Consider the following 68,382-nt stretch of genomic DNA (forward strand, 5'->3'; position numbering starts at 1 on the left):
TCCTTGTGCCAAGTCTTCTTTTTAGATTTTTCTTTTCAATACTGAGGTTCCCCTTAGAAGCTATAACTATCCCAAGCCATGGGCCTTTGGCAAAATTTATAGAACCAGACATGATGCCCCTCCTATGGAGCAAGACTCAGATCCAAGCAAAGTTTTCAGTTATCTCCATGGGCTGTTATTGTGCCAGTGTGCACATCTTGCTTGGTGGTTCAGTATTGTAGAAGGTAAGACCTCCACTGGGCAAGTCCATTGATATTATTAGGGCTCTTTGCTCTTTGGGGGACCCACCACCCAGCTCTTAAATAAAACCACACATGGAGACTTATTCTTACTTATGAATGCTTAGCATTAGCTTGGCTTGTTTCTTGCCAGCTTTTCTTTTTTTAAAAAAAATATTTATTTATTATGTATACAATATTCTGTCTATGTAGATGCCTGCAGGCCAGAAGAGGGCACCAGACCTCATTACAGATGGTTGTGAGCCACCATGTGGTTGCTGGGAATTGAACTCAGGACCTTTGGAAGAGCAGGCAATGCTCTTAACCACTGAGCCATCTCTCCAGCCCTTTGCCAGCTTTTCTTTACTTAAATTATCCCATCTACCTTTTGCCTCTGGGATTTTACCTTTCTCTATTTCTATATACCCTTTCCTTCCTTCTTGCTTCATGTCTGGCTGTGTGGCTGTGTGGCTGACCCCTTTTTTCCTCACTCCTTGATCTTTTTTTCCCCAGATTTCTTCTTCTATTTATTCTCTCTGTCTGCCAGGCCCACCTACTCTTTCTCCTGCCTCACTATGGGCCATTCAGCTCTTTGTTAGACCAATCAGGTGTTTTAGACAGGCAAAGTAACACAGCTTCACAGAGTTAAACAAATGCAGCATAAAAAAAATGCAACACATCTTTGCATCATTAAACAAATGTTCCATGGCATAAATGAATATAACACGTGTTAAAGTAATATTCCATGGCACAATATGGCTACCAAGTCATGCTGCACTGGACTACCTTGCCTCCAAAAGATAGTTCTTCTGCCAGCATGATGGTTGCAGAAATGGCCACATCCTACCATGTGGGTTTTTGGGAATTGAACTCAAGCCTTGCAGCAGCACTTTTGACTTCTGAACCAGCTAACTGGCCCAAATAAAGAATTTCTTAATGGCCTTGTTCCTGGACCAGATCCAGGCACAGTTTGTATAGGGAATTGGCTGTGTGGCTATAGCCTTTGATATAGCTGTTGAGTGCTGTTCTTTTTGTAGATTTGGGTTGGTGTGTGTGTGTGTGTGTGTGTGATCTTGGAAGACAGAATCTGAAAAAGACCCCACCTTATTTGTTTATGTATGTATTTTGTTGCATGAGTACAGAAGCTCACATACCACAGCCCACTTGTGGAGGTCAGAGGACACTCTTGTTTTCTCCTGCCACTTTGTGGAATTGTGAGGGGGAAAAAAAATCAAAGGTAATTAGCCCAGCAGGAACTGGCATCTCTTTAATCTTCCCTTTCCCCTTTCCTCCTATTAACCAATCACATCAAATTGTGAGAGTCAGCTCCCACCAGTGGGATGAGATGTAGTCATACCTATGTCAGTTTGGGTCCTGCTGTGCTTTTTATTAACAGACATGCCGAATCTTTGCTGGTAAGCCACTACCACATGTTGATACACAGATTAATAGAAATAGGTTAAATTAAGATATGAGTTAGCCAATAAGAAGTTAGAGCTAATGGGCCAAGCAGCAATTTAATTAATACAGTTTCTGTGTGATTTTTTCAGTTCTGGGTGGCCAGGATGAACAAGCGGCCTCCTTGCAACAATTGGTGCACCAGTGTTGTGGACTAAATCCATGTAAAGCCTGAGAAAACTAAAAAAGGACAAAAGAACAGAGTTAAGCATGGTTTGGTAGCGGCATGTTCTTGGGTGGGCTCTGTTTGCTAGAGGCGGGCAGAGGCATGGCTCCTTTGGGAGAAGTTTTCCTGGTTCAGCTGTAGTGGGGGGGCTGCACGGTTTTGAAATGCAGCTTCCTGGGCTGTGCTGCCAGCACAAACTCTGGGAGCATTTGAATAGCATCTGTAGGCTTGGGTGTTTGTGTGCCCACTCAGGGTTGGGAGGAAAGTAGCTGAGACATGCCCATGGCTCTGCTAAGTTAAACCAACATAAAGGTATCTTGATTGCAAAATTTGAGTCTAAGAATATATTGCTTTGGAAAAGAGGTTTTTCTTTTGTTTTCACAGAAGATGCGAACCTGTGGATTGCTTCCAGACCAATATGGTTTCATGGACCAAGACCCCCTGAAAGGTTGCCTGAACACCCCAAAAATACCCTCAAAAGATTATTTTACCCAATAAATAGCAGGAAGCAGTTTGGAGATAACTTTGCCCATATTCCTAAATATTGCCTATAAATATCTGTTTACATTTAAAGGGGAGTATGCTATAGAGATTTGCATTGGTATGGATCTTGATTTATTGATACAAATTTAAGGTCGTTATTGTTATATGTATATTTCTCCTCTTGATTAAGGTATTATGATTGTGTAGTTCATTTAAAAATGTAATGTATAATTAAGAAGTATGGGTTAATAGATAATCTATAATAGTCAAGCTTGTAGTCATATTAGTTAGATTTTCTAGATATATATATATATATTATATAATATATATATTCAGTTAGATAGGTATTCTTCAAATCTTTCAGAGACCTTCAGAACATGACATTTAAAATGTTTAAGAACTTAAGACTTTTCATGACAGTGAGACACATCTGCTCCTGGCAACACAGCTACTTCAAGAGGAAGACAGGCATCAAAGAGGCTCCTTATGGAGCCATTTGGACAAGAAACTGCACTTGCCTGGACTTCTTCACTGGACATGCAGTACCCACAGAGAGATGACTGCTGAACTTGCCTAAAGGTGAGACCATCCTTCAGGGTTCTTGCTTCATGAAAGAGTTTGCAAGAATTCTGCAGGATACAGAAAAAGTGACTGGCAAACTGCCAATATAGGCAGACCTATCTTTGAAATTTCCTGCTTCATGGAAAAGTCTGCTGGATACTATGGGCCTGTGGGCTGAAGATTGTATGCCCCAATGGTACAGAAGAACTTTGGGTGACTGTCCAGGCAGCTAGATGTCTCTGTTAATTCTAGAGTTTTGGAAGTTGCCTACAATGTACTTCTTGTTTACTTAGGTAATATTACATCCTTCTGGAGTCTTTGATGGAGTTGAAGAATTTATAGTTATAGTTATAGTTTTCCATAGTTATGATAAAAGATAAAGTAAATATAAATATTGCAACTGTAATTATTGCTAGATACCTGTCTTGCTATATGTAATTTTACTATGTTAAAGTCTTCCTTTTTTTTTTAACAAAAAAGGGGAAATGGTGTGGGAGGTCCTTCTATCTGTGTGTTGCTTTTCTTGGTTAATGAATAAAGAAACTGCTTTGGCCTGTTGATAGGGCAGAACTTAGGTAGGCGGGAAAGACAGAACCGAATGCTGAGAGGAAGAAGGCAGAGTCAGGGAGACACCACAGATTCACTGCTGGAGACAGACATGCTGAAACTTTGCTGGTAAGCCACGACCTTGTGGTGATACACAGGTTAATGGAAATGGGTTAAATTAATATGTAAGAGTTAGCCAATAAGAAGTTAGAGCTAATGGGCTAAGCAGTGTTTTAATTAATACAGTTTCTATGTGGTTATTTGGGGTCAAAGCTAGCCAGGTGGTGGGGAACAAACAAGTGGGTCCTCCTCCTACATTAGTCTTCTTATAACAATTGTAAGAACTTAAAGAACAGAAATGGCTAACTGACGCTTACTTAAAAGTGTTTGGTTTTTGCTCAAGCTTTATCTGACCATCACACGATAATTTAAAGTAGCTGACTGATGGCTGGAGAGATGGCTCAGCAGTTAGGAACACTGGCTGCTCTTCCAGAAGACCCAGGTTTCATTTCCAGCACTCATGTGGCAGCTCATCACCATCTGTAACTCTAGCTCCAGAGGATTTGACACTCTCCTCTAGCCTCCGTGGGCATCAGGCACATGTGTAGGGCATACATGTACATAAAAGCAAAGTTTACACATAAAAAAAAATAAATAGACTTTTTAAAATTAAATTCTGGAAGGTAAAGTACCAGGCTGGTGTATCCAACCTTCTGTTTGTACAGTAACCATACTTGGAGGCTATACTGTTATGGCCAGAGGGATTAAAAGGTAGAATTTTTCCTTTGTCCCCCAAGATCATCTAGGTCCCAGGGGACCATAGGGTATCCCTCTGTGTGTTCTATAACTGTGAGGAGTCGCCTAATCTTTTGTTCTGGAAAGTTCTAGAGACCTCATTTGGTGAACTCTATCCACTGTCCAGTATTGAGCTCCACATGGGTTGAGTCCTGGAAACCTGTCTGGGGTGGTGAAGAAACGAGAAAAGGACAGACACACAGACATGTATACAGAGCAGCTGGACACACAGACATGTATACAGAACAGCTGGCATCCGGTGGGCTGTGTGTGCTCTGTGGAGCTGTTCCAACCATCCAACAATGCAGGGGTTCAGCTCATTTATTACTACAGCATAGTAAGTGGGAGTGAAGTTGGATAGCCTGGGTGGGAGGTCTGTAGGTGAGCAGTCTTGGGCTGCAAACACCCTAGAGGAGGAAGCTGCAGTCTCTGCTTTCTACACACACTGACCAATCATTCACAAACACCCAGATCTCATACTGTCAACATTCGTACCCAGACTAAAGGAAGTCTTGAGGGCCCCTCTGAGCCTTGGCTGACATGACCAAATCAACAATATATATTCACTCAGAGCTAATTTGGTTCTTCACAGTCCAGTCTACACAGAGGACACAGAGTCCTCAATGGTTCCAAGCAAAGCCATGGTCAAGCAAGCCCTAGGACTAATCCTCACACTGACGGAAGAGTTGGTGAAAGGAAGGACAGACAGGGAGGGGACCATGACTATCAAACGATGGTGAACCTCCAAGATGTCCAACTTTTTCCCCACCCTCCTGATCTGAGAGGAAAGCCAGCAGTTTAAAACAAAGATTTTGTAGACTTTTTGTCCTGCTAGTAGTTCACGTGCTGGCAGAAGGGCTCAACAATTCAAAGCTAGATCAGGATGTGTGTCACCCAACAGTTCTGAGACAATCAACCATTCTGTCTGTCTTCAAACAGAGTAGCCCTAAATTAGGGGAGGAAAACCCTTCAGAGACTTATACTGGATCATCAGCGGTCTTGGTCCCCTCCCCCATTTGCTTTACCGAGGGTCTTTTTCTCTGTGTGACTGATGCTTGTACTTCCTCACCCCCCATAAATGCTCCTCACCCCCCGCCATAAACGCTTTTCTTCAACTGTTGATTCCATCTGCTTTTGTGTGCTGTGCTCAAGATTTCTCCACAGCCGCCTGCAGAGCTTGATATCGTTCCCTGCCTTTGAATTTTTTAACTGGCAGAGAAAATGAACCCCAAGACCCCTGGACCCTAACATAATCACACCAGGTCGTAAGCTTGAGCTCCCACTGATTGGGATAGACAGACTCACCATCTACATCATAGATAAGAGACGTGTTGGCCCTACGTGTCGACTAGTCTGGGTCAGATCTGGGCACACCCTTTGGCAAAAAGAATCGCCTCACTGAGCTGCTTTTGCTGTGTATGTTTGCCGAGTGCCTCTACCCACTGAGCCATCTCACCAACCTGCCACCTGGTGTTTTGAGACAGACTTTTTCAATGGATCTGAAGTTTGTTTACTGACTAGACTGGTCTGCCAATGAGCTCCAGGGGTCTCCTGTGTCCACCTGAGTTTGGATCCCAGCACCCAGACACAAAACTCTATTCCAACCTTCCACATGGGTGTTGGGATCCAGACTCGGGTCCTCATGCTTGGTCAGCAAGCACTTTGCCAACCAAGCCACCTCCTCAGCCCCTTAATTTTGACAACTTAGAAATGAAACAATTCCTTAGAAAATATAAAATTTCCCAGTGTAAGCAGTCTGTCTTGCAGGAGTGGGTATATTCTAAAGACATACACCGTGCTCTCCTTTTGGCTATCAGACTATTGAAAGAATAGACCCCAAGAAAATTGTGCTCCCAGGAGTCTCCCCCTGGGAGGGGAGATGACTGAAGCCCTGGGGGCAACCAGCCAGGCACTTGTCTACTGGGGAGAGATTTACAAGTGGTAAGAGCACTTTGCAGGAGAGATGCTCTACCAGGAAGACTTGGTACTGAGTTTGCGGTGGGGAAGGGGCCCCACACCTTGCACATGTAGCTTGTTTTCTACACTGGACCCTCAAGTCAGATCCCAAGATCCAAAGACGAACTTGTAAGACTGGCTGAGTGTCTTTGTTTCCCCCAATGTAGCCACATTGGATAAATCTCCTTTCTCTGTTTTTCATTGTTAATTTGGTTCCTTTAATTCATATAGCGAGGACAAGTGTCCAAACCTGGCTTGTTGGGGGCACAGGCTGTGACTCCTAAGTCTGGTAGCAGCTTACTAACATTTAAACTCTAGACAACTCCACTGGAGAAATCTAATTCTTCATCTTAAAACTCCCAGAAGTCCCTATGCTCTCAGGTTTAAATGGAAAACTTATCAATTTTTTAAATAATTCATCACTTCTCTTCTGGAAATAGAAGTTTTGTTTGAGGCAGCTAAAATGACCTAGGTCTAAAACCCAGAAAAAGAGAGTAAAAAAATAGCAAATGAAATATCTAATATCTCTCAAGAATATTAGATACAGAAGTCTTTAGCCAAATCTTAGCAAGCAGTATTCAACGACAAGACAAACAACTCTCCGGACAAGGCAGAGCTCTCCTCTTCAGCAGGAACATGTGCTTGGAAGACTGAACACACAGGGCAGGAAGTGTGCTTGGCTAAAATGGTGACTGTGTCTTTTGGACCCACACTGGCTGGAGTTCAACCTCACCGTTCTATTTGATTGACTAACTAACTGGTGCCCAGGAAATGAAAGGGAAAGGGGCCGACCACATACAAAAGTCTTTCAAGTGAGGGAGATAAACAGATGTGAATTCTGCTAAGTGCGGTGGCACACACATTTAATCCCAGCACTCGGGAGGCAGAGACAGGTAGGTCTTTCTGAGTTTGAGGCCAGCCTGGTCCAGCCTGGTCTACAGGAGTTCCAGGACAGCCAGAGCTAAATAGTGAGAACTTGTCCCCCCAAAAACAAGCAAAAAAGTTGTGAATTCCTTATCATAAACACAAGTTTTAGAATTTGGTAGGAAATACTCATATTTAATGTTTTCTACAACATTAACTTGTGGAAGAAAACTTGTATCTCCCAACTGAGGTAAAAATGTTTTTCATAAAATCCATACCCACGCATGATAAAAATATTTGCCAACTTAATAAAAAGTGTTTATAAAGCACGCCTATCCAAGACAACACTTCATCAAGAAAGAAAGAAAGAAAGAAAGAAAGAAAGAAAGAAAGAAAGAAAGAAAGAAAGAAAGAAAGAAAGAAAGAGAAAAAGAAAAGAAAGAAATACTTTTTCTCCTTCTCAGGAGACGAGATGAAGGACCTGCTGTTACCATTCTTAGTCAACATAACGCTAGACATCCTCACCCTTGCACTAAGACAAGAAAAGGAAATACAAGGATTAGACAAAAAATGAAACAAGCCCCTGTGAGCAAAACACAACAAGCGAGATTAAGACTCAGTTTCTCCTACAATACACTCCCAACACAGGCATTTTGAACTCCCAAGACTTCTTCCCACGAGCACTGCAGGCCATGGACTCAGCGGCAGACTGGCTGAGTGTCTGCTAATCTGCTCAGGTCTGATGCTATCTGCCTGGAGATAGCATCAGATCCCACAGGCTGAAGTCCCAGTCCCCAAAGTCGCCTTCCCACACAGGCATAACTCAGATGCCAGGCACAGCCTGGGGTTGATTACCTCTGCTGCCACGTCTGAAAGTAGGTTTCCCACAGTCTGCACTTGGGGGACAATTCCCTCGCTTGAGCAACTAACGAAACTCAGAGAGATACTTGCTGTCACTTCCTGTTTGTTTTCTTACTGTAGCTGTTGGTTTGGAGGGGTTGACACAGGATTTCCAGTAGCCCAGATGATCTAGGACTCTGGAGCCCCCTGCACCCCTCTCCTGAGTGCTGGGATCACAGGCATGGGCTCCCTTCTTGGTTCTTAGAATACTACAAAGGGCACAAGTGAAGGGGTTGGGGAAGAGAAGAGGCCTTTCCGTATCTTTCCACACACCACCTTCCGGCTCCTACCAGAGTTAGCTATCTGGAAGCTCTCTGAACCTTGCCCTTTTAGATTTCTCCAGAACTATAGTGCTAACAGACTGGGTGGGAAACGAAACCCAGCAAGGCCTGTCTGTCCAGATTCTTCTTTATGCAACAGGCAACATTCTTCCTTCCAAGCAAGGGCCTCCTGAAATGGAGACCTTACACAACTTCTAGAAGTTCTCGCTGTGTCTAAGGAGGGAAGAAGCTCGGAGACTTTGGTTTCTGAGCCCTGATTCTGACCCCTAACGCACCTCCACATTGTTCTGGTCACTTAGGAGAGATAAGAGCAGCTGTGGGTGTGGATGAAACCAAAACACTCATCACAGCACCACACCCTATTTGTCAGTGACAGGATTGTCTGCATGCACATACCAAGGACTCTACATAAAAAAACAAAACCAAAAAACTAAAACCTGCAAGGTCCAGTTAAATTTGGCAAGGTTATCACTTAATAGACAATTGTAAACCAGATCTCTTGACTGCATCCTATAATCCCACTAGGGAGAGTTGAGGCAAAGGATTGCCCTGAGATCTTGTTCCCAAATATAAAAGCACACACGCGCGCATGCACACGCGCGCACACGCACACACACACACACACACACACACACACACACACACACACACTATGCTGAGAATACAGTCAGTGACAGAGAGCTTGCTTAGCATGTGTGAGGCCCTGGGTTTAATCTCCAGCACTAAAAAATAAGTTGTATTTCTGCCAGGCACAGTGTGACACACATTAAATCCCAGTAGATAGATCTCTGTGGTTTTAGGCCAGCCAGGGATACATCAAAAAAGAAAAAAAAAAAAAGATGTATTTCTATACATTGGCTATAAACACAAAAACACTAAAATTTTTTCTGAAGATTATTTTTTTAAATTTTATATGTATGAGTGTTTTGCCATTTTGCCGGCATATATTCATGGTGCCCTTGGAGCTAGAAGAGGGCATTGGGTCTTCTGGAACTGTAGTTCCAGACAGTCGTGAGTCACCAGTGGGTGCTGGGAACAGAACTCAGGTCCTCTGCAAGAGCAGCAAATACAGCATGTACTCTTTTTCTTCCTTCCTTCCTTCCTTTCTTCCTTCCTTCCTTCCTTCCTTCCTTCCATTCTTCTTTGTTTCTTTTCTTTTTTTTATTTTTTACTTTTTGAGACAGGGTTAGCCCTGGCTGTCTTGGAACTCACGGCCTCAGATTAGGAGATCTGCCTGCCTCTCCTGGGATTAAACATGTGTGCCACCACCACCTGGCCCAAACAAGTACTCTTAGCACTAAACCAGCTCTTCAGCCTCAGAACACTGAAATTAAAATATAATACCACTTAAAATTACTTAAAAAATGAAATACTTAATCATAAATCATTTTCTATATAATTTATTTTTATTTTATGTACATCGGTGTTTTGCCTGAACATTTGTCTGTATGAGTGCATTGGATCCCTTGAAACAGGAGATACAGACAATTGTGAGCTGCAACGTGGGTATTGGGAATCAAACCTGGGGCCTCTGGAAGAGCAGCCAGTGCTCTTAACTACTGAGCTATTTCTCCAGCCCTGGCATAAATCATTTTCAAGGATTTATTTGTGTGTGTGTGTGTGTGTGTGTGTGTGTGTGTGTGTGTGTGCTTGTGTGTACAGGTGTGTGCCCCTGTGACAGAGGGTGTCAGATATTCTCCTCAGTCTCCACCTATTCCTTTGAGCCTGGGCCTTTACCTACCCTGGAGCTTGCAGTTTCCTGGCCAGGCTGGAAGCCAGGGAAACTCAGTGATTCTCTTTTCTCTGCCCATTATAGGCATGGGTAGGATCTGAACCTGGGTCCTCACGATTGTGCAGCAAGCAAGCAATTACTGAACCATCCCTTCCAGCCTCTTAGGCATAAATCTCAAAAAACACATAGAATGTTTGTGTGTTTGGTTGGTTGGTTTTGAAACAGGGTCCCATGTGCACCAGGCCGGACTTTTTTTTCTTTTCTATTTGTGTGTATGTGTATTGTGTGTGTATATATATGTGTGTATGTGTGTGTGTGTGTGAGAGAGAGAGAGAGACAGAGAGAGAGACACAGAGAGAGAGAGGCAGAGACAGAGAGAGAGAGAGAGAGAGAGAGAGAGAGAGAGAGAGAGAGAGAGAGAGAGAGAGACAGAGAGGTGGGAGCATCGGTGAAGCTCAGAGGACAACTTTCAGGAGTCAGTTCCTTCCTTCCACCGTTTGAGTTCATATGATGATTAGAGCTCAAGTCGTCAGGCTTGGTAGCAGTCCCCTTTACCCGCTGAGCCTTCGCTTCAGCCCTTACCTCAGTCTCTCTGTAGCCAAGGACAAACACAAACCCCTGATTCTCCTTTTTCCTGTGAGCTGGAACTGCAAGCGTGTGCTGCCTTGCCCCGTTTAGATGCATACGCAATGTCGATGTGCAGTGTGACACGCTGGTGGCAGAGAGTGAAGGAGCGCTGTGCTGATCCATCAGCCTGTGTGGATACCCAGACACCCACGCTTCCTGAACAAGCCTGCAGTCCCAGAGGTGCCCTATGGTGACCACGTCTCTTCAGACAGTTGTCGAAATGATAAAGTTACAGATGTGGAGATTAGTTGCTGGAGGCCAGAGATATTGGGGCAGGAGGATGTTGATACAACCATCAAAGTGGGACACAAGGGACCTGTGTCACATGATGGCACTGTCCGGGACTTGGTGGCCCCAAGGTCAGTGTGAGGAAGTGTAGTTTTGCAGGACTGGGAGGAACAGGGCACAGGATACAGGGAGCAGCTCTGTTACTTCTCACAACTGCACGTGAAGCTACCATTATCCCAAAGAAAAAAATTCAATTTAAAACTCTTTCAAGTGCACAACAGGCAGCAATGTGTAATTTGGTCCTGCAGAACAAGTCTGAATCCTGCAGCCTGTCCCTTCACTGGGAGTCTGTCTAGCAATAAATCAGCATCTGTATTTTTTTTTTTTAATTACAAAGTGCAGGGCCACCCTCAGAGAGGAAGGCATTCAGAAGCAGAGCATAGTGCTGTGTTTTCGAAGCTTTTAAGTTTGGAAACCATACTGGGGAACAAGCTTTGGGTTGTATTCTTTTGTGTTCAGTCTTGCTTGCCTTGCTTATCTCGAGCCCATGGCCACCACAGTGTCCTCTATGTTGTTCATAAGGCCCCTGAGCCCAAATCCCACAGCCGGGCTAGGCTCACCTCCCTTCCCCACCCCCACCCCTGCACGTGCTCCTTCTGAGCTCCCCCACAGAGGCTCCTTGTCATCCACAAGGGGCTACTAAGCAGGGCCACCCGCTGTCGCTGCCCCGCCTCTGACTGGGGTGCCCTACAGGAGGGAGCTATTCATCTTCTCTCCATCCTAGCCACACTCGCTGGTTGTTGTTGCCAAAGAAACAGCTTGCAATGAGGCTCTAAGTGTTGCCACACACCTAGGGCGGGGGCTGCTCCCCACCCCGCCCCCACACTCCCACACCCCTGGGCCCGCAAGAACCTGTCAGGGAAGCTTGGGTGTACTGCATATAAGGCTGAATCCACTTGTCTTTCCTGCTTAAAGGCAGCATGGTAGCTCCACCTAGAACTGGATGGAAGGGGTGTGCATGGAAGGCGCCCCACAGCAGGCCAGGGGCAGTTTGCAGCCTTGGAACCTTCAATTTGGTCTTCTGTTTGTGGTCACAACCAATGAGTGTGGAAACAGCCATTTAAATGGTACCAGTAGCCAGAGTTGCTTCATGGCTGACTCCAGTTCTGCACTTAACGGGCATTCTTGCCTTTCCTGCTTGCTTCTCTTCCTCCCTCCCTTCCTTCCTCCTTTTTAGGTTCACTGGTACCTCAAAATCTCTTTGACCAGACCCTAAGATCTAGGCAATATGTCTGCAGTCTGCTGGGTGACAGGCATGGTCACCCCTGCCTCCCTGGGGAGCCGCTGCACCATAGTCTCCTTCCTAAACCACAGAGGAAATCACAACTGCCTGGGGGCTCTCTCCACAAACCCGCACATGGGTGGTTGCAAAAACCTGGAATCCCAGAACTCCGGGAGTGGTAAAAGGATTGTTAAAAGATGAAGCTAGCCAGGCGTTGGAGGCGCAAGCCTTTAATCCCAGCACTCTGGAAGCAGAGGCAGGTGGATCTCTGTGAGTTCAAGGCCAGCCTGGTCTACAAAGCAAGTTCCAGGACTGACTCCATAGCTACTCTGAAACCCTGTCTCAAACAAAATGAAAAAAGGATATTAAGGAAGAGAGAGAGAGAGAGAGAGAGAGAGAGAGAGAGAGAGGAGGCTAGTCTGGGTTACATAGTGAGACCCCATCTCAAACAACAGAAGAGCTGGAGAGATGGCTCAGTGGCTGAGAGCATGTACTGCTCTTGCAAAAGTCCAGAATGTCATCCCTGTGACATAGCTCACAGCTGCCTATAACACTAGCTTCAGGGGACCTCATGCCCCCTTCTGCCTGAGGGCACCCACAGAAACACGGCACACATACAGACAAACAGGCACAGACACATATACAAATAAAAATAAATTTAAACAAGTACGCAGGACCCCTGAGCTACCAAAACAGGATGAAGAACATTGCTTACCACATGACGTGGGGAAAGCGCTCTGGCAGGCTGATCCAAGTCCTGGGGAATCCTGGGTAATCTGTGTTTGAGTGCGGATGTGAAACCCAGGACCTCACACACGTTAGGCACACGCTCTACCACTGAGCAGCACTGCGACGCTCCCCTGGGGTTTTTCTGACCTGTGTGACCCCCCACCTGTGGATTTCTTCTGGTCTGTAAGCAGAGGACTGGGTGTCTGGAGGTGTCAGAACGCCTTGCCGACTCTCGCAGGTCCACAGTCTCCCTTTGTAGAAGCCAACCGTGCACTCACTGCTGTTCTGAGATCCTTGGCAGGCAGGAGCAGACATCAGCAGCCTTGAGCCCAGGTCCGGAAACAGCGAAAACAGCGAGGGCTACTCAAGTGTGAAATTCAGGACACCTGCTGCTGACACGGTGTTGTTTGTTTTGTTTTGTTATGCTTATGAGCATTTGGGTGGGCAGGGCAGAGGCCAAAAGAGGAAGCTGGTGCCCTGGAACTGGAATTTCAGGCGGTTGTGAGCCGCCTGATGTGGGTGCTGCAGTCTGAACTGGGGCCTCTGGAAGAGCAGCAAGGACCTTTAACTGTTGAGCCATCTCTCGCGCCCTTTATCAAGACCATAGTTCAGACAAGTACTCCCCCCTCTCAGGAGCGCCGAGACACAGTCCATTGGATGCTGAGACATCAGTCTCCCCATAAACACCGTGTTTTCTATATACACATTACTGTAAAAGATTAACTTATGAGTTAGGCACAGCAGATTAACAATAATGACCAAAACTTGGAACAGTTATAAAATATAATGCAATAAATTATTAAAATATATGGATTATTTATTTCTGAAATTTTCCATTTGGCATTACAGACCACAGTTGACAGCCAGTGTCAAGAAACCTTAGAAATACAGAGGACTGCCCTATGCAAATTTCACCAAATGTGCCAAAACGGGTGTTTCCCCAGCCCAGGACCTCAGTTCCATTCTGTCCCCATGTTCCTTGAGTTCTTTCTGTCTCATCTTGGGTACAGAGGCCCTCTGTTCTGCACGTGTTCCTTACCTGACACACCTGGCTCTATGTCCCCATGTGACACAATATGGCTGCATGTTAAGACACACACTAAGTCCCTCTCAGGGCTCACAGCACTCCTGGGCTCAAGCATATCTGCCAGGCGACTCCACCTGTGCTGAGTCAGCGTCCACACCTGTCATCAGAGACTTCCTGGCACTTGGTCCCCGCCAGATGGGTTATAACTACAGAGGTTATGAGGCAAAGGTTTCCCAGGTCCCTCCTCCCATAGCCCCACAGCTCTTTGTCCTGCCTCTTATTAAAACATAGGCTTGTAGGTTTAGTCTGGAACCACGCTCTGTCGGTATCGTGGCTCCTCATGCAGCAGGTGGCTCTTAGGTCCTTTGCATGCGCCCTTGCCAGGCTTCAGCATTTTCTTGCTTCCTGAAGCTACAGGAATGCTCTGAGCTCAGCCTGTGCTTTTCAGTCCTGCGGCTCTGGACTAGGGAAAAAAACTTTTATATCCTCTATCTTATTTTATAATACTATATACAAATAAAATGCATCTAATAATGCATAATTATATATTAAGTGTCTAGTGGTAGTAGCATGTTAATATAATATATAAATGGTTACATAGCTATTAATTATACTAGCAACCCTCTGGAACTGGTATATCATTAATGACATCACCGTTATCAGCTTCCGCTGCCCTCACGAGAGTCCTCCTGGCTATACCTGTCCATACTCACACCTGCTGCTTCTACATGGAGTCTGAATCTTTTGTTTGTTTGTTTGTTTTTGAGCCAGAATCTCCCTTTGTAGCCCAGGCTGGCCTCAAACTCACTATCCTCCCGCCTCAGTTTTCCAAGTGAAGGGACTGCATATATGTGCTACCTCACTGTCCACGGATAACCATTCCAAATGCCCTCCCTGAGTTATTTACCTTTAGATATCCCGTCTTTCCCCCCGTGATCTGAGATAACACCTTTGCCACATATCAAGTCTCCAGATAAACTCGGACCCATTCCCAGACTGTTTATACTTCCGTGAGAGTGTGCACTCGATGCCCCCAACAGCTCTGTAAGAAGATGGAGATTCAGCTAAGAGCACTGATCACTCTCGTAAGGACCTGGGTTTAATTCCCAGCACCCACACACCCACATTAGCTCACAGCTCAGGGAAGCTAATGCTCTCTTCGGGCCTCTCTGCCCACTGAATGAATATGGAGTACATATACGCAGGCAAAATGCCCACACACATTAAAAATAATAATCTTTAAAAATAAAAAGATGAAATGACAGAGTGGCGCACACCTTTAATCCCAGCACTCAGAAGGCAGAGGCAGGAGGATGTCTATGAGTTTGAGGCCAGCCTGGTCTACACAGTGAAACCCTGTATTTCGTTTGTTATGTTGATTGGTTGTTTTTGGTTTGGTTTGGTTTGGTTTGGTTTTTTTGAGTCATGGTTTCTCTGTGCAGTTCTGGCTGTCCTGGAACTCACTCTGTAGACCAGGTTGGCCTTGAACTCACAGAGATCCACCTGCCTCTGCTTCCTGAATGCTGGGATTAAAGGTGTGCACTACCATTGCCTGGCAAAATAAACCTTAATTGTTTATAAATTGTATATGAATTACTTTGGTCATTTTGTTCCAGCAGCAAAACATGGACTGCGGCACACGTCAGTGTCGCTCCAGAGAATCATATGGAAGTTTTTAACTTTTGAAGAGTCATATTGCATTTGCTTTGCATTGTAACAAATTACTTAAAACATTCAACTCATACCGAGAAAAGTTTCATCCCTGGATTCACATAAATTCACTTATATTTGTCTGGAAAGAAAAGACAAGAGAAGGGCTGCCCCAAGAGGACTGGGTTCCAGGTCAGCTTTCAAAGCAGAAATGATGATTGTTGCGGTGAAGAATTTCTGCTGTTGCCTTGCTGTAAACCATTCTTCCTGTGCCGTTGTGCCCTGAGCCTCCAAAGATGGAGGTCACAGACAGAGAAGTCTTATCTCCTCAGGGCTGGCCTTGAATTAATCTATTTCAGACAGACTGTCAGTCAGACAGACAGACGAGAATGATTATTTTGACTCACACCTTTAAGGACTCCACAGGCCCTGGGACGCGTGCCTGAAGCAAGGCCATACACGGAAGGAAGCACGGTGAGGTTAAACTGCTCATCTCGTGGCCACAGAGCAAAGAGAGGGAATGGGGCTGCAGTGGGTCTCAACTGGTAATAGAGTGTTGGCTGAGCATGTGTGAAGCCCGGGTTCACCCTCAGCACCCCACAACCAGGCATGCTGGCACATGGCTGTATTCCTAACACTCAGGAGGCAGAGGCAGGAAGATTGGAAACTCAGGGTCTCCTCAGCTACACAGTGAGTTCTTGGAATGGAGGGGAGAGGAGGAAGGACCAGGACCCACCATCTCTTTGAAGGACACCCCTCTTGTTCTAAGGTCCTCCCATTAGGCCCACATTTTAAAAGCTCCCCTACCTCTCAACAGCATGCCACAGGGAGGGACCAAGCCTTTAATGGGCCTTTGGGGGCGTTCAAGATCCCAACCACAGTGCTCATTAAAGAAAAGGATAAAAAACTGTCACACTTAATATATCAGGAACATAACAATCACACAGTCAGTGCACACAGATGACTGGCAAATCAGGACACGCACACTTATGCCAAGTCGGGTGTATGTCATACACATGGGCCAGTGACTTCCCAGGCACTCAGCAGCCTCAGGTCATTTGTTGGCTCTAGACTGGGTCTTCCATCATTCTGGCCCAGGGTTTGGGCTACCTCCCTCCCCTTGAGGCCCTGTAGAAGGAGGCCTGTGTCTACCAGGGGCCTTGTGCTTCCTGTTGACGGCCCACACCTCCCTCCCCTGAGAAGCCCTGTACTCCAGGAGGCGCATGGTGGTAAAGCCGTGGCTGTAGATGGCGAGCTAGCAAGAAAGCACAGGAAGTTTCCATGGCTTTGGCAATTTGATCTAGGAAAATTGGTCTCTCCCATTTGGCTGACAGAAATCTGTTTATTCTTCAGACCGTAAAATGGCTTTTTCTTCTCAGTGGTGAACTTTCCTTTGCTTCTCAAATGTCCGACCTAGAAATGTTCCGAGGGGACACACATTGCATTTAACAAGGGCAGAGGAAGCCTGTGGGGCCTGGATGCTAATCAAAGGCCCTGTTGTTTTGGAGTTCTCCCATAGGTTAGCATTCCAGGCATAAGCTGACTTTAACACGGACCCCACCTCTCTTTCCTCATTCCCCTTCACCTTTTCCACAGAGGGCAGTCCTTTGGTTTCTGGCTGGGTGGAGTGTGTTCACCAGAGGTGCCCACTGCTCCTGAGCCAGCCCACCTGGCCCACCACAGAGCAGTAGAGTCCTGAGGCTGTGATGGCCCAAAGAGAAGCTGACAGTCATGGCTGCCCGTGAGCCAGTGCAGTAAGTCAGTCCACAACACACAGAACAGGAGCTTCCAGTTTCCAGGGCGAGGTTCCCGCACCTGAGAGCAGCTTGAGTTGCTGGGCTGGCTTCTCCTGCTGAGCCCCTGCCCCAGGGCAAGGTGGCCTCTCACCCAGAGCTTTGGCTCCTTTTCCTGGCATGGCCTGATGCAGCAATTCAAAAAAAAAAAAAAAAAAAAAGAACCACTTTTCCCTTTTCCCACTTTGTAACAGAATCCCTGTTTTCAACATTGCCGAAGCATGGTTTGTGCATGGAGACTCCTGTCCATCCCTCTTGCCTACCCTGTCCACAGCATCACCCTGCTGCAAGTGCCCTCGGGGGCTTTATAAGCACGTTTGCGTGCGTGCACAGGAACTTAACATTTGCATCACTTTTAAAATACATATAGCTGCATTCATCTGCTTGCAACCTTCTGAGGGGCTTTTAATAATTTTTAAAATTGTATTCAAACACATATTTAGAGTTTTCTCCTCCTCTCAGCACCCCGGGAGCATTCGTGCTGTGGAGAAATCCTCGCCACCAGCCGTCTTCAGGGCTCCTTCTGAGCAGCCTCAGATAGAAACCCAGCCCCACTGAACACTCAACTATTTCCTCCTGGCCCCAGCCCCTGGCACTCCGATTTCAGCTTCTCTGTCCCAAAGGGTCTGATGATTCTCCACAGCTCGCATAGATTTCTGTGGGGCTGTCTTTTTGAGAGTGGCTTCTGGAGGTGGGATACCTATGACGATTCAGACTGAAGCCAGAACCTTGTGACCCGCCATGGAAGGGCGGCTACCCCCGAGCTACAGTCTCACATTTTAGTTTCTCAAGTAGCTCAAGCTGCCCTTGAACTCTCTATGCACCTCAGGTTGTTCTCAAACTCTTGATCCTCCTGCCTGCCTCAGGAGGACTGAAATAACATCACTCCCAGGGTGCACTGCACCCAGCTGTGGCTGGCTGATTTCATTTACTGCGGTATTTCCAAAGCTTATGCACATTGCTACAGATGCCATATGCGACACGTGAGTTACGTTCTGGTCTACAGTATTCTAGAATGCATGCTGTGAACGTACTAAAATCTTCTGAATCTGTGAATGCTCTCCATACAAATGCTGTCTAAGGAAAAAAAGGCAAGTTGGGAATATTGATGCATGTCTGCAATCCCAGTACTTGGGAGGTGGAGGCATGAGGATTAGGACCTTGATGTCATCCTCAACTACACAGGCAGTTCCAGGCCAGGCTGGGATACATGAGATCCTATTTCAAACAACAACAACAATACACATTTATACACAAACACACACTGGGTTTGGTGGTGCCTGCCTGGAACCCCAGCCAGAGTCAGTTCAAGGCCAACCTGGTTTGGTGGGAGCCAGGCCAGGTATAGTACTTGCCTAGCATATGAAAGACTCTGGGCTCCATCCCTAGCATGAAAACAAAAAGAAACAAAAACCTATGGGTGAGCAGCCTCTGCTGGGACAGGAAAGGACGGCATTCCAAGGCAGGTGACAGACAGAATGAACTGGGACCTCCTCACTTGAGCCTTGCACTCAATGCCATGGTAAAGCCCCACAGGTCAGACAGCTCAGCCACTAACTAGGCAGGGTCATCAAATAGGTAAGTGAAAATGAGGTCACCTGTCCAAGGTGACCTGGGTCCTTGTGAGAAGAGGATGTGTCTGGAGCAGAGCCAGAGAGAACCGCCTGTGGAGACAGAGGAGAGCACCATCCCCCAGCCAGGGAAATTCCTAGAGGGCTCTGCCTGCGGCACTTCATCATGGCCATTCCAGGACACTAGTGCAGATGGTGACACCTGGAGTGATCCCCCAGGAGTGAAGTGAGAAACTTTTGGTATTTGAAGGGTGACATCAGCAGACTGCAGTGATGTGTCAACTCAGAGGGAGGGTGAAGCAATGACCAGGCAGTAGACCCCAAGAGGTAGGAAGGCCTGAGGCAGGCCTGTCCCTGCGGGTTGAGGGCTTTCCTGGTAAACGAGAGGCCATTGGATGGGCAGCTTACAGAGGTAGCTGATGCTCAGGGATGAGAACTCAGCACTGAGGACCCGCAGCCTCCTTTGCAGGCTTTTCTGAGAGTCTGTGCTTGTCTGACTCCGCGGCACTGGGGGTGGAACCCAGGGCCTGTAGCCATTAAGCAAGCGTTCTCCCACTGAGCCACGCTCGCTCACAGCCCATAGCTGCAGAGTTCTCAGTCCATAGCATTTCACAGATGGGTCTCGACACACCCCTATACTCAAGCAAATGAAAAAAAAAATCAGGAGATGGCCTTGCATCTGCTTCTGTGTGGGAGAGGCTGCGTCACTGCATTGCCAGCCTGGCACACACAGAGGAAGCAGAGTGAAGCAGACCGTTTAGGGCCCTGCTCTCCAGAAGGCAATTCACTGCAGAGCAAGCCTGGCACATGGCAGGGATGTGAGGTGTGCAGAAGGGCCACGGTCGTGGGGTGGGAGAGCACCAGCCAGGCTGAGCCAACTGCAGGAAGAGCCAGCCTCTGCAAGTCAAGGACAAGCTTAAATAAACCCCAGAGGTACTGAGCTTGGTCCCTCTAGATAAGCTATGCGAAGCCTTGTTACTGAGAGGAAGGAGATGGTCTCAGAAAGACCCAAGCTTGAGAGTTCAGGCTATTCCTTACAAGTCTGTCTCCTCCCACCGTGCCCCACCCCCACAAAGCTGGACCCAGGCTGCTATGACATTGGTCGTTGGTCAAAGGGGAAGCAGCACCAGGGCTGGGCTCCAGCAGTTCCACCTATCCCCAGTGATATCTCAGGGATTTCATTAGCTGCTGTGTTTTGGAGAGGAGGGGTCAGTCTGCACAGGAAAGCTGCTGAGGTCGTCCAAAAGTCTGAAGGCCTCTGGGGTGTTAATGCCTCAGAGAGAACTTGTCAAACACAGCATGAGAGCCCCATTTCCTGGCTGAGGAGAGGGACAGGATCAGGCCTCAAAAACATCATGAAAGGTACCCTCTTCTTCAGTGACTTTTCTGGAGCCTGAGGCAGCTCCATCCAGCTTGGAGTCATGTCCTGGGGACCCAAACACCCTTGTTTGTGTGGGTGGGCCTTTCTCAGCCAGAGCAGAGTTGCAGAAGGGCAAGGGGGTTCAGCAGCCCCTTGACAGCAAACCCACACTGCCAGGCTGTTCCTCCTCTGTCTCACTGCTTGTCCTGTGAGCACCATGCTATGGGCCCCTGAACCCAGTATCTCCCAGATCTCTGCACATGCGCCCACACACCACAGGCCAAGGGCACACCATTGCCCTCTTCATCCACCAGGTGTCCTGTCACCTTACACACACACACACACACACACACACACACACACACACGCACACCTTGGATGGTTACTGTCTTGACTCTGGCCTGGACCTGTGAGTCCAAATGACCACACACTCCAGAGAGACTGACCAAGATCATCATTTGGGCTGCAGAAGAGAGGTCAAAGTTCAGGCTCCCTCCTCCAACCCCCACAAGAAAGGATGAGAATCTACAGGTCGTTTGTTTTTGTTTGTTTGTTTGTTTGTTTTTGTTTTCAAAGACAGCCATGACAACCTCTTCTGGAACATGGTTCTTCCTCTGGAAGCTGGGTGGTAGTCACAGACTCCCTAATAAACAGTACACTTGGGAATCAATACTGCTACTGAGCTTCTGAAGCCAGACCAGAGAGGATAGCACAGTGCTACCTCATGCCCTGAGTCAGTCAGGAAGTCTCAGGCTTTCAGGTCAGGCTAGGCCACCTCCAGACAGAAGGTGAAGAAGCCCTGAGACTCAGAAAGTTGTCCAGCTGGTTGTTCCAGCAGTGGGAGTTCCACAGAATCCCTGGATTCAAGCTCTGTTGGAGTTCTGACCCACATAAAAGATGATATATTAGAATGTGGGGAGCTGGACAGATTAATAGAAGCAGGTTAACTTGAGTTATATGAGCTAGTTGGGGATAAGCCTAAGCTAAAGGCTAAGTTTTCATAATTAATATGAAGTCTCTGAGTCATTATTTGGGAGCTGGCGGTCCTGACAAGAAAGTACTGCTCCATTTGGTGTCCAACATATGGCATGACCACAGGGACAGAGAAGTCACGCTAGCCAGCACCTTCATAATCACTTGCTGGGCCTCTTCCTGAGCACTCACAACAGATGACTGGGGCATGCAGGGGCTCTGGAAAGTGGATTCAGCAAATGCCTAGAGCTGGGGAGGTAAACATGGCTCCCACTGGTAACTGCCATCATAAAGCTAAGCTCTCAGAGAACCAAGGAGATTTGGAGCCAGCAGCCATGCCATACATTGGGAGGATCTAACTGCCATCTAATGGTTTAAGATTTGCCTCACACAGTCAGAGACATAATAATAATAATAATAATAATAATAATAATAATAATAATAATAATAAAATAATAATAATAATACAGCTAGCTCTCCCAGGACTTGACCGTTATCCCAATTTTCTTAGGGTCCCCTAAAGATGCCATCACCCCCAGACAACAAAAAGCAGTTTAGAGAACACAACACCCACATTCCCAAGAAGTGGACTGGGTGGTTTTGAGTCATTTGGTGGATGTTTGCTGTTGTTTAGAGTGGATTAATTGCAATTTGCTACTGGTCACGAGCAGAAAAAAAAAAAAAACTAAACAAAGGCAGTTAGATTCAAGGATCTCTTTCTGAAAAGAAAGGGGATATAGAAATGATAGAAAAAAAGGGTGGTTTATTGAATCTACTTTTAGACTAAAAAAGCAACTGCTAATCTAAAATATTTTATATTGGTATGGATTTTTGTATATAGATTAAATTTAAGGTTTTCTATTATACTATATTTTTTTAATATTCTTGTTTAAGGTATAGTACCTATACAGCTCATTTAACAATGTAATGTAAATTTATAGTCCTTGAAAGCTATTATTACAAACTATTTAGGATAGTTAAGAAATAAACATCTAACAATAAAATTTATGACCATGTTAGGTATGTTTTCTAAGCCAAGCAGAGATATATTTTGGATAGACAGTCTTCAAACACTTCAGAGACCTACAGAATATGGCATTTAACAAGGTTGAATAACATAAGACTTTTCATGACACTGAGGCACATCTACTCCTGGCGGCACCAATCCACTTCAAAAAAACAAAAAGCATGATAGGCATTGAAGAACCCCCATACGAGTTTGCTTTCAATGTGGAAAGCTAGCTGCTGGGCAAGATACTGCCCTTGCTTCAACTGCTGACTGTATGCTGCCCAATTTGGATGAATGGGACACAAAAGAAAATGATTGGTGAACTTGGCCAAGTCAAAGTAGAAAAATTCCTGCTTCACAGAAAAGTCTGTCAGATATTCTAGGCCTACAGGCTGAAAATGGATACCTCAACATTGCAGAGGAAACTTGGGGGTGACTTCCCAGACAGCTGTCTTTATCATTTTTATAGTTTTAGAAGTAGTTTGCTCTGAACTTCCTGCTTGCTCAAGTAATATTATACCCTTCTCAGGTCTCTGATGCGGTTGAAGAATAGGTAGTTATAGTTTTACTGTTTACCTTGTTATCAAATTTAAAAAATTTCACATAAGAGATACATTAAAGCTTAAGTTGTTTATCTAAGAAGATGTTTTAAGGTTTAAAGAGATACTTTTAGGAGGCTAATACAAGTTATGATAGAAAATGGTTTAGGTGTAAACCTTTGGATTCACTAAGATAGGATAGGTAATTCAGTACTTTCTCCAAATTTGCCCAATAAATATAGACTATATATACATTGTGAATGTAATTCTTACCTGATAATTGTTCTCATTGTATATAGCTTTACTATGTTAGGGTTAAAACCTTTCCTTTCTATTTAGACAAAAAGGGGGAAATGTTGTAGGATAATCTTTTTGTACACTGTGAAGACATTTCACTGTGATCGGTTTAGTAAAAAGCGAATGGCCAGTAGCTGGGCAGGAGAGAATAGGTGAGATTTCCAGGGAGAGAGAGGAAGAGGAAGAGGAAGAATGTAGGATTTTGCCAGCAGACTCAGAGCAAGACATGTCATACTGAGGAAAGGTAAAAGTCACATGGCAGAATGTATATTAGTAGAAGCAGGTTAATTTGAGATACAAGAGTTCATTGGGGAGAAGCCTAAGCTAAAGTTTAAGCTTTCATAATTAATAAGAAGTCTCCATGTTGTTATTTGGGAGCTTCCAATCCATAGATAGTCCAACAAGAAGGCTTATTACATGGGGATCATAGGAATGCACCTCTTTGCCCAGATTACAATGTCCAAATTGATGTTTGAAGTCACTGCATGTTGACTTAGTATGCAGTTATAGGTAACTGTTTCATAACAGAATACAGAGCCAGGAATGCACGACTGTAAAAGATGCTACAAAGGTGGTTCTCAACCTGTGGGTCACAACCCCTTGGGGTTGTTGAACAACCATTTCACAAGGGTCACCTAAGACCATCAGAAAACAGATATTTACATTATGATTCATAACAGTAGCAAAATTACTTGAAGTTATGAAGTAGCAACAAAAATGATTTTATGGCTGTGATTACCACAACATGAGGGTCTCAGCATTAGGAAGGTTGAGAACCACTGGTCTACAATATTTCAGTCTAGATAAACTGAGGGAGGAAGTGGATCCTGGCTCTTCCCCAGCAGCACACGCAAAAAGGCATCACAGCGGGGCCTGGTGGTGCCCGTGTTAACCCAGCTCTGGAGAACCTGGAGCTGAGACAGCCTGGGCTACTTGGCCAGATCACATAACTCGTAGGAGCTGAAAGCAGAGAACCTGTCTAGCATGTGCAGGGCCACAAGTCCAGGCACAACTCCACATACGATAACTCCTAATCCTCAAAACAATACCAAAACTATAAAGCTTCTGGAAGACCCAGAGAATATGTTTATGACTTAGTACAAGCAGTGAAAGAACACAAAAAATATAAAAGATAAAATTTAGAAATTAAAAAATTAGAGCTTATCTAAGTCAGGTAGTGGTGGCGCTCACCTTTAATCCCAGAACTCAGGAGGCAGAGGCAGGTGGATCTCTGTGAGTTCGAGGTTAGTCTGTTCTACAGAATGAGTTCCAGGACAGTCAGTGCTGCTACACAAAGAAACCCTGTTTCAGAAAAAAAAAATTAGAGTTTATTAGAATTATAAATGTGTTTCTCAAAAGACATCATTTTCAACCAAAAACATCTTACAATGAACTTTTAACTTTAGCTTTTTTCTAATATATTTATTTTTATTTTATGTGTGTGTTGCCTGTATGTATGTCTGTATACCATACAATACCAGGTGCTTGTGGAGGCCAGAAGAGGGTGCTGCATCCTCTAGAACTGGGGTTATAAAGGCTGTGAGCCATAGCGTGAGTGCTGGAAATGGACCTCCAGTCCTCTGCAAGAAACACTGAACCAGCTCTCTTCGACTGTTAAATTCCATTTATTTCTTTATTGTGTGGGTGTACACATGCACGCGTGTGCTACAGCGCCTGCGGACTTCAACAGCTTTCAGGAATGGGTTTCCTCTTTCCACTGTGTGAGTCCTGGGCACCAAGCTCAGGTCATCCAGCTGGGTGCCCTTTACCCAGCAAGCCAGCTCATCATCCCTGAATGGCAGATTTGAACAGAGATTTCACAAAAAAAGATTCACAAATGAGAATGTGTCCTTCCCAAGCAATGAGGAGGAATTTGGCAGTCAGGCAAACACAAATGAGAACTGTGACCTCTATGTGCCCATTGGAGCAGCTGAAATAAAAGACCGACGCTGAGTGTCAGTAAGGACACAGCAAGTGGGACTCTCATAACGGCTGGTGTGGATGCCACACAGTAAAATCACTTTGGATGCAACTTTGCAGTTTCTTATAAAGTTATGTATACACCACTGAGACGGCTTGGCCAGAGAAGAAGAACTATGGATCCAAATAGAGACTCATTTGTAGGCGCATGCTCAGCTGTGTTTGTCACGGTTAACGCCAGGAAACAGTTTGGCAACTAAAGTGACTGGACATTCATACCATGATCTCTGTTGAAAGAGTTCAGGGAGACACAGAAGGCTCCGTGCAAGGAGGCAGAGCTTGCTGCAGAGCAGACCAGCACGTGCTTCCATGGGGTGTGGGTTGACAATGGCCAAAGACACCGCCAGCCACCTAATCTATATTTTAAGCAGAATTTAAACTTGCTGATGTCCCTGGAATGAGCAGATTCCCTGAAGGTTTTTTTTTCCTGTTGGGTGACTGACAGCCTGTGTACTGGCAGATGTGACCGTATAGGAGGGAACAATTGTGGGCCTTTGTTCTTTATCAGAAAGCTTCCCCCAGACAGTCATATTTATGAGGTACGGGACTGCTAGAACCAGGTGTAGGTAGTCATCCATTAACGAACTTCTGAGCAGCCTAGGATGTTGTATCTCCTCCCAGAAACAGAGATATGACTCAGATCCTTTCCCACGGGGCAGTAATTAGAGCCTGCTGTCTTGGTTTCACAAGCTGTTGATTATAAGGGGGTCAGCCCCAATGTCTTCTCTAATCCCACTAATACCTAACTAGTCATCTAACACATAGGCAAAGAAAACCTCAGCTTCAATCTGTTCCTTCTACATAAATTAAAACAAAATGGAATTGTGTGTGTATAGTTTGTGTGTGTGTGTGTGTGTATGTTCACAGATGCACAATCAAAATTGAATTGTGGGTATAGTTCGTGGTATGCACACTCACAAATGGGGAGGTTCTTTTTGCTTGGTTGTTTTGTATTTTGTTTTTGAGACAGGGTATTACTATGTAGCCTTGACTGTTCTGTAACTAGCTCTTGTAGACTAGGCTGGCCTCAAACTCACAGAGGTCTGCCTGCCTCTGTTTCCCAAGGGCTGGGATTTGGATTCTGAGATAGGATGTAATTGGCTGGCTTCACAGCGATCCTCCTACATCAGTCTCCTGGTGCAGGGATCACAGACAGAAGTGACCATGCCTGACTTAAGGCTCCATTTTTAAATCAAACAGCCCCTGATGACTGGCCTCGCAGGAATCATCCAGCCATCCAGGGAGACAGACAAGACCAGCATCTGGAGCACAGAAGGCAGGATGTCTGAGTGCTGTGGGACGGTAAGCCAATACATGACACTAAAATGATTTGCCACCAGATGGCCTGCCCCCTGAGAGTGCTCCCAGCTCCTGCTGATGTCACAGACTGCAGCATAGCCCTGAGCAGACCAACAAACAATGACCTGCATCTTGCTGCAGACGACAACAGGAGCATCAGTCAGCTCAAACCCCCCCGTGATGGCTGTTGCTGGCAGTGTGCTTTCTCTGTGTGGCACCAGGATGAACTTGCTAGCTGGCACACCCTTCCCGCCTCACTGCCTTCAGAGAGCCAGGTCAGCCGGCATCTCATGCCACATCAGGACATGTGATGGAAGAAGCCTGGAACATTCTCTCACACCTACATGAGCCTTGGCATGTGGAGTGATCTGGACACCACAGACCTGGTGGCTATCACCAGGGATTGGGGTGGGAGTTATTAAGGAGGCCTGGTGTCTCATGCACAGCCTGCACTTCTCCTCTGCTCCGAACCTCTGGGAATGTATAGAAGGGTGCTTTCCTTTGCTGCTAAGTGCTTGTGGGAGTGTCTTAAGGAAGTGGGTTAAAGAACCGTAAGGTAATTCAGCTGATATTTTTTTTAATGTATATGGGTACTTTGCCTACACGTATGTCTGGAGCCCAATAAGGGCAGAAGAGGGTATCAGATCTCCTGGATCTGGAGTTACAGACAGTAGTAAGCCACCATGGAGGTACTAGGAATTAAACCTGGGTCCTCTGGAAGAGCAGCCAATGCTCTTAACCACCAAGTCATCTTTCCAGACCCAGTATATCAGGTGTTTTGTTTTTTTTTTTTTTAAAAAAAAAAAGATCATTTAACCACATGGATTTTCAAAATGTCATAGTAACAAAGTTCCGGTGGAAACTATTGTAGGGAGAGGAACATGGCCCGGGACATGTGCCAGGTAGGCAGTGTCAAACGGTGCCCCTAGATAGCTGCTAGATGTGGGCTGGGGTTAACCTTAAGTTTCCTCATTGAGCACAATTGTGTGGCTTGTGTCTTTTGATGTCTGGAGAGCAGATGGGAGGCCACCATATGCCTCCATGAATCTGGAACTTCCATGCAACTACTACTTAGACTCCTCTTGCCCAGATCAGGGTTGTTGATGGGACTGCCACCAAGGAATGTATAGATCCCAAGTGGCTTCCCTCTGAGTCATGAAGAATGAATCCTTGCACTGTCTCTGCTATGAAAATCAAACTCTGTCCCCCATCAGATATCTGTAAGTCCTGCTGAGGACTTCTAGAAAAAATTATGTGGGTGGTCTCAATCACCGACCTACCTGGTAGATAAAGAGCTACCAAAACCCTAGCCCTTAGGAAGCAACTGGGACTCAGGAGATGTCTTCTGGAAGATGAGGAAGATGTCACTACCTAAGTCCCTGTCCCAAAGATAGATGCTTGGTTTGGTAGGGACTCATCTCAGCGCAGCTCCATGTAAGGCGTTCTCAGCCTGTCCTCTGTCTTGATAGCTCTTGGCCTCAGTGCGCTTGTGTGGAGAAGAGTCCTGGGGTAAGTCCAGCACTGGACAATCAAGGTGCGCCCGAGCCCGTACTCTTGACCACTCCATTTCACAGGCAGACTGGCTCTCCACGGTCAGGTGGCCTCTCTCCTTTGCCTGGGGGCTCCCTCTCTCCCTTAAGAGCCTTCTCCCTAATTTTCCTCCACAAAGTACCCCCAGAATACTCCTAGTGAGGTTCATGATTGAGCTTCCCAGGATACCAAGCTCAGATATTACCAGGAGTGTGTGCAGACTCAGTTTTCCCTAGAAGGAACGTGGGATCCGCATAGATCTGACCCATCCTCTCTGAGCTGCACTCTGGTGCCTGAGAGCAGACAGTAGAGCACACTTGCTGATGGTGGGTGGCAGGTAGTGGGAATGTCCAGGAATGGCTCTCACACTCCACACCTTGTGCTCGAGTCTGACAGTTCCTCAGACTCTGAGTGTTGGGAGGCAAGCATGGTGGTGCACTCCTTTAACCCCAATACTTGACAGGCATAGGCAGGTGGATTTCTGTGGGTTCAGGTCAAGCGTGGTCTACATAGCGAGCTCCAGGCCAGCCAGGGCTACACAGTGAGACCGTGTCCAAATAGACAAACAAACAAATAAATAAGCACATATTGGAATCCTCCCCGTAAGGTGACAGTGTTGTGGGTTGAGGCAGTGACTGAGTCACTGGGCCAGAAACACTGTCTGAGACTTGCATGTCTGTGTGTCTGTGTCTTGGTTTTCCTCCGTGGTTCTTGCTCCTGTGGCCCTCCCTGTAGCAGGCAGTAAGGCCTAGAATCGCCTCCCTGAGGGATGCATAGCAAGTCTTCCCACCCTTGTGTCCTGCCCCTTACCGGACCTCAAAGAAAGCCCAAGGAAACAGGCCCTGCTGAGCTCCCCGCCCAGGCTATTTTAGCCTTAGACATTCAAAGAACTCCCTTCAAAACAACAAAAGGACAGGGTTTGGGGAGTGTCCAAATCACTACACACACACACACACACACACACACACACACACAGGGGTGCCTGAGGATGGTACCCGGAAAAGGCGTGGCGCACACTCCCTTCTCCCACGCCTCCTTACATCCCTTCATCTGTTATCTGTCACGTTCTTTAAAATAAATGGTAACTAAAAACTATGGTTCCCTGGCTTCTGTGTTCCCTCACACAAACTAACCAATCCTAAGGAGGGGGCTGTAGACTCCTCTGTCATGGCCAACAGATCCCAAGTTGAAACCAAATTGGAGGACACTGGGTGGCTGCAGAGCTGTCCGTCTGCGGGGAGGCGGGGAAAATTCTCACCCTGCTTAGGACCCTGTGGGGCAGAGGGAAAGCAGGAAGCTTGTTTTCTCAGCACAAAGTCTGTGTCAGTGAGTTTTCATCCCTATGACAAAATACCTGGTGCAGGCCACCGATGAGAAAAAGAGGCTTGGGCTGGTAAGAGGGGCCCTCGGGAGAAAGCACTAGCCTGACGACCCGAATTCAAGTCCCAGAACCACAGAAATGTGCCACGATGCTGTCCTCCGACCGCCACACATGTCTCCTCCACTAATGATAATAATACATGTAAAAAAACAAATTTTAAAAGAGGTTTGTTTAGCTCACAGCGTTGGAGGTTCAAACGCATGTTGCCCACATCCTTGCGGCCAGTTGATGCTACGCTATGGTGTGGCACATGGCAAAGGCACTAGTGTGTGCAGGATAGAGTAGCCACATCTTCAACAGGAAGGACAAAAAGTCAGATGCTGGCTGCCTCATCTGAGAAATCCAGGACCCATAAAGATCACAGTAGTCTCTTCTGAGAACAGAGCCTCCAGTGACCGGCCAGACTCGACCTTTTAAGGGGCAAAGGTCACACCACCTTTCAATACCACCGAGGAACCAAGTTTTCTTTATTTCTTTTGTCTTTCCTTTCTCCCCCCCCCCCTTTTTTGAGACAGGGCTTCTTTGTATAACCCTAACTGTCCTTTAACTTACTCTGTAGACCAGGCTGGCCTCGAACTCAGAGATCCACCTTTCTCTGCCTCGTGAATGCTGGCATTAAAGATGCATTCCACCACTCCTGGCTCAACTTCTCTTTTTCCAATATGATATTTTTAGTAATTCCTTGAGAATGTCATGCATTCATACCATGATTTTGTTCATAACTACCCTCAGACCAAGACCCCAGATCCCCGCTCCCTCCCAACTTAATGTCCTTTTTATTTTTTATTTAGATTTACTTTCCTTTTATGTGTGTATATGTTGCTCAGATGCATGTCTGTGTACCACATTCAGGCCTGGTGGCCTCAGCATTCAGGAGAAAGTGTCAAATCCCCTAGAACTGGGATTATGAAGCGACAGGCAGTTGTGAAGTATCCTATAGGTACTGGGACTCAAACCTGGGACCTTGGGAAGAGCAGCAAGTACTCTTAACCACTGAACCACCTCTATAGCCAACCCCCCTTTTTTATAACCCACCAAGTTCACTTTGTGCTGCACATGTTCTCATGAGTGTGGGGCTCCCCATCCCCTGGAGATGGTTGACGCACCAGGAGCCATCAACTGTCACTGTCCCTCAGTTATTGGGGGGCGCTTCTAGGTCCTTCCTCTCCCCGTGGTGGAGTGCTAACTGGCTTGATCTTGTGCAGGCCACCAGAACTGCTTGAGTTTATGACTGATCCTGTCCAGAAGACACCGTTTAACCCTGTTTCTCCCAAACTATGGTTTTTATGATCTTTCTGCCAGCTCTTCCAAAATGGCCCCTGAACCCTGGGGAAGGGAGTTGGACATTAAGTTTCATCTGTGGCCCAACACTACAGACAGTTATTCTCTGCATTTGCCAGCTGTGTGCTTCTGTGTTGAGCACCGTCCGCTGCTCTGAGACTTCTCTGATGAGGTCTGAGAGCTGCACTTGTCGCTGGGTAGAGAAATGTTGATTTAGAGAATCAGCATGTCTTCTCAGCTACTAGACCTACAGTACTCTGTGCACCGGAACACACTAAGATGTGTTATTTAGCTGAGCCTACTATAGCAAGGTGCCAGAGACCGACTGGCTTAGACAGGATGGTGACACTGGAGTCCTTCACAGCAGTCAGGGTAGCAGCAGAAGCATCTTCAGGGAAAGCCCAGGCTGAAGGCAGGGAGGCCTTCTGGCGGCTGTTTAGAAGAGCCTCATGTGACCATTCCCAGGTCTCAGGGTTCTTCAGTCCCTGCCTCTGACTAGCTGCTCTTTGGAGGGTTTCCCATTTTCAGCTGCAATTCTCTGTTTTGTTCTCTCTCTCTCTCTCTCTCTCTCTCTCTCTCTCTCTCTCTCTCTCTCCCTCCCTCTCTCCCTCCCTCACCCCACAGGTGTATATGGTGGTACACACCTGTACTCACAGTACTCTGGAGAGGTTGAGCAGGAACATCATGAATTTCAATTCAGTCTTGGATACTTAGCATGACTATCATAAGGAAAACAAAAACAAACAAGCAAACCACAGCAACAGGGTGTAGCCCCTTTTGAGGCTCAGCTAGGGAGAGACAGGGCTGGACCTCTGCCCCACACTGAGGAACAACTATTTGCCTATAACAGGGACCTCAGGGGTTCACTGATAGGACTCCCTGTTGGCAAGTACGCAATGGTGTCTGAGTGAGCCACGACCTGGACAGGTCTGATAGAGCCCTCGAGACTGTCTTGTCTGATGGTCCTGACCTTGCTTTTGCTGGCACAGAGCTACTTGATCTGGCTGTCTCTTCAGTCTGCCTCAGGTGTAACTTTGCAATGCTTCCTGGATCTAAGGGTAACTAAGCCGTTCTCAGGAGAGCTAGGCAGTTTTAGACTGGTAGCCATGGCCCACACTGTCCTGAGCTCTTCTGAGGTCTAGAGCACTTCCTTTCCTCTTCAGTCCCAAGGATCCTGTGCATCTGCATCTCCTGTCTGCATGGGACCTGCCCCCTGCACCCCAGACAGGGTTTCTCTGTGTAGCCATGGCTGTCCTGGAACTCGCTCTGTAGACCAGGCTGGCCGCAAACTCACAGATATCCTCCTGCCTCTGCCTCCCGAGTGCTGGTGTCACTCCAATCAGTTTACAGGGGACTCTTAAAGACAGCCTGGCACAATATATGCCTCTCTCCAACTCAATGATACATGGCTCTGACCTGTCAGACAGGTTCTATTATTTAGAAATAAATAGGGAGCTGGGCAGTGGTGGCACACGCCTTTAATCCCAGTACTCGGGAGGCAAAGACAGACTAATCTCTGTGAGTTAGAGACCAGCCTGGTCTACAGAGTGAGTGCCAGGACAGGCTCCAAAGCTTCAGAAAGACCCTGTCTCAAGAAACAAAACAAAAAAGAAAAGGAGGAAGGAAGGAAGGAAGGAAAGAAGGAAGGAAGGAAGGAAGGAAGGAAGGAAGGAAGGAAGGAAGGAAGGAAGGAAGGAAGGAAGGAGAACTGAGAAGAGCTCTGATTGCACCCTTAAATTGTGAGCAGGAGGTCCCCATCCAGGACAGACCCACTGATGATGGCATCTGCTCCATCTCCCTTATGCCTGCCCATGGCTGACTTCCACAGATCAAGGTGTCCCTGAGCACAGTCAGCCAAAGGCAGGAAAGAGGCAATGGCTGAATGAGCTGAGACCTTCCAGTATCCTTACCAGAACATGACCAGCCACTGGAAACTTTAAAACTCAAACAGTGGATCCCTGAAGCGGGGACCTGGTGGTTGCTTCCTGCTGCTATTTTTCAATTCTTCAGGCACTGCCCTGACTGCAGAGGGTGCTAGAGGCACTGGCTGGCCCTTGGGACCTCTGGGTGGAGTCCTGCCTTGTGTCCTGCTCACTCCAGAAAGATTACCAGGTCTGTCAGTGCCCTGACACTTGGCGGTCAGGTCTGGGAGGTGGGACGCAGTGAGGAGCTGGGCTGTGTGCCAGGAACCCCAGTGCCCAGCGGAGGTGCAATGGCAAGAGCGGATTCTTCTCAGAGCGGCTGGCTGCCTTACGGTCAGTGCCACTGGTGCCCTGGCCTCTGCGCCATCTCTCCTTTCCAAAGCACACATTCTCATGAAATTTGTTAGAAAAGACTTGTGTTTATTTTGGTTTACATGTGCATGTGTGTGCCTGCATGTCTGGATGAAGGTGCCTGCAGCAGGCACAAGAGGGGGTTGAATCACCTGGACTGGAGTTATAGGTGATTAGCTAAAAGCAACCAGTATGGATGCTGGGAACTTGGATCCTCTGCAAGAGCATCAAGCGCTCTTGACCGCTGAACCATCTTTGCAGTCGATAAGATTTTTTTAATGCCTCCGTGCTTCTGGGAGAACCTTGGCATTTCCTACATTACTTATCCTTTTCTTTCATGTTTGGTTTTCTAAAAAGACCTAGAAGTACAAAGAGGTCAGACAGTCTCAGGGGTGTGGGGTACCTTGGCAGGGAGGTGCCCTGTATATGCACCCAGGATAGGGGTTCTTGGAGGGTTCAGTGACAGACGGCACGTCTGACACAGTTCCCACATCCAAGGGTCCCAGCTTCGACTATACCCTGTCTCCCCCATCCCCAGACACTGCCCCAGAGTACCACAGGGGACTCTCCAGCTGTAGAGGCCCCCTCCGCCTCCTCAAAGACCTGGGTTGTTCTGGGCCCCTGGGCTGGCTCCCTGTCTCCAAGCACAGACACCCATTGTAGCAGTACTCCAGCTGCCCAGTGTGGAGCTTGGTGTGGACCAGGGTTCAGCCTCGATGGAGCCTTGCAATACACACAGGCAGCTTTAAGCAGAGTCAGCACCCTCTTGGCAGGGGCAGCTGCTGGGATTCTGTGCCCTTCTAATAGCTTGGTTTTGGTGATGAAGACTGTGTGTGATCCCCTTCCACTCTTCCAGAGGGAATCAAGAAAAGTGTTCTCTTGTACACGTGTGTTCTCACGTTTCCCCGGTGTTTTGAGGCAACCACTGCCTTAGGGAGCAGGGAGGCCATCCCTAAGTCTGGATTCCCCATATATCTCTCTCTGCAAGATGAATGAGCAAAGCACCCGAGCAGAGGGAATGAGGTTCTGGACTGAGAGCCTGCAGTTTGCAGCCTCCTATACTCTGACTCTCTCGGGCTTTCTCATGCCCACTCCACCTACCATGATGCTAAGTCAAGCGTGAGACAAGCCTTTCCTGAGTGCTGGACTGGGCTGAGCACTAGAAGCCCAACAGAACTCACGTGAACCAACTGTCTGATTCTGCTGCAGGGGAATCACAGAGGGCAGCTGGACAGAGCCCGGGAACAGCACTGTGGATCTGTGGGGATAGCACTGCACTTATGGGCAAACTGGCAGAAAACTGAAGGGATCCCTTCCTGGTGCAAAGTTCTCATGTGCAAAGGGTGAGTCTAAAAATTTTGTCTTGGTCAGGGCAGAGACAGCAGCAAGAGCGGTGAAAGAACAAAACCCACAGAAAGACAAAGAAAGGGTGGGGAATGAGACTGGCCTCCGCTGGGAGCTGAAGGGAGAGGGGGCAGAAGGACAGTGAGTTCAGGTTGTAGTGGGCCATGTGAGCAGGTCAAGCCCCTGACTGAGCTGGGGCCAGGGCATAGTCCTCTCAGGAGAGTCTGGGCTCTATGAGCCTGGTTTTAGTTGCTATAGATCCCCAGCTCTCTCTGAACCACACTTGTCCCATGCAATTCATCTACTGCAAATGCTTTGACTTTAGCCCTCAACTTTGGGAGTGAACAGCAGAGACACAGTAAACATTCTAGAATTTTGTTACTAATGACCCCAGTTGCTCCCACATACATGTCACCAAGAATAAAAGTCCCCACCTCTGAACCCCAACATCCTTTTCACCTGCCTCGCTTGTTCCAACGTGATCACTAGGTTTTGTTGTCTCCTCAAGAGCTCCTTGCTTCCCCTAGCTGGCCTTATGGTGCCAGGGAAAAGCCTGCTCCCTCTGCAGTCTTGTGCTGAGGGGGAGACACAGCATGGTTTAACAAAAAGAAAAAAAATTCTAAAAAGTGAGCTATTTGTAGCCCACTTGGTTGAACAGATTTTCCGTGGTGTGGCTTATTTTTCACTCATTAACTTTTTTCCTTATGAATTAAAGAAAAAAATAGTGCTTCCCCACGCAGGAGACTTCTGTTTACTTCTCTCTGTACTACAGCCAGCACTGACAGCTTGGCAGATCAGGTCCCCACTGGGAAGGGGCTTTCCTTAAAGTCATAGCATCTTGAACAGGTAGATGCAGGTCCATTGCAGTGCCCAGGTCCCCATTCTGCTGCTCCTGCTGCCTCCCTGACACCTGATTGAGTCCACCAGAGGCTCTGCTGGCTGTGCTTTCTGATGAGCAAAAACCACACAGGAGTTTTGTTCAGACCTCAGCCCCTGGCTATTCTGGCTAGAGTCTATGACCTTTGTGACGCTCACACTGTCCTCATAGCAGAACGGAGACAGGTCCTACAAACCTGACGGCTGATAATGCCTTTGTGGCCTGTTTTCCTGACCTCGGAAATATCCCTGTGCATAGAGTGTCTGCTGAGAAACAAGCATAACTCCTCATCGGCACAACAGAGCAACGTCCTTCCTCTGAGGGCATCTTGAAGCTGTCCCCAGGCCTTACCTACAGTCAAAAATGACCAGGGTCCCAGGACAAGAGAGCAGATCTGGACTCTCCCTCCCCCAACTGAGTATCTCAAGCACCCTCAGGTGTATTTACATGTGGTGCCAAGGCAGGGTGTCCCCAACTGCATCCTTCAAAGTGTGGCTCTCAAGCCTCAGAGACACCTTCATTTCCCATAAAGCACTGGTCCCTAGCCCAGTTGCCTTTCTTTGAAACATAATCTTTGAAACACACTTACCTTTTTAAAAAACCATGTTTACATGGTACAGCTCACTCATTCATCTCCCATCTCCAGAAATGTTTTACTATTATTTATTTTTCTTAATCTTTTTTTTCTCCAAGCCCTTATGTGGAGGCTCCTCCGAACTGTTTTATAATCTAGTCCTCTCTACACACTCTCTCACCCTGTCTTACACTTCCTCCAAGGCCAGCAACCCCCTATCTAGAGGCCACCAGGAGTGGCCCTCCCACTAGAGCCCCAAGGAATAGTCTTCCTTTCTCCATTTTGTTTTTGCTGTCAGAGTGACAGTAACAGTCAACACGTGCTAAATGCCCCACTGTTCCTTCAAGGAACTCTCCAGACTCACAGAACTAATAAATGCCATGCTCCAAAGGCCTGGCACTTTGTCTGCCACCGCCTCAAATTGCCTATATTCCTTTATCGGAGTTCCAAATTCCTTAAACTCTATGAAAAATTCAACGGTGAGGCCAAACTTAGAAGATGTGCACCCTCCCTGGAGTTACCAGTCCAGTGTCTCACTAAGAAGTGACCAATGCTTGACTATGGGTGCCCGCTAGGTTCCAAAGAAGCACCGCAGCGTGTCACCCAATCTGGTCCCGAGGCTGTAGATGACAGGTTGGAACAACGGAAAGTCCCTACACTGGTCACTACTCTCTGGTGACTTGTAGGCTAAAGGCACCTGGGGAAGTGACAGTAACACAGAAGGTAGGAGGCATTCACACCGTGGGTCACTTTGTCCTATCAACTGCAGACACCGGGCCACAGCATCCTCGGACTCTGACCCTGAATCTAGCTTCATAGTGCCCCCACCCCGTTCAACCCCTTGCCAGGGTGGTAGCTCACATCGCAGCCTGTGAGTCTGCAGAACACCAGGGGCCAGAGCTAGAGAAAGAGGGGTAAGGTGGGTTTCAGACTGTACCAGTCGGGTCCCACACCTCTAGCACTCCCATTTTATACTCCAGGAAAAGAGGCAGTGTCACCACACCCTGCCATGTGCTCTGTATCTTGCCCAAGTGTGTGCGCTTCCAGGGCACCCAGCATGACTGTAGGAGGAGAGCTCTGGTCCTGGACTTCTGCCCAACAATTAGTACCATTAGCAGGGCTCCCAGTCCTGCCCCTCCCAAGTGCATCTCAATGGGGTGAAGGGGGTACCTATATCCCCTGAATTCATGTATCAGCTATATGAAGCTGACAATCACAGTCCTGGGACAGGCTTTATAGAATGGCTACAGTGATGGAAGGTCAGAAGCCCAGGACGGAATGGGTCCCAGCGACAGTCAAGGGAGCTCAGAGAGTCCAGGCCTGGGCTAGATGACAGGAGGGGGGGGGACGTTGCGGACTAGGCCGTGGGAATAGCCCTGCTGCTCCGGCTAGGAGAACCAGAGGCCTGGGGGGGACCACAGCGGGACGCCTCAGTCCCCGCCCCCACCGGCCGCTCCGGGTCGCGCGTGGGCGCGGCGGGCGCCGATTGGCTGGCGGGCGCGCGGGCGGGGCGGGTGGTGGCGGCGCGGAGGGGCGGGTCACCCCGCAGCCGGCCTCGGCCTCCACCGCTGGTCGCCGCGCCCCGCCCGCGCGCCCGCCACCACACGTCTCCCGCCGGCGGCCACCATGAGCACAGGACTGCGGTACAAGAGCAAGCTGGCGACCCCAGGTGAGCCCGGCGCCTGTCCGCGTGCCCGCGCGTGCCTTTGTCCCCGCCGCCCGCCCGCCACTCACCGTCTGTCTCCGTCTCTCCCCTGCCCGCCGGCCCGGACCCGCCCGGACCCGCCCCGCCCCGGACCACGACCCCGGACCACGCAGAGGACAAACAGGTACCGGCGCCGCGCCTCTCGGCTGGTGGTGAGACCCGACCGGCTGTCACCCATTGTGGCACCGATGCCGGTGGCGCCCAGGCGTGACCCCGCCCCCGCCGGCCGTCACCCAGCCCTGTGGCGATAATCGATTGTCTATAGGGGCAGCGCCGACGCTCCTGGGGCTGCGTAGGGGAAGAGTGGGCATCGTGCCTGGTTCCCTGACTTGCATAGCAGGGGCCTAGGCATCTTCCCAGGGTCGAGGGCCTCTCTCTTCTGGTCCAGGGCCAGCCTCTCCTTCCTAACCTGACCGAAGGCCACGTGCTGGGGGTCCAGGGTGAGGCTGTAGTTATGACAGGCCAGGAACGGGGGGTGGGGGAGGGATCCTCCAGTCCCCTGAGCCGCACCATGGGGCCTCTGCTTATCGCACTTCATGCCCATGCATCTTTGTGCTTCTCTCTCCTGCACATAAATTCATGCTCACTAGTCCTTGGCAGGGCCTCTTCCAAGACCTGGAACTTCCAAGGCTCCCTATCTGAGTCATCCCAGTGCCCAACACTATCCTCCAGCCCTCGGGTACAGCTAGGTTTGTGGCCTTCCAAAGGACTAGCCTGATGCCCATCCCTATGAGAGTGTCTGACTACTGAGAAGCTGACCTGGGTACCCTGTGAAAACCCAAAGGAGCTGAGAGTTGTGAAACCAGAGAGGTGTGCAAGTGGCTGTCTTCGGTGGCTTGAGCTAGGCGCTGTTTAAAGGAAGAAAGAAAAAAGGGGGGAGCCCAACCCTGACACCAGAAGACCTTGGCAAGCCTCACTGTAGATGGAGGGTCACCCCTCTAGCATTGATGCTGGAGGAACCCCAGAGTACTAGACCAGAGTACAGTGGGCAAAGCAAAGGCAGCTGGCAGATGGGGTCAGCTGGAGTCTCCTGGCATGGACATGCCCCGCCCAAGACTAATGAGGCTCACTGGGAGGGGCTCCCACAGGAGCCTTCCTAGAGAACTGCCTCCCCATCCTCATCCCAGCAGGCCAGACAAAGCCTGCTGGGGACACAGGCTGCCTGACTATTGTGTAAGGGAGAAGGAAGGGGCCAGAAGCTAGGGAGGCAGGGATGGAGGCTTCTCCCAGGCCTCTGGAAGGTCCTCCAAGTCGCTTGTTTTGGGTACCTGCTGCTCAGCCAGCAGTGTTCGCTGTCCTTTGCTGCCAGGATGGAGACCCCTCCCCTCCGTTCGGACTGAATTATGAGCCCTTCAGTTAGGAGCCAGCCTCACACCATCCCCTAGTCCCAGGGCCAAAGGGAGAGAGCACTGAGTCAAGGCAGATGGAGGGAGCCCCAGAAGAGTGCCAGAGTTGGGGTGCTTGGGCCAGGAACCATGGGCCTGGGAGAAGCAGCACACAGTATCTTCCGTGTCTCCTGTGGTGTGCGGAGGACAGGGCTTAACCAGGTCTCTTTCTTACTCTACGAGGGGGAGGGGGTCAGAGCTGCAGTCTGTGTGGAAGAAGGTTGTCTGTCTGCCCTTCACCCCCACACCCCTTCTTGGACAGTGATGAAGACTCTGTCTGCTATGCCTACTCAGAATTCTAGGACGGAAAAACCTCAAGTGTCTCATCCTCACGAAGAGGTGGGCACAGCTGTGGCATATGGCATAATATCCCTGAGGAGTATGTCTTGAGCCTCAGGGACTAGAAAAAGGGTTGTGCAGAGCTTAGGGCTTAGGGCTTCTCCCGGAAACATGCAGGATATGACAGCTTGATTCAGCCATACTCAGACAGGCTGTGGATGGGGAGTAAGACCCTTGTTGTTTGACATGGACTTCCCCAGAGAATGTACCTTCCCAGTAGACAAGTTGAGGGGGCAGTTTAAGACTAACTAGCTCTGTTCAGCATCAGGGTGTGGCCCAGGCCACGGCTGTCTGTATGATCTTCCAGAGATGCTCTAGATTGGAGATACCACCTGTCTGGGTGGAGGCCAGGCTGAGAGCTGTGTCCGCAGCAGTTGGAGCAGGGAAAGTGGGTGGATTCAGCCTGGAGGCTTCCTGCAGGTCAGGCAGGAGCCAGTAGCCACTCTCTGGGAGCCAGAACTTAGAAGGCTGCTTCTCAGGCTTGGGATGAATGGCTCTCCTGTTCCCACCCTCCTCCCCAGGTGCCAGCCGTTCTGTTCTCGGGCCCCATAGCAGACCCAGGGTGGAGGCTCCTCCAAGAAGCCAAAGGGCAGAGCTTTCCTGGAGGAGGGGTGGAACCTGCACGAGGGAGGGAGGTCTCCAGGCCCTTCCGTGAGTGGGAACAGTGACTTGTCTAGTTTCTGGCTGCCTGGGGCTGGTGTGTTCTGATTCTGGTGGGGTTGAAAGTGAGGAGCAAGGAAAGGTCGGTGGCTCACAGAAGATGGCTTCCAGTTCATCAGCACCCTGTGATTCCAGGAACACGTGATTCCTAAAGTAATGGCATGTTGTGGCCAGAGGTTTTGCCTAGCTGTGGCCTGACCAAGGTTTCAAGCTAGGAAGGAAGAAGGATATCTAAACTCTGACCACTGCATCCCCTCGCACCGTTTTGTTTTTTGTTTGTTTGCTTGAGATAGAGAGTCTCAATGTGTAGCTCTAGCGGTACTGGAACTCACTAAGTAGACCAGGCTGGCCTCGAACTCACAGAGACATGCCTGTATCTGCCTCCTGAGTGCTGGGATTAAAGGCGAGCACTTTAAAGGCCACTCTGACTGGCCTCCCCCACTATTAACCTATGCTAAGCAGAGGAAAGAGGCAGATCTGGGACAGGTGCTGGCAGGACTTAGAATGGAAAAGGTGAACTCTGTCCTCAGCGCATATGAAGATGCCACGCGGGAAATGAATTCCCCCAATCACAGGCACACGCACACGCGGGTGTTAGGAAAGAGTGAGCCCCCAGGTAGTGGGGATGGGTGTGTCCGTGGTTGTTTGGTCTCCATGGCACGGTTCGGGGGTTTCGAGTGAAGTGCGAGGGAGCAAGGTGTTGGCCGGGGCTGCTTCCCGCGCGGTTGCGCGTGGATCCGGAGCGTTCTGCAGCGCCCTCTGGTGGGCGGCGTCCGGGAGGCAGGTCCGCGACCGCAGACAACTCGCCACTCGCCTGCCGACGGTCTGGACCCGACCTCGGGTGCCACGGCTGCGCTCCGGGTCCACGCGGCGCCCCCGCCCGCGCGCCTCTGCTGGGCCCTGCCCTCCGCAGCCGTTTTCTCGAGGCTCCGCCTGCGGCCCAATTTCCAAGCGACCGTTTCCCGGCGACGGCGGGCGGGGCGGTCCCCACCACCGCTGCCGGGAGCCTGCTAAGCTCCGCCTAGGGCTCCGGTGCGCGAGCCGCTGCTGAGCCACAGCTCGCGTCCCTTGCGCTGAGACAGGGGAATGGCTCGCACGACTTCTGAGGTCAGCGGCCTACCAGGTAGGCGACGCTCCCTCTTCCGGTCTCAGTTCTCGTGTCTTCAAAACCCGAGTCAGGAGAGGGCTTAAGAGCAAATTTACCCAGCGCGAATCTCTCGAGATCGCTGGCCCCGACTGGCCTGACCCCGGTGTAGGGTCGGAACAAGGCCGGCAGGGCCCGCAGGGTCGCCACGATGGACTCACTGGCAGCACCCCAGGACCGCCTGGTGGAGCAGCTGCTGTCGCCGCGCACCCAGGCCCAGAGGCGGCTCAAGGTGTGTGTGTGTGGAGACAGGGTGGAATGTGGGTCATGTGTGCACGCTTGCTTGGCCAGGATCCTCCGGCTACCAGAGAAGGTGGCAGGGGCTCCCAGGGCAGATGTCCACTAGGGATGGGTGCAGGCACCGCAGACCCTGCGGCGGGGGAGGCTCGGTACTGCGGTCTATAAATAGCCCCTGCTCGGATGCTGCTGTAGGAACCACCACCCCCAAGCTTGGATCTAGGCCAGACAAACCACCCACCCTGCATACTCTGGGGATGAGGTCTGGCTGCTTCCACCTTTGGAGCCCCTTGAATGTGGCTGAGGGGTCTCAGTACTGACTCCCACCATCCACCTGGAGGAACACCCCTGTGGGGCTGACATTCCCTCTTCTCCACCAGCCTCGGGTCTCTGCTGAGGCTGAGGTGGGGGTGCCTTTTTCTGCCACCCCCTCACCTACCTTCCTCCTTCCGGCCTTTGCTTTACAGCCCTCACCCCATTTTTGCTGATGAAATGGCCCTTGCTAGGGGCTGTGCTATCTGCTCATCTGAGCCACATAAGAGACAGGGCCTTGGGCTGCCACCAAAGATCTAGGACATGCCCCTGACCTGCCCCAACTCCACCCCTGCCCTCAGGACATCGACAAGCAGTACGTTGGCTTCGCCACACTGCCCAACCAGGTGCACCGGAAGTCAGTGAAGAAGGGCTTCGACTTCACCCTCATGGTGGCTGGTGAGTGGCCAAACTTCTAGGTGGAGCCTCTGATGCCATGGGTCAGCCCATCTCAGCCCAGATCTAAGCTGACTCTTTCATTGTCCATTATGGCCAGGTGAGTCCGGCCTGGGGAAGTCTACTCTTGTCCACAGCCTCTTTCTGACTGACCTGTACAAGGACCGGAAGCTTCTGAGTGCTGAGGGTGAGTAGCCTCAGTACAGTCCTCACCAATCCACTCACCCCTTCCCTGAGAAAGCACAGAGGGCACCCTGTCACTCTGCTTGAGGCATGGATCCCTATTTGGAGATGAGGAGGAGTGGCCCAGAACAGAGGTCAAGGCACCAGGGTGGGGGAAGGATAAGGCTCCTTGCTGCTCAGAGTGAAGGGGAGATGGACTGCAAATAGGGCCTTTCCCTCCTCTGCAGAACGGATCAACCAGACAGTCGAGATCCTGAAACACACCGTTGACATTGAGGAGAAGGGAGTCAAGTTGAAGCTCACCATTGTGGACACACCCGGCTTTGGGGACGCCGTGAACAACTCGGAGTGGTGAGGAACAGGTTCTCTGCCCCAACTGCCACTGCCTAGCAGCTCTGGGAACTGGCTGGAACTGGCTTCACTCTTCCTCCACCTCTAGTTGGAAGCCCATCACCGACTATGTGGACCAGCAGTTTGAGCAGTATTTCCGCGATGAGAGTGGCCTCAACCGAAAGAACATCCAAGACAACCGGGTGCACTGCTGCCTGTACTTTATCTCCCCGTTTGGACACGGGTGTGTGGCAGTCCCGAGACCCAGCTCAGGGTGGGTGTCCCTGCACCGCATCTCGGCCCTCCAACAATGCCTGTCTCCACCTCTCTGCAGATTGAGGCCAGTGGATGTGGGTTTCATGAAGGCATTGCATGAAAAGGTGAACATCGTTCCACTCATCGCCAAAGCTGACTGCCTGGTTCCCAGTGAGATCCGGAAGCTGAAGGATAGGGTGAGTCTTCTATAGCTAAGGGGGGGGCTGGCCAAAAACTGGAGCTCCAGGGGAGCTGGAGTCTAATGGCTCTTGCCCAATTACTGCAGATACGGGAGGAGATTGACAAGTTTGGGATCCATGTGTACCAGTTTCCAGAATGCGACTCAGATGAAGATGAAGACTTCAAGCAACAGGACCGGGAACTGAAGGTGAGCACATAGCCAGAAGGGGCGAGGACAAAGGAGGTTACTGGGGCAACACACTGGAGGCCACACAGACCCTGGGGAAGGGCTAGGCACCCAGGTCCAGCGCGATCAGGGTGGGAATCGTTTGTTCACAGAGAAGAGGGACTACCCCCCTGCCAAAAGGGCTGTACATATACAGGAGAAGGAACATCTAGTTTGTGGTGGATCACTTGGACCTCCCCTGGGTGCTTACTATACACCTATTGGTGCCATTCTGTCCTGCTTTCCAAGAATCAGCACAGTGGCTAAGAGCTGTATAGAGCCCTAGTTTCCAAGATTCTGAGCTCCGGAGGGCGGTTGCTTTGAATACCTCAGAGGCTAGGAGCAGACGGGCAGGGCCATCCATCGGTACGCATGCTCGGTACGCATGGTCTTTGCTCTGGCTTGAAAAATGGAGGAAACTCCGGGAAGCATCCAGAGCCAGAAAAATGCACAGCCTGGCAGAAGCCCCAAGGCTTTGAGCTATGCAGAGTTTGTGGCTTTAGTGGGTAGTAGAGGCACCAGAAGAGGAACTGTGCCTGTTGGGAGGGAGATAGTGGCAGTGCCGGGGGGGGGGGGGGGGGGGGGGGGGGGGGAAGAGGGGGGCACGCCCCCTCAATCTCTGAGCTAGCCTTCTTACAATTCCGGGCTGGGCTGGGTCCTTGCTCCCCCTTCCCCAGGAAAGTGCGCCCTTCGCTGTTATCGGCAGCAACACTGTGGTGGAGGCGAAGGGGCAGCGGGTCCGGGGACGACTGTACCCCTGGGGGATCGTCGAAGGTGAGTTGTGGCAGGGGGCACTGGGTGCGGAGGAGGTTCCCCTTGGCTGAGGCCTACCCATTGTCCGCTCCTGCCCCACAGTGGAGAATCAGGCGCACTGCGATTTTGTGAAGCTTCGGAACATGCTAATTCGAACTCATATGCATGACCTGAAGGATGTGACATGCGATGTGCACTACGAGAACTACCGTGCCCACTGCATCCAGCAGATGACCAGGTGGGCCACCCTAGCGGAGCTGACCTTCTCACCCTGGCCCAGGCCCTGGCGTTACAGAAGGCCACCCTGCCCAACATACACCAGAACTTTGTCCCAATCCCTAAATCAGCCCAGCGTCTTGATACTAGCAGGAACAGGCCAGGCATCTCCTGTTCTCCGAACCCGAACCTCCCAACAGCTCAGCCTTCTCGTTTCACAGCAAACTCACACAGGACAGCCGGATGGAGAGCCCCATCCCTATCCTCCCACTGCCCACCCCGGACGCAGAGACAGAGAAGCTCATCAGGATGAAGGACGAAGAGGTAGGCAGATGTGGAGGGAGCCATGATTTCGAGTGAAAGGGTAGGAAGGAGAAGCAGAGGGCGGGGCTAGACCTCTCCGGTGGTCTTTTCTCACTCTGACTTGGGTTGTCCCCACCCACCAGCTAAGGCGCATGCAGGAGATGTTGCAGAAGATGAAGCAGCAAATGCAAGACCAGTGACACTCGGCCCCAGCCCCACATCGCCAAGGATAGATGGCCGGTTTCCGGGCTGGCTCCTCCTATCCCTGGATCCCAGACTGTCCTGGATTCTACCCTGGGTTCATCTGGATCTCAGACAGCCTGGACCTAACCCTAACCCAAAGTGGCTTTGACCAAACTGTTCAGACCTGGAGCCACAGCCACAGCCCCCAGATGACCCTAATTTATTCTCAGCATCCACCCTTCCCGGTCGTTGGTATCTGTTTCTGAGTGGTCTGAACCACAGCCCCTCCCCAACCTCCTGCCGCCCCCGCCCCCGCAAGCACCTCCCCGCTCGTCTAAAGGGAACAAGTTGTGTATAATCTCCAAGATCTCCCTTCCTAAAAGATCACTGTCCCAGCGGCCGATAAACCAGGGTAGAGGAGGGTCGTGGATGCAGGGTCTCAGGCCTATCACCCAAGATAATACCGCAGAATGGAATTGGGAGGTCCCCTCTGCGGGTTCCAGTGGGCTACAAAGCATATGCTAATGTCCTACTGTGTGTGGAAGTAGGCTCGGTCCTCCCTCCCTCTTTAACTACGCTCTGTTACCAGAGCACACGGGTTTGGAGGCTGAGGCCTTTAGGAAGACCCCAGACCTAGAAGCGTCTAGGAGGAAGGAGGGGGATGTGTTGCGCTAGACCGCTCACGCCCCTTCCTGGGTCGACCTGAAGGACTCCAGGGGCGGTTGGAACGGGGTGTACCCTATGCCTAGACTACTTTCATCTACCTATAGGTCAAGGTCTCCTCCTCCCAGCAGCTCTGTTGTGCTGGGATTCAAGCCCTTGGCCTCCTCCATCTGTCCACCCGCATGACCCCTCCCCACACACCCCATTCTCCGTTTTGTTTAGTTGTGAATGCCGCGTCCTGTCCTGGTGACAGGAGAACAAAGTTGGTGAACGTCGCAGCGAGTGTCCGAGTGTTCCATGAGCCTCAGGGAGCGGGCGGGGGCGGAAGCCCGGTCTGCCTGCGGGGCCCAGGCGATAGTACCCTATCTGTTGCCACAACGCCCTTGCGCGCCAGCTCGAAGTTATTTCTGGCCTGGTGGCAGAATTGTGGTCTGTTGCAGTCTCGGGCCATCACCACTCCAGAACGAACTGGGCTGCCATCCTTTCGCCATGGGCTCCTGTGAGTTTTGGGGTTGGGTCTGCAGCTTCCTGGACAGAGCCACGTCAGGTGTTCTGGTTTGGGCAGCAACAGGCAAAGGTTTGGGTCAGAGTTGGAGGGAAACATTAGCCAGCGTGTAGGGTGGCCGGGGTGGAGGCGCCTGCGGATTCGCGGGATGCTGGCCTTAGGAACTGGAGGGAACAACGCCGGCGCTCCAGGTGATGCTCGCGGCTCATCCCAGCGCTTCTCTTTTAGGGCCGCGCCGAGCGCTGAGCCTGCTGCTTCTGCTGCTAGCGCGGCCCAGCCTCCCAGTCGTAGGCTGCCCCGCACCGTGCAGCTGCGCAGGGACGCTCGTGGACTGTGGGCGCCGCGGAATGACCTGGGCCTCGCTGCCCGCTGCCTTCCCTCCCGACACCACCGAACTGGTGCTGACCAGCAACAACTTGACCGCACTGCCGCCTGGGCTTCTGGATGCTCTCCCTGCGCTGCGTGTAGTGCACCTGGGCGCCAACCCCTGGCGCTGCGACTGCCGCTTACTGCCGCTGCGCGCCTGGCTGGCCGGCCGCCCCGAACGCGCGCCCTACCGCGACCTGCGCTGTGTCGCGCCTCCAGCGCTGCGCGGCCGCTTGCTGCCCTACGTGGCAGAGGACGAGCTGCGGGCAGCGTGCGCGCCCGGCCTGCTCTGTTGGGGGTCTCTGGTGGCACAGCTCGCGCTGCTGGTCCTCGGGCTGCTACACGCACTGCTGCTGGTGCTCCTGCTGGGTCGCCTGCGGAGGTTGCGTGCGCGTGCGCGCGCCCGCGCCTTCCGCGAGTTATCGCTCACAGACCCGCTGGTGGACGAGCAGACATCCTAAGAAAGGACAGGCGCAGAGCAACAAACGACCTGCAAACTTTACAGGTCCCTGCTGGAGAATTCTCTCCTTCACCTGGATTTGCCTCGGTCTCTGCCCTTGCCCAATCTTCCAGACCCAAACTCGGCAGGCCTGAATCCACGTGGGGCCAAACTTCTGCCAGCACTACTGGAGTGAAACATCCCTGAGCCTTCAGAGCCTAGGGAAGTCTCCCCTTGCCAGACTCTGCACTGAATAAACCTTTCTCCTCTCCATCTGGCGGTTCTGTACCACCTGACCTTGCCAAATTCCAGAAAGGGCCTGGGGGAGGAGGTTGTTCAAGGGGATGTTTTTCATGCACTGCCAAACTGGTATAGGGCAAACAGAAGCCGGTGGTTAAAATTCCCTCTACCCATCTGTCTTCGAGGTCATTGGCAGTGACGATGCCATGGACAGAGAGCTCCCTCTGGCACTGAGGAAGCTTAAAACAGTACAGGTGGGCAGCTTAGAGGAGAGGCTCTTGTGGGAAGCCAGGGCCATGAGAACTTTCAAGGACAGCTGGGAAGTTGAGGTGTGCCTGGCCAGTGACCCCACTGTGTGGACAGCTATCAGAGCACCCAGAGACAGAGGGAGGTTGGATGACTCGAAGACAGGTGACTGTGGTTTGTGATCCACTGGAACTCCATGGGCCATCTCAGTGGGGAGTTGACTCTGGAAGGGTAGGCAAGGCCAGGTTACAGAGACATGATATAAGGGCCTGTAGGTATGACTTCAACCAATCTCTGAAACATAGCCTGGAGTGAGCCAGGCTTCCTCCCATACCCCTGGACCCTCCACGTGTTCCCATCCCCGCCCACGAAGCCGCAACAGTTCCCCCACAGCACAGGTTACCCCAGGCTCTGCCTCCCTCTGTGACTGCCCAGCTGCTGCCCAGCTGCCGCACACCTGCCTCCTGCCTAGACCTTAACATATGCTATTCCTAGCCTTCCAAGGGCTCCCTTCATCCCTTCACAGCTCACAAGTCTCCTCCTCCACTGCTCGGGACAACAAGGAGCTCTCCATTTCCCGGTTTCCCATTGGTCTGCCTCCCACTCTGGAGTGGGAAAACCAGGTGGTCTGATTCCTGTCTGGGTGCCCAAATGAGCAGAATGGCAGCTTCCTCACTGGAGGTACCAGGCTCAGGAGTCCCACCTGGTTGCCTCTATAAATAATGGAAGCTTTTGTTCCTGATGATCTTCATGAAGAGCCTTGGGTCTGGGCACAGGAAAGCACCCTGCCTCCTCTGACCGCCACTGACCAGGTCGGGGAGGCTGTAGCTGACATGGCCTTTGTCCTGGCCTTTGTGGGACAAGACAGATGACCCTCCAGTAGGCTGATTCTATCTAGAGGCTGCCAGTCACAGTGAGGTATAAGCCGTCCCTTCCATTGTGGGCAGGTGCAGGGCATCCGGCCCATTGTGGGCTGCAGCGAGCTGTGTGCTGTCTATCCGGCCTTATCACTGCATCAGGGGACAGTGTCCTCTTTGTTCACCCTCCCCAGGGGTGGCCTGTCACCCTTAGAACCCCTTGTTGAGGCACACAGATAACACCTTAAAGTCAGTTGCATGCAGTGTGGGGAAGGGGCATTCCTTCTGTTTTTCAGAGGAGCAAGCCAGGTCTTTAAGAATCCTCTCTTGCTTCCATCCTTCCCTGTGGCTGGGGTAGGGCAGAACTGAGACAAGCTTCCTGGGGTCCCTCTTTCCTTCTCACTTAGAACCCTTAGGAGGCAGCTTTGGTGCCTATGAGAAAGTGACCAAAAACCCCAAAATGCTTCCACGCTAAGACCATAACCCTGGACAATAGGATGAGTCCTAGAAGGAGCCGTAGGAAGGAGCCCAGGCTCGGTGTGCACTGCTCACAGGGCTTGAAGAATCCAGGACCGGGGTCTTGCTGAGAGGATGGGTTTCAGAATCCTGAAGGACAGTCGGCACAAAAGCAAGGGCTCTGCTGGTGAAGAAACACAGTGTGTTCAGACAGAAGGACGGACCTCTTGCTTCATGGTTAATGGAGCAACTGTACCCATCGTTTCTCCAGGAGACCCCTCTTGATGAACCCTCTGTGGTCTCAACTGGCCGGTGTCAAGACGCCAGCCTGGCCTCAATGGCTGGCCCTCCTATTGGCCTGGAAATTTCTCCAGTTCTAACTCCTGACCTTAAGCTGACCCTCCACGTGCTTAGCCTGGGGTCTCAACAAGTGTGGGGAAGTGGATGGTCCCAGCTCAGTGCTCCTGAATGCACACACCTCCTCCTCAGGCCAGCCTCCAGTATTGTCATCCACTTCAGAGACAACACACCTGCCCTGCAGTCTCCTCCCCAGTCACCAGCCGGTCCCCTCTGTGGTCTGGGACTCCTTCCAGGTGAACATAAGTCACAGGCCCCTCTCAAAGGCCTATATAGTACCGCTACACACATACAGACCCCAGCTGGCTGATTCTGGGCCCTTCTTTTGGAGCTCAGGAAGTCAGGGGTGACTACACCACACTGCCCACCCATCCTTTGGTCTCCCAAGGCTTGAGTTTTAGAGCAAGGCCCAGCCATTGTGCCCCCGTCCCACTAGCTGCACCCATCACATCTTTGCCCACCAGAGTGGATCTGTCCTCTCTCCTGTGACCTCCGTGCTTACCTAAGACTTCATTCAAACTGAGGGATTCCCAGCCTCAGCTAGTCTAACACAGGGCACAGAGGTGCATTTAGAGAGGTCAAGTCACTGTGCGCCAGACAGTCAAGACTGAATAGATGGAGTCCCAGTAAGGCCACTCAAGGCCACCAACCTAGGCAGAGGCGGCGCGGTGGCCTCCCGCAGAGAGCATCTTTCTCATTGTGAAATAGACGCGTGCAGCGGGAGGTTGGGCCTGTGGCCCTATTTATTTAACTGCCTATTGTCGAGCCTTATCTTCCCCTCAAGCACTATGATCCCGACTGGCACCAGAGGGCGCTAGCGATCCGCCAAAGACGCAGAGCTCAGCACGCAGCTTGCAGGCCTGGGTGAACTCTTAAGGATGCCCAGGAAGTTCACCTAGAGAGCAGGAGACCGTCCAGGCTGCCGAAACTGCTCTGAGAGGGGTTGGCAGGTCATTCCCTCGGGGGATGGAGAGGAGGGCGCTGCGAGGCCGCTGACAGACGCGAAGAAGATGAGTGCGGGTCCCCTTCCTCCTATCCTTTGGCGCACTGACAGCCGGTCAACCGCAAAGATAAGGACTTCTTCCGCCTGGCGGGAAGGACGTGGACCAGTCCAGGTGCGCCCCCCACCCATGTTTGCTCCGTAAACATTCTTTGGCCCCTGCTGTGTATGTTGGGAGGGAGCGGGGCTGATGACAGCGGGTGCTGGACTCCTGCCGTTTCTACCGTGGATGATGAGGGGAAGCTCAACGATTTAGAAAAAGAGGCTCAGTCAATCATCTCTAAGTCACTCTGGTGACTTAGAGCATTGGGGTGACTTAGAGCATTGGTATCATTGGGGTTCTCCACAAGTCTTCCATAGCCTGAAGAAACCTCGGAGCTTTTCTGGCCTGCTTGAGGCCACTACAAAGAGGAGGCCCTGGGAAAGGTGTGGGGGTCCCCAGACTAGGCCACGTAGGAGGGGGAGGCCTGCACCCGCTGCCCAGACAGAGCAACAACATTGGGGTGGGTGGCCCATAGCTCACCGCAGTGTCTGCGCCCACCCCCAGCGTTTCCGATGGAAGACAGGCGGCTAGTGATAAATCACCAGCTCCCACTCCCACCCACCCAGGGCTAACTAGTGGGCAAGAAGGGCTTCAGGAGTTGCATATCACAGAGACAAGGCCTGGAACAGAGACAGGAGACAGGATAGAGCCAGAGACCGTCTGACACCAGCCAGTCCTTGCTGGGGTGTCTGAGCTCCCCAGGTACCCTTTCCATAAACCCCATCTGGAAACCAGCTGAGAGCCATCCCCACCCTACTGACCCCAACTGGAGGTGGTGAGCCAGGCCTCTGCTGCAATCTTCAGTTCCCCCGGGAGGACCATAAATCAGTAGGGGGCACTTGGAGTAGTGCCCCCAGTAGAGTGAGGGCCTTCGGGGGTCACTGATCCTAGTGACTGGGCCTGGCCTTGGCTGTGTCTCTCCCTCCTTAAACAGCTCTTGTGAGACCTCCCAGCCCCCAACCTTTCCTGGCCAGTACAGTCTAGCCTGGAGCCCTCCACAGCCTGTGCTGTCTATAATGGCCGCTCATGCTCTTTGCCCTTTTCTCTCAAAGACAGGAAAAGTCACGAGGAGTGATGTGTCCTCCTTAGGAGGACCCTTGGGGGCTCGCCTGTCCCTGGTCCCACAGAACCTGTGAGATCAACAGGTCTTGCCCAGTAAAGCCGGCTCTAGAAGTCTGTTTTGTTCAAGGAAACCCCTGCCATTCATGCCTCCTTCCACCCAGTCTTCATCTTCCTGTCGCTTGCCCTACCCAGAGTCCCGAGGGCTGCCTGGACAGAGTATGCAGAGATGAGTCAAGTAGGGTCTCCAGGGATAGGCCACCCTCCCCAACATACACCCAGGCAGGTGTGAAGCCGGTTGCAGTAGGAGAGGCTGGTGAGCACCCAGGCCAGGCTCGAACCCCTCTGCCTGTTTCCGCAGCCCCCACAGAGCTTCCTTCAGGACCCAGGTGTGGAGTCAAGGCCACTCGAGCACCAAGAACCCCAGATTTCCCCTGTAACTTGTCTCTGGAATGGGGTTGGGAGTATCCCAGGGGCTCCTTCTCAGAAAAGGTCTTGGGAACAATTAGGATTGTTTGAAGGCACCGAATGGCTGTGACTGGCCTGAGCCTTGACCCTCAGAGCAAACCCTCACGTCAGGTGCTAGAGGCATCTCAAGAGAGGGACAGTGAGGGTAGAGGCTGGAAGTTGGAGCTAGGGCTCAGGTCTTTTGGCCTTAAACCCAATGAAGGTGGATGCTCCAACTCCCATGGGACTAGCTGCCCCTTCTCCCGGGATTGCTGTCACTGCAGGAACCCTGTCAGGGGTGGGGGTCATCTAGCTGCATGTGTCTACTCAGGCCAAACACATCAGGAGCTCTAGGTCTGGCAGACCCATGTGTGGCAGGAGAAGGTGCAAGGGCACCTTTGACAGTAACCAGCCTGTCCTATCTCCACTTAGGGTGTGGACCTGTCTTCTTCTGGATCACAAAGGGACACTTGAAGGGTTTGGCCAATGGCTCCCCAGAATGTGTGAACAGAACCTCTGAGAAATGACTCCCCCACTGCAGCTGATTCTCCTGACTGGATTCTGTGGGTAAACTTGTGGGGAGGGGGCATCCCTTGATGGAAGGTCACAGTGGGGGCTGAGGAAATGCCATGAGGTAGAGGCAGAACCCCAGGCAGCATTGGCTGGCAGAGCTGTCTGGGGCCACCAGTCCCTGGCCCCTGGCGGTGGGTGTGGGACTTTTGCTTTAAGTGCTTGCAGGCAGGCCAAAGGCGAGCTCAGCCTGTGTCAGCATTGGAATCTATTGTGATGTGATTTGTATGGGTTTGCTTTGCTCTGGGCTTTGTTTATTTAAAGATGCTCTAGAAGAATTCCCGCCAGTCCTGCAGACACAGGGAAGAGGCTTCTGTCTGAGCAGGACTGGGGGCGGAGCACTGACCTCACCTGTCTCAGCTCGCCTGCTGTTGACTGTAAGCAGCAGCACACTCACGGAGGGTGCTTTCTCTTGTAGGCTGTGACACCTTCCTGTGGGAGCACAGATTGGGCGCCCGGGCTAGAAAAGCACAGGCCAGCTCCCTGTAGGGACTGAGAGAACACAAAACACCACGGATTTTGCCTGTGGGTGATATGCAGCAAGATGTTAGGGGGAGCCTGAGTTCTCTTCTTAGTTTCTGTTTAATGGGCCTGTACTCTGTGGATCCCTAGTTAGGGACCTCTGGACTGTGGATCCCAGCGTCTGTGTCTGGTCTCAGAAATTCCTACTGAGCAAATCCAACTTCAGCAGGTACCTGTTCTAGGGTTCCCAGTCTTGAGAGTCAGGGGTCTTTGTCTCCTTATTAGGAGATATCATGATTGTGCTGTGCCTAATCCTGGACATCAATCAACCCTTCCACCAGAATGGCTCCAGAAGACCCCACTCCCAAGCTCCTTGGAGCAAAATCAGGAGGATTGACCAAAGCATGAGATTCCTAGAGGAAGTGCTGACCAACACTCGCAAGGAGAAAGAGCCTCGCCTCCACTCACCCACAGCCCAAGTCTAGGCCAGACTCCATTGCTGAGAGTCCTCCTGGGGTGCTTCTAGAGGGTCTATGTGCCTTTCCCAAGACCTCAGCGCTGGGAAACTGCACTTGCTTCAGTAGCAACAGATGACGAGAAACAGAGATGTGTTGGAGCCAAGAGTGCGGAAGCTTGGAGCTACCCCGTGTCCTGGTATGCAGTGGTCCTGGGGGCTACAACAAAGCAGCCCTGCTCTCCTGTTGCTATTGTCTGCCTCTGCTCAGTGACCAGCTGAAAGGGCTGACTTGCGGGCCTACCCCCACCTCCAGTGCTAGTCAAGCCCCAAGGAGGAAGATCCCCAAACAGGTCTGAGGCACAACCTGCCCTTGTCTGCCTGACACCAGTCTCCTGACACTCACATAGTCTACCTCTGTCTTTGTCTCTCATGCAGTTTGTCACCTCACCTCCTACCACCCCCCTCCTTGGGGCCTGCCTTGGTAGGCAGAGGTCCTGAGCAGATAAATACATGTGCACACAACCTCCAGCGAGCCCCTTCAGGGTCTTTTCTTCCCAGAGAAAGAGCACATCGCCAAGGGTGGGTCAAAGCCATCAGTTAGCCACGCAGGTTCTGCATGACAAAAGCCTGCATCCCCAAACATAATCAGGCCACCATCCAAGCGTATGTAAGCACAGCATTCTCTACGTCAGGATGTGAGTGGGTGCATTCGGACCTCCATACCATGCTATGTGTCCCTGCACCCCTTCCTTGCCCTGTGATCCATGTCCCTCTCCACTGCACCCAGCAGGCCCTACCTCCCCAGGCAGCAGCCTGTCCCTGCCTAACACACCATGTGTATGTACACTCTTGTTTTCTCTGCCTTGTGGGCCAGGGGTGTGCTCGTAAATCCTGCAGTTGATGACACATTTATCCCTCCAGCGGCTGCTGGTGTGAATTTATGGCTGTACCTCCAGGCTGGGACACCTCCAGGGCAGACACACCTCCAGGCCACACCATTGGGCTTTGTGGGGTTACAGGGCCAGAAGAGGCTTTGGAACCCACTCAAGGTCAAACTTACCTCAGCAACAGACATTTTGGGGTGTTAAGAGCTGGCCAGTGAGAGGCCAGCTCTGCGTGGGTGTGCTCAAGGATGAAGCTGGCTACCAGCCAGGAGCCTTATCTGCTGGGGAGGGCCTAGATACCCTCCTTCTCTCCTCAGTCTTCTTGCACAGGATATGGGGGTGCAGGTGTGGTAGACTGTCTTCCCTGGGCTTTGAGTCAACTCACTGCCTGCTGCAGGGCCTGCTGGGAACGGCATTGGGTGAGGACTGGGGAAGGGGGAGAGGGGTAAAGGCTGCCGAGACTGCACACAGAGAGGAGGGTGCTGGTGCAGTCAGCACAGAGAGGGCTGCATGGCTGCCTCGGACTTGTAAATCTGTGTAGACTAAGGACAAGGAGCACCGCTTCAAGGCCATGCAGGTATGGGGTAGAGGGCCAAGAGACCAGTATTGTTGCTCTTCAGAATGTATTGTGGGGCTCCTGAGTCTGGACACCCCCTTTGTCTTGCCAGATCTGGGGGTAGGGTGACTGCTGGGTTTAAGGAATGGACAGGGGGGATGATGGAGCTAGCCAGGTCCTGAGGGGCCCCAGCTGGGGGCAGGAGCCTGGCTGACTCCCCTCTGCCTGTCTGTCCGCCTGTGTGTCCATCCATCTGTGAGTAGGGTTGGGTCTCTGGGGGATCCTTTGTCAGCTCTCAGGCTCCCCATCTCTAGTCCTAACTCAACCCTTCCACCGGCCCCCCCCTGCACCGCCTGCTGTCAGGATGAGCGATGGCTGGGGCCCCTCCCCAGGCCCTCCGCCCCAGGCCTGGTTCCCGCTCATTAGCCGCTGACACTGTTTGCTTTCCTGGGGACGCCCACCCCGTCACAGGCCATTTCTCCTGGTACCCCCTGCCCCAGGGGCCTGCCCAGGGGTCCAGGGTGCTAGGCTGCACAGGCTACCAGCGGAGGCAGGACTGACCTTCAGCCTCGGAGGAGACGACCAGATGGAGAGTGAGCCTTGCCTTTACCTATAGACCTGGGAAGGGCCACATCCCTGCCCATGCCACACAGTCTCGCCCAGTGGAGACTAGGCCAGCTGAAGCAGCTTAGGGTCCTGTTGGCTTGGTAGGACACACAGCCTGTGCAAGGGCCACAGTTGGGGGAAGGGGAGCTCTAGCAACAGGTGATAGCCACCAGCACCCCTAACCCAGCCTTTGTCTCTGGGTCTCTCCCCCAACCCTGGACCACCAGCCTTCTGAGAAGGCACCTCACCTCACCTAGGGCCCCTCTGTCTCTTCCTTTGAGCAACAGAGCACAGCTCAGGGATACAAGTCCCAGGACTGGGCACTCCTCTCTTGGGCTCCAGGCCCAGAGTGGCCACAGCTGGGCGGCATCAGGGCCCCCAGGCCAGTGGCAGCCGGTCCTTCACTAAAAAATGTGTTTGTGATTTTGGCGGCGGGGCAGATAACGGTGACGAATGGCTCGCCTGCCCCACGGGGCCCCTGGCCCATCTGGTTTGACTTTGGTCTGTCGGCGAGTACCCTTGGGCCTCCACTCATCTCAAGCGGTACCCGCAGAGCAAGACCAGGGACTAATGTGGGCATACTCAGAGAGCCTCAATATTCTCTAATCATTGCTTTCTCTGTCCCTCAATCCTGTCTGTCTGTCCCCTCATTATGGGTCTCCCTCAGATGTGCCCACCCAGTGCCCCTGCGGATACTGAGCACCTACTCAGGTTTACCGGGCGATAAGATGACACAGGCATACAGAGGCCAAGAGCCTGTCTGCTGTGGTAAGCACTCTCCCAGGCCGGAGGAGCCGGGTAAGATGGAGGGTAGGATGGACCTGAATAGAGGAAAGCAAGCAGCCCGACTGGACCTGGCCCCACGCAGCCCTCATGTGGTCATCGTCAGTGGGAATTTCTGACAGGGCCCCAGACCCTCCTTTAGCCTCCATGGCCTCCAGATCATTTATTTCCAGCATCAGGGAAAGCTTGCCGGTCAGGCCTGTGCTCAGCCGCGGTCAGCAGGGCACACTCCCCTCATACACAGCGTCTTCCTTCCTCTGCTCTTTAGGGCCTCCAGGTGACTAGACAGGTCAGGAGAGGCCATCTCTTGACACTAGGTGTCACCCATGCCACCCAGACCCTGAATCCTGCCCACAATGCTGCAACAGATTCCTCCAAGCCTGGCCGCTACACCCCAAGAGGTGGGGAGGTAGCCTCTGTGGGCACAGCCAGGCTCCTTCGGGCTTGGATGGGTACGTCCAGTCCTCAGGAGACCGTCTTGAGCCCTGCCTGCCCAGGTCACAGAAGGGAGATGGACCAGCCTTTGTCAGGAAGAGGGAAAGTGGGGTGATCAGAGAACCTCAGGGCCATCTGGGGGCAGAGCGGGACCCCACAGGAGCTCTGGGACGTTGGTCAGTTGCTTTGCCTCTTCCTGCTCTGGCTGGGGACAGCTGGAGGGAAAAAGGAAGGGAGGGGCAGTATCTGTCCTGTCAGGATCCTGTCCCCCTCAGCAGGTTAATCCCACTGCCTCTGTGTCACATTGTTGAGAATTAACTTTGTTGAAATAAAAATTGGTCTTGGTATTAACTCGGCCTCCAGGATTTTCTCCGGGATCCAGGAGGCTACGTAGAGACAGACGCCCATTCCCAGAGCTGGCGGCAGCTCAGGTTGCAGGGGTGCCAATGATCTCCTAATCCTCTGCAAGGCTCTGACCCTCTTCCCACCCACCCCAAGATACTGAACCTGGGTCCCTGGGACTGAGAAATCTGGAAGGCCCAGTGTGAATGTAGTATGGGTCTCTGGGGTCCATCTCCAGCCCCTTCCCTATCCTCATGTCTCTGGGTCACCGAGCAGCCATGGTTGACAAGCACAGAATACCTCCCCCCTCTATCCCTCAAGGCTTGGCCACAGCCACATCTTTACAATGTTTTTGGGCCTCAGTTTCCCTGCTTGTGAGAAGGAGGCTTGTCCTAGCTGGGGAGGTGGTGAGAAACACCGAGTTAGACTGAGCAGCTAACCAGGTCCTAGGCAGCAATTAAAGATGTCCAGTCAATGTCAGAGAGATGGCGACTGTAGACCTGAGAGGGGCAGACAGCCCAGTACGCTGCTATGACTGGAATCTTCTGAGGGATGGGGCAACGGCAGCCTGCAGGACCTCGGTGTCTCAGCACAGTCTTCTGGCTAGGCAGAAGATCCCCCTTTGCCAGACAGTGAGGTTAGGACAGGATCAAGCCATCTAAAGCTCCCTAGATCGGCTCCTAGTGAGACCTGTCAGTATTACTGAGAGGACAGTAGCTATCAAAGTCGGATGCAGCTGTCCTGCAGTATCCAGCATCCAAGTCATCCTTGGGTCACGCCTACCCAAGGATACTGAGCCCTGAGGATACTCACCCCTTAAACCAAGTTCTGTTCACTGACATCTGATCTAGACCGTAGCAGTTGTTTGTGGAATAATGAAAACAAAATCTTGTGTTTAGCATAGATACTTTTTTACTAGTTCCTTTGGGGGGAATGCGGGGCCTCAAACCTAGAGTCCTGTGTTTGTTCTACCTCTAATTATATCTTCAGCATTTGTTTTGTTCTGTTTTTCTACACAGGGCCTCAGTACCTGATCAGACTTGCCTGGAATCTGTGATCCTCCTGCCTCAGCCTCCGGCATGCTGGGGCTGAGATTTCAGGTGTGTGACATCATGCCTTACTTTTGGAGATGTTGGAAACAGGACTGACTGTTTCAATACATGCACAAATCTCGGGGCAGTGGCTTCCAGAATGAACCACTGAAGCTCTTGTACACCTTAAGTGATATTCTCTCTCTCTCTCTCTCTCTCTCTCTCTCTCTCTCTCTCTCTCTCTCTCTCTCTCTCTCTTTCTCTCTCTCTCTCTCCTCTTTAGAGCCTTCCTGGTGAACAGTCCTGAGAACCTAAGATAAAGCTCTGCCAGCCTAAAGACAGCTGGCCCTGCATCCTGGTAGCCAAGGGCAGGCAACACCCCCGACTGGTGGTCCTCTAGAAGCCTTGTGGGACCATATCTCAAGCAGTGTGTTTGGGGGTGGGTACAGCCTGGGAATGGGCTGGGGGCCTGGGAATGAAAGTGGTAGCCCGGGGGATGCAGGAGTGGACCCAGCTGTTGCAGCCTGGCTCCAATTCCCGCTCTGCATCGAAGTTAAGTCCCTAGGGCCAAGGCTGGTGGTCTGTCTGAGAGAGTGTGGGGGCTGTGCCTTCCTCCTGGCAATGGTCCCTGGGGACATCAGGAGAGGAGGAAGCTGCTTTCATGATGAGAGGCGGGGAGACTCTCCTGCCTCCAGACTGGACAGTAGGGCTCCTTGCTCTTAGCACCTGAGTCTCAACCGACACCTGCTGTGAGTTCCTACACGGCCTTGTGTTTTAGGAAGGTTGCAATCATCTCCCTGGCCCTCATCTGTACCCAGAGGCTCCCTTCTATACCACGAACCAGGTGCCAGGTAGTACCCTCCAGATCTCTGAGCCAATGAACTTTTCCCTCAGAATATTAAGCTCTATATTAACCTGGTGTCATCTCTTCATCAGGCCTCTTGTCCGAGAGAAGGCTGCACACAGGCTTAGGGAAGATGTTCTTGGGTCCTGTAGAATCAAACTTGAACCATGAGGGATATGGAGGTGCCAGGGCCTGCCCTCCATCAGATCAAACATTGTGAAGAAGATGGGGGGCATCGAAGAAGCTGAGATGAACTGGTAAACGGGAGGCTCCCTGTCCACCTCCCGCTTGCCTACCCCACCCCCAGCAGGGGAATGGGAGCTGAGCTTACCCACATTTGCCTGGCTTCAGTGGAGGTCAATGGGGCGGGGCCAGAAGGGGAATCTTACTCTCAAATCCCTCCTGCCTGCTGCCAGCCCCCAGGGAAGTCCCGCCATGTGGGAACCTGATATTTTAAGACTTAAAGCAAATGTTTCTGGGGGCCCTGAGCTGTGCCAAGGCATCCATTCAGCCTCATGGGGGCAGGGCCAGCACAGAAGAGCAGACCCCAGCGGCCCCTCTGTTCCCTGGGTGGCTTTTTCCGAGGGCAGGGAGCATGGAGTACAGGAGCTCCCTGAGCACAGAAGAGGAAGACCCGGTGGGGCTTGCAACCTGATGGTCCCTCTCCCAGGTCTCCAAGCCCAGGTAAGGCTGTCAGAAGTCTTGAACTCACACTAGGGCTGGTCCAGAACCAGGTGTACAACCAACTGCCCCCCGTCCGGTACCATCAGGGTAGGCACTTCCACGTCCAGGGTCTGGTTTGGAGTCACTGGCAAAAACTATCTGGAGCTCAGAAGTAAGCAATGTGAAGCTTTCCATCCAGGAAGGAAGGAAGGAAGATTTGAGATCCACTGGTGATGTCTGTCCAGGTTATGGGCATTAAAGTGCTGCAGCCTGATCCATAGTGACAGGAAGACAGGGCAGACTTCTTCCCCTCAGGGGCGTGGGTGAGAAAGGAGGATGCAGTCTTGCTTTGGCTCCACCTTCCTTCCAGCCAGCCTTGAAGGGCAGAGCATCACATATTGGTGGGGGACAATGCACGATCAGGCAGCGCAGTCAAAGGACAAGGGTCTGACCTTTTGTCTGTTTGAGAATGGGTCTCACCATGTAGACCAAGCTGGCCTGAAACTCAGAGCTCTGCCTACCTCTGCCTCTGGAGCACTGGGATCAGTGCCACCAAGGCCAGAGAGAGTCTAATCTTAAAGTATGTTTCAGGGATGGACCAGCACAAGTCCATCTGAGAGTGTGGATACATAATGAGAGGATGGTTACTCTGGGAGTTCTTCTAGGGAAGACTATCCTAGCAGGCCCAGCTATTCCAGACCTTGGTCCTCAGAGTACATGGTTGGGTTCCTCATAAGTACTTGACTGACAAAGCTGGCTCACACTCTTACCCCTAAGTCACGAGCCCACAACCCTTCTTAGGCTATTTTCACCATTTTACAAATGGGGAAACTGAGGCCCAGAAAGAGGACAGCCTTTCCAGGGCCTTAAGCCACCCTATCTGGTGCTTCCCTTAACTCTCTGCCCCAACCCCATGACCTGCATGCAGGACAGAGCTCTGGATGGCTGCGGTAGAGTAAACAGACCCCAGAGACTCCTGGCCAGCCTGAGCTCAGCTTCGGATGATGCTGGACATCATCACTGACCTGGGACTATGGCTTCCTGGATCTGTTGCTCTTAAAGTTTGCACAGCATGCCAGGCCTGACCATTGCTACACAGTCCTCCTGTGCCAAGGGGACCTCTCACCTCTGCATCCCCAAGAGGCCCCCCTACCTTGGACAGGACAGGCCTGCCAACTGCCAACATCATTATCCTGCTGTCCTGCTGCATGTGATGCCCCTGGGTCTCGGTTCCTCCAGTTCTGATGTTGGTATTGTAAACACTGGGTAGACATTGAAGTCTAGCTGTTCTGAGCTGTCTAAAGGAATGGTCACTGGCAGGAAGGTGGGGGCAGCACACACATAGGCCTCTGAGGCCCTGCTCTCTACCTTCGGGACAGACGCTGTCCACAGACATTGGTCCAGCCAATTGCACAAGCTCTTGAACTCTTCACAGGCCAGAACTTCGTGGTGTCTGGGCATGCCCTGACTATCTGGGGCTTATACCTGCAGAGTCCCCAGACTGGAAACCAGGTGTCCCACAGCCAGAGTGGCTCCAGCAGTCACAGCTGCCCCTTGCCACCTCCTTCCTCCACATTTTCCATCCCTTGAGCCTTGGTTTTTCCATGTAGATCTTAGCAAAGGGCAGGACGTCATTGGAAGGGAGAGAGCTTGCTTAGGAAGTTGCAGTTGGAGTGGTGAGGAGACACAGAAAATGGGACTTGGGGGTCTAGGAGGAAGGAGGAAGCGGGTAGACCTCTCTTGGTCCCCTTCAGAGGAACACAGAGGCCAAAAGCTCCGTAAGGACTAAGCAGAGGAACCTGAATTAAATTCTAAGGCCTCTGGGTCAGATGGTTCATAGACCTGGGGCCCTCACAGGGACCTGACTTCCAGGACAGCAGCTGGTAGATAGCTCAGAGTGGTAGGGGAGGGTGGCAGGCAGTGGCCCCACCCCTTCCCTCACCCACACCCTGCCAGAGCCCCTTTCCTTGCGTCTAGGCCCCTGGCCCCACTTGCACACCCAGACTCCAAACTGGAAAGACGGGCCGAAGAACAAACAAGCTCATACCACAGCCCCTACCTAGGCCTGTATGGGCAGGGCCAGGAGCTGGGGTTCCCCCTCTCAGGGTCCCAAGAGCCTAGCAGGAGGGACAGCCTCAACACAGTGTGTCCTGCCAAAGCCCCTGCTTACTCTTCTTCAGGACAGCATCTTATCCGGCACCCTGGAAAGCAAGGACAGCTAGGCCAGCATTCCAGCTGTTCATCTCTCGGGAGAAAGCTGCCCATCACATTGTGTCCAAGAGATGTCAGAAGGTCACTGCAGCTGGGCAAACAGGACCGACTCCTCAGGATTCTTTTCAGACCACAGTCTCTGGACACAAGGCTCAATTCTGGCATTCAGACACGTGGTGAGTATAGAGCTAGGAACACTATAGAGCCTGGACAAATACTCCCTTATTCAATCAACAAAAGCCTCAGAGCAGTCTGGGGCACACTAAATGAGTCTCTCCCTCTGACCAGTCTTGCCGTCCCCATTTGTTCCAATTGGGACCTCTCAGTTCTGGCTACGCCTCAGGCTGCCTCCGTCTCTGCCTCCCCAACGACTGTCATCCCTGCTCCAGGGTCTTTGCACACTTAGAAATCAAGAAGGCTCCGTGTCTTCCAGATCTCGATGGTGATTTTCAGGGTGTTTGAAAACCCTAGTCCCAGAAGAAGAGAGGTGTGTGCTGAGGATTCTTAGAGCTGGAGAGAGCCATGGATGGGGTGGTGCTGGCCTTGGGAGGCCGGCCCTGACGGGATCTAGAGTCCAGGATGCTGTCTGAGAGTGGACAGGGATGGGCCCTAATCCTAGGGACAGTGGCACACGGCTCAGAGGACCTTACCTGTCAGGCTGTGAGCTGGAGGCTGGAACACAAGTCCGGTGACATTAGCCAAGCAGTAGAGGGAATCAAGAGGCTCAGGGTGACCAGGAGAAGTGGGGGCTGTCATGGGGCTGTCATGGAAGAGTACAAGAATACAGGGCAAGATGGGGCTTGAGGGTAGTGGGGGCAAGGGTGAAGTAATACTGAGCAGGACTAGAGACCAGACTTCAAGTCTGCTCAGCGTCAGCTCTTGACTGGTTGCTTAGGCCTGTCCCCACGAGACCAGAATGTGGCCAGCCACAGTGCCAAGCCACACTGGTGTGCTTGGTGCCCATCCTTCCTGAGAGCCTGTCTGCAGCCTAGACATGGGGCATGGGTGAGCAGGCAAGACGGGCACCCAGCTGTCCTGTGAGGACACAAAGCTCCACCCTCAGTCTGTGCCACCGGACACTCACATGACCTGTGCCTGGCTGCCTGCCTGCCCACCCACCCTGCTGCCAATCACCAGTGACTGTCCTACCACACCTGCTCATGACTGACAGAGGTCTCTATTCCCGGCCAGCCGCCTGCTCGGGTTATATTTAGGCCACAGGGGTGGTGCTGAGCTGCTGACCCCCTCCTGGGGCCCAGAGCAGGGGCAGCTGGACTGGGCTGACTGCCCAAGCCTGGCCCGCTAGCTCAGGCTGAGTGCTGAGGACTGGTTATATCTGCACGGCTGGTCCCTCAGTCCCTGAGCTGGTCGATGAAGAGAGAGCTGGGCGCCAGCTATAATATACGCAGGAGAGGGAGACTGGAGCAGGCACGGGCTCTTAGTCACTCGTGGAGGCTGGATGTGATGGCTGAGGAAGATTCATGGGGCCCAGCAAGACAGAGGAGCTAAGAAGTCCAGGCCAGGTGCAGGAGAGCAGTCAGGGGCTCGGGTAGACAGTAAAGCTGTTCACCCCTGGAGCTCCTGCACCTTGTCAGGGGTACCCTGAATCCCAGGCCCGACCCCAAGCTGTCTCACAGGGTGTGGCTAGGCAGGAAGTGGTCCCTCGCAAGCCACATCACCTCTGCTGGAACACAGGGACACTTCTTGCCTTCTTGGGCCTTAGTTCTGACCCCATTCTGCCAGCCTGAGCTAGACCCCAGGTTTCCTGTCCCCATGGCAACATGGAGGAGCAGGATGTCCCATCACCCCACAGGGTGGTAGACCTGATTCCTCAGACTTCAGACCTGAGTGTTTTTGTGAGACCTCTTGCTACCCAGCCCAGACAGAGGGATACAACCGGATTCCTGTGTCAGGTTCCTACCCATCCGTCCTGCCCCTGCACAAATGCTCTGCTCTGGAATCATCTGCCACTGTATCTGTCAGGGCCCTGTAGAGGAACAGAACTGAGCGGGTGAATATATATATGTGTGTGTGTATAGTTTACTAAATATAATAGTTATTCAGTCAGCTTCTTTCAAAATAGTAACAACTGGTTTCCCACACCTGAGAGGCTGGGTGCCCCAGCATGGGGAACAGTGGCTGTCACACACGGGAGAGGGTGACAACACACAGGGTTCCTCAGTAATCTCAGTCTGGGGCTGGTGACCTGGAGATTTCCTGAAGAGCCACTGGTCCCCATTCCATGGTGGGAGCCTGTTAACACTGGCTCTGCCAACAGTAAAGGAATCAGCGGTGTAAAGAAGCCAATCCACTCTGGCGAAGACTGAGATCACTAAGCAAAAGGTAGGGGATTTTCCTCTTGCCAGGCAGCTAAAAGAAGGTGCCACCCATGCTTGGGAGACAGGTCTCCCACAGCAATTAAAACCATCAATTCTACAAGTGAGGCGAGGCTCCCTACTTCCTATTCAGATGCTTGGGGTTTTTGTTTGTTTGTTTGTTTGTTTGTTTGTTTGTTTGTTGAGACAGGGTTTCTCTGTGTGGCCTTGGCTGGCCTGGAACTCATAGAGATCCACCTGTCTCTGTCTCTGAAGTGCTTGGATTAAAGACCTGCACCGCCACACCCAGCTCAAATGATTCTAATTTGTGGCAAAATAACATTAAAGCAACCATCACAGACTCCCTGTCTGTCCCGGGGTGCTCTCCTGAGTCTGGCCACCTATGAAAGCAACAGCTGCACAGACCAACCCCTGCCTTGTGCCCAGGGTTTGGCCAGGGACCACCACCCGGCCCGACCGTCAGTTCTAACTCCAGGGGTGGCTACTCAAAACTCAGTCCTCCCCTCCCCCCAGCTTCCTGCACTGCTGACCCAGGATCTGAATGAATGTCTGGGTCTCGGCCTTAACTGCCCCCCTCATCACAGGAAACACATCACTGGGGGACTATGGGACCACAGACCACGCAGAAGGCATTAAGGGCAGGGCCAAGGGCTCTTGCCGGAAGTGGCCGCCCTACTCTCTGAGGTTCAGGAAGTAGGGGTCTCAGAAGCTTCCTCTGGGCCAGACGAGCCTCGGTGGAGCTGAGCAGTGAAGGGTCAGAGGCCTGGCTGCAGCTGCCCCTTCCTCTCCAGCCAGTCACCAGCTGGGTGGCCTGTATGTATGCGCTGGGAAGCTGGAAGCTGGGTGGGGGGACTCCCACAGGTGACCAGCAGTCAGAACCGGAAGACTCTTGAGCCTAGCATCGTCAGATGATGGGGGAAGGGCTGCCTGTGACAGGGGCTATGGAGCAAATGTGCCCACCTCAGCCTGGGCCTGTGTACTTCCTGCCAGATCAGCCTCAGTTTACCCATCTGTACAGCAAGGCATCCATCATTATACTCAGGGCCAGAAGATCTGACATGGAACTGCAAACTTTGTAGGTGGCTAGGTCTGTGAGACATGTCAGCCCAGGCCCTACCCCTCTGTGTGCACACTAGGACACACACAGACACACACAGACACACACAGACACACAGACACACAGACACACGCACACGCGCACGACTGGGACTGGACTCCTCTTTTCTCTGCCTGATGCCAGTTCCACCCCAGCACTAAGGAGCCCCTACTGGGGCCTGGGCCATATGCCTGCTCACATGTGTAGCTGTGAGTACAAGTAAAGCCTTGTGGGGAGCCTCAGCTGAGACGGCCAAGAGTGTCCTGGTGCAACAGTGGCCGCTCGGTCTGAAGGACCCCACTCCGGCTTGTCCCCCACTTGCAGAAGGGACCTGGAGTAGAAGAACTCTTAGACCCCACTAGAGCTGGAGATTCCAAGGAGGCCCCTGGTTATCCACCCTGGAAGAGTCTCAATAGGTGGAGCTGGCACCTCAGCTCATGCTTGCTCCTGTGTGTAAGCGGGCCGGGCCTGGCCCACACATGACGAGTGGCTGTCCATCAGCACGGCCAGCCGCTTTGGCCATCCGTCAGCAGCCAGCAGTCACAGGAGGAGCAGCCTGTTTGTTTTGCCAGGTCTGTGCCGCTCCCTGGGGCGGGGCCAAAGGAAATGCCATTTTCTGCCTGGGGTGCAGGGTGGACAGCAGGAGGGGGGACAGGCAGCTAGCAGGAGGGGTGGAGCACCAGGAGCAGGGCCAGGCTGGGATATGGAGGGACCCCTGGCTGGTCCAAGCTCTATGTAGATGGCCACAGCGTTTCCCTTTCCCTGGTCTGTCTCTTCTGGGAGCAGGATGAGTGACACTGAGGTCTCCTGTTTCCCATAGTGGCTGTCTTTAGCCAGGTCACTCAACTCACCCCTGTTCCTGGCCACTGGGTAGGGTGGATTCAGGTGTCAGCTGCCACTAGTTGGGGGGTGTCTCTGTATCTGAAATCCAAGATGCTTGATCCTAGCTGTCCACACTGGCATGGGAGCTACTCTGGGGATGAGGACTGGGACAAAGACTAAATATTTAGGTAGGGCTACTAGGAGATTTTGCAGGGCCTGAACACTGGCTTAGAGGCTTTCAGCCTTAGAGTCAGAGCCAGGGATACACGAGGCTACATTAAAAGCGGTGACATATGCATATCTGGTATCCAGAAAGCTGGTATCCAGGCCCTGGGACAATGTCTTCAGCATCCACACTTGGTAATTTATCCAACTGTTATTTGTATCAAATGAAGATTCAGCTATGCATGTGTCTGCATACGAAGTATATGGAACAAGTGTTATTTAATGTACTGAGATTCAATGATTATTTTAGTTTTTTTTCAAGATTTATATATTTTTATTCTATGTGTATGTGTTTTGTCTGCATGCATGTATATGTACCATGTGAGTACAGTGTCCAAGGAGGCCAGAAAAAGATGTTGGATCCCCTGGGACCTGAGTGATAGACAGCCGTGAACCGCCACATAGGTGCTGGGTGCCCACCTCTGGTCCTCTGCAAGAACAGCACATGTTCTTACCCACTGAGTGGCTCTCCAGCCCCCTGTCTGTTCTCATCAGGCCCTGGGGGGGGCACATCAGACATTGACATATGCAGGAGTTTGGAGTGGTTTTTAAAGATGGGATCTCACTCTGTTGCCTGGTCTAATGCTAAGCTTCTGGGCTCAAGTGACTTCTCAACTCAGCCCCCTGGTAAGCCAGGGCTACAGGCTCCCTCTTCTGTGTTCAACCTGGGATGTATGTGTTCACCCTTCTTTCCTTCCTCCCTTCCTGTCTTCTTTCTTCCCTTCCTCCCTCCCTCCCTCCCTCCCTCCCTCCCTCCCTTCCTTCCTCCCTCCCTTCCTCCCTCTCTCCCTCTCTCCCTCCTTCCCTTCCTCCCTCCCTACCCGCCATCCTTCCTTTCCTCCTTCCTCCCTACCTGTCTTCCTTCCTTCTTTCCTCCCTTCCTTCCTCCCTCCCTTCCTTCTTTCCTTCCTCCCTACCTTCCTTCCTTTCTTTTTTTTTCCACTGCAGTGTTGAAACTGATCTTAGTCCCTCATCTACCATGTGATCTCACTATATAGCTCCAGTCCTGAGCTACCAAGGACAGTATATGTACAGCAAAAGTGAGGCTCAGAGTCCATGGCAGGCATTGGTGGGCCTCTGCTCCTGAGGCAGATGCTGACACAGGGACTAGAGTTTGACCAGTGTCCCCAAGCTGGCTCTGTTGCTAGGAGGCAAAGCCAGGAAGTACTGGGGTCAGGATGGTGTCTGTTACCTTAACCCCTATGACGCTGTCCTGCTGCCCACAGGAAAGGGAGGCACACCTTTTCATGAGAACCTTTCAGAACATTCTTCCTTCCCCCAAGGACTGCTTCAACATGAACATGGCCTTCTGACAGCTTTGCAGGTGTTTGCAGGGTGTGTCTACCCCGTGTTATCTCCCCAGACTAAGAGCTGATGTCAGATTCATAGACAGCAAAAGTAGACAGCAGGGATGCCACCTAGCTAGATGCTTCTGAGCCAACAGAGTTGTGAGCAGCCACAGAGTGCCGGAGATTCTCCATGGAGGGAGTGGAGCCCAAAGAGCTCAACAGCAAAACCAAACAGCCACACAAAACCTACAAAAACTCATGGGAAGGCCCTTAGAAGACTGAAGAGAGGGTTGAGAATGTGGCTCAGTGTATAGAGCCTTTCCATGGCATGCATGAAGCCCAAGACACCATTTCAAGGACTGCGTGGAACCAGGCACAGTGGGACACTTATGCTGTTCTAAAATGTTTTCTCCTAGAGAGTAGAGCACAAGTCATCAGAACTCAGGGAGCTGAGGGGAGCTGGGGAGACGAGGACCAGGATGAGTGGTTGCAGTTAGACAGGGTGAAGAGAGCTATGGGGCAGCATGGCGACTGTGGTTCATAAATCATATTCTTGAAGAATGTTAAAAGACCAGATTTTGTAACTCTCCAAGGTCATGTGTTTGCTGGCTGCATCTGACATTTCCACAGGGCACATATACACATCTCACTATGCTGTATTGTACATGAGGAATACATACACACTTACCTGTTGATTTAAGACGTAAAAAACAAATAAGAATTAAACTCCCATTTGATCCATCAATCTACAACCAAAGAAAATGAAAGAGGTGGCATCTGCATGCTCATGTCTGTGACAGCACTATCAGTGACTGCCCAAACCTGGCAACAACCTGGATAGCCAACAAAATGCAGTCTAGCTATTCAGTGGTAGACTATTCAACCACTGAAAAGATGGAGATCCAGGCTGGACTCAGGTACTTGCCTGTAATCCCAGAGCTTGGGATATATAGACAAGATAATCAATAGTTCATGGTCTTCCCCGGCTACAGGAGTTCAAGGACAGCATGAAGTACTTGTGACTCTATCTCATAGCAAACTGGACTGGCTGGGGAGATAGCTCCACCAGTTCAGTGTTTGCTATATGAACATGATGACCCGAGTTCAATCCCAGCACTCACATAAAAAAGTGGGTGCTGGCTGCCGGGCGGTGGTGGTGCACGCCTTTAATCCCAGCACTCGGGAGGCAGAGGCAGGCGGATCTCTGTGAGTTCGAGACCAGCCTGGTCTACAAGAGCTAGTTCCAGGACAGGCTCCAAAGCCACAGAGAAACCCTGTCTCGAAAAACCAAAAAAAAAAGTGGGTGCTAGGGACACAGAGACAGGAGACCCCTCGGAGCTCAGTGGTTGGCCAACCTATCCTAATGGGCAAGTTCCAGGTCCTGTGAGAGACCCTGGCAAAAAAAAAAAAATCAGGTAGATGACTCTTGAGGACCATGCCTGAGGTTGACCTCTGTCCTCACAAGCACTGACATACTGACATGCGCACACATGCATGTGTGCCCCTGAACACATGCAAGCATGCATGCTCATCTGTACACACACGTAAAACACACACACACATGCACACATACAAACAAAATAAAAAAGAAACAAGATCTCCATTTGCCACTGAGTTAATGATAGGGAATGCTGTATGAAGGGGACAAGCCAGCACAGGAAGACAAATTCCACATGTTCTCACTTATGTTGTTCTAAAATGT

At 51.3% G+C, this 68,382-nt stretch overlaps 2 protein-coding genes across 3 annotated transcripts; both read left to right on the forward strand.

The window, feature by feature from the left end:
* Nucleotides 1-37,209: 37,209 nt before the first annotated feature.
* On the forward strand, nt 37,210-45,277 carry Septin5 (septin 5). 2 transcript variants are annotated; one of them, XM_038345235.1, is made up of 12 exons: nt 37,210-37,252; nt 37,402-37,412; nt 41,668-41,764; nt 41,862-41,948; nt 42,172-42,295; nt 42,384-42,518; nt 42,609-42,726; nt 42,816-42,917; nt 43,613-43,709; nt 43,791-43,926; nt 44,126-44,228; nt 44,351-45,277. In XM_038345235.1, the coding sequence occupies exons 1-12, from the start codon at nt 37,210-37,212 to the stop codon at nt 44,405-44,407; spliced, it is 1,110 nt and encodes a 369-aa protein (XP_038201163.1). In that variant the 3' UTR covers nt 44,408-45,277. The 2 variants fall into 2 exon arrangements, with proteins under 2 accessions (XP_038201163.1, XP_038201162.1); XM_038345234.1 differs by lacking the exons at nt 37,210-37,252; nt 37,402-37,412 and adding an exon at nt 40,912-41,048.
* A 475-nt stretch (nt 45,278-45,752) lies between these two features.
* Nucleotides 45,753-46,385, forward strand: Gp1bb (glycoprotein Ib platelet subunit beta). Its single transcript, XM_038344438.1, has one exon. The coding sequence runs from the start codon at nt 45,753-45,755 to the stop codon at nt 46,383-46,385; it is 633 nt and encodes a 210-aa protein (XP_038200366.1).
* Nucleotides 46,386-68,382: the final 21,997 nt, after the last annotated feature.

Source organism: Arvicola amphibius, chromosome 10 (genome assembly GCF_903992535.2).
Source record: "Arvicola amphibius chromosome 10, mArvAmp1.2, whole genome shotgun sequence".
NCBI classification, from domain to species: domain Eukaryota; kingdom Metazoa; phylum Chordata; class Mammalia; order Rodentia; family Cricetidae; genus Arvicola; species Arvicola amphibius.

What these genes read in the sequence shown, in the direction of transcription:
- Septin5 (XM_038345234.1), top strand. Translation starts at nt 40,968, where the DNA reads ATGGACTCACTGGCAGCACCCCAGGACCGCCTGGTGGAGCAGCTGCTG. An exon ending in GAAGCTTCTGAGTGCTGAGG is followed by an intron (nt 41,949 to 42,171) that starts GTGAGTAGCCTC and finishes CCTCCTCTGCAG; the next exon opens with AACGGATCAACCAGACAGTC. An exon ending in AACAGGACCGGGAACTGAAG is followed by an intron (nt 42,918 to 43,612) that starts GTGAGCACATAG and finishes CCCCTTCCCCAG; the next exon opens with GAAAGTGCGCCCTTCGCTGT.
- Gp1bb (XM_038344438.1), top strand. Translation starts at nt 45,753, where the DNA reads ATGCTCGCGGCTCATCCCAGCGCTTCTCTTTTAGGGCCGCGCCGAGCG.